Here is a 72,089-nt window from a genome sequence, read left to right as displayed (position 1 = left end):
TTTTATTTTGAGGTTCCTTAATTATTTATTACCTTGAGAAGGCTATTTACATAAAGCAAATATTTTGCTTTAGGGGAGTTTATAATAGTCTACCTTTTACAGGATTCCCTGCTTAAAAGTCAAAACAACTTCTTGGGAATAAGAGTTTTCCAGTCTATGGTTAAGAAAATACTCACGGATTAACTTAATTCATTTTCACACCTGGATGTGGTATGATCAGGGCCCAACCTGAGTCCTTCCCACTCTGCGCTTGTCTTTTTGCCACAGGGTCACTTACGGCATTACACACTCATGCAGTTAAGATGGCAAATCCCATGTGATATATAGTATGGGAATCACATCAACTCAGAGGAACATTTAGTACATTGTTTGAAAATGTGAAGCCGTCACATGGATGATAGACTGAGCAGCCTACAATTAACCTGAGTTAATATTTGGCAGAGCCAGATGGATAGCTCTTAACATCTAATCTCATGCAAAGTGCTTTATGTTCTTCATAAATAAAGAATAATAAAAAGAAATATACTTGAATTCAGCATCTTCTCTGGAACACAGTGTGTTCACCTAATTGTCTTATCTCCATTTGTGAATTGCAAATGTGAGTTTGGTTGCAGCAAGACCAAGCCCAGAAAAACATAAAGTAGGCAAGGGTGGCTTTCTGCATCTCAACCATCCTCAGTAACTCCTTTCTTTCTCCTCCCAGTGTGCCCCAGCCCTTTCTTCTTGGGTGCCTTTGGCCTGCTAGTTCTCCTCTCGTTAAAACCACCTCCCCTGAACCCAGAGGGTCATTCAGTTTCACTGCAGTGCAGTTGGATAATGAAGTTTATTGTGTTCTCGCCCCCAGGATTATCTTTGTTTCGATAGGGGAAAACCTTGGAGAAGATATTTAGGGACCAGGAAGATGTTCCCGGTGACCATCAAATGATGTTATTTGGCTCAAAGTTCTCAATTGTTATGCACATCTTGGTTGTAGAACTGTTGAATGCCATGTGGAAGATCTGGGTACCTTTTTTGGTTTACTCATATACAAGATGGGGATAACAAGAAACCTCCCTCCTATGACTGTTGTGAGAATTCAATTAGTCAGTGTATGTAAAAGCACTTGGAATAGTTTGGCAGTTAGGAAGGACTCAGTTCATTTTTATATATTCTTCCATCCTCGCCCTTCTCTTCTTTCCTAGGAGAGGCGATGAGGTATAGGAGGAAGCATATGGGCTTGGGAGTTAGGTGATCCTAGACTCAGATCTAAACTCTGCCATTCGCTAGCTATGCGATCACGAGCACATAACCTTTTCTGAAGTTTAATTTCCTTTAGTTTAATTTAGGGATAATCAGAGTATCACACATGGTTGTCATGAAAATTAAGTGAGATAATGTGTATGTTATGCTTAGCATGGTGTTTTGTACCTAGCAGACACACATTAGTGAATTATTATTCATACTAATAAACACAAAAGACATAAATATATTGAAGTCCAACAGCACGATTTTTAAGCTATTGCCTCTTGTAGTCACTTAACTATGAATGTCAGCTTGTTTGCATTTAGTAAGAGTTTCCAGGCTTATGAACCATAGGTATCATTTCCTTTCTGTGAATATTTCCCCACTATCCAAAACAAACAAATTAAAAAATGCAACAGTATATTTGGATAAAACATTTTAATGAAGTACTAAGGAGGTGTTAATGAATGGATTGTTGCTATAAAAGAGATGTAATATATGGGAAAACATGAAGTATATGTTAATAAGACCTCAGTGAAAAAGAAAAGTAAAAAAAAAATATATATATATATAAATTCTGTTAAGCAAAATTATGGAGAAAGGTCTTTGAGTTTTAATTGAAAAAATTAGCAAACATTGAAAATTATTTCTTTTTGCAGCATCTTTCAAGTGCTATTACTAGTTAAAATAGTTTATGATTATTTCAAAATATATTTTAAATAATTCTCTTTATATCAGAATAAATGAATCCTGTGTATATACCATATAAAATAATAATATATAATCTACTTTACAATAGTTTCAGAGTTGTTTCATTAAATTGGTTCTAGCTGTTTCCATTAAACTTCCTGAGTTTCATTCTTTCCTTTCTCCATGGAATCAATGGCCAAATCCTTTATATTTTTTCCTTCTTTTTCATCTTTTTCCAGTCTATGCTTGGAACAGAAAACACAGTCTTTTGTTTTTGGATTCAGTCCTATTGCCAATACTTTTTACTTTATTATTGCTACAGCCAACTAGCAGGCTTCCCTAACTACAGTCTACGGGCCTCTATTAACCCGCCTTTTCAGAGTCTTCACAATTTGAACTCTACTCAACTTTCCCATTTTTCTGATGATGAAACTGAGGTTTGGGGAAGTTTAGATTGTTGAACACAGTCATACATATTTTTGTGATTTCAGAGTCCTAGGTCTTATCATTAAACCATGCTACTCTTTCCTAAACACAGCCTAAAATTTTCCAAATTTTTCTAAGATGAATTTTCCTATCATATATACCTATTAAGCTCTTTACTTCTTCCTAAGGCCAGTATCTATCCTACCTTTACCAAAAAACTCTTTGGAATCCTGAACTGATTGCATTGCTTTCTATTTACTGTGATCTTGATAGTTTTATTCTAACATTTATTTTAAGTTCAGGGGTACATGTGCAAGTTTGTTACATAGATAAACTTGTGCCACGGGGGTTTGTTGTACACATTTCATCACCCAGGCATTAAGCCTAGTATCCATTAGTTATTTTTCCTGAACCTCTCCCTCCTCCCACCCTCCACCCTCCAATAGGCCCCAGTGTGTGTTGCTCCCTCTATGTGTCCATGTCTTCTCACGTAATAGTTTGTTGTAATCTCAATATAGCACTTAACATTTTTTTGCTTTATATTATTTACTTCCGTCTGTATCCCCAACTAGATTTTAGATTCTTGGATGGCAGGGAGCATATCTTATCTGTCTTTTTAAACAAATTTTGTTTTCAGAGAAGGGTTCTTAGAATTATCTGTCTTATTTAATTATCCTCCCCTTTCACACAAAAATAGTGCTCTCCAAAGTGCTTTGACACCAATAGATTTTAAGTCAATGTTAAATACATGGAATTAAAACTTTATTTTAAAAGAGAAGCGAGGTTCTGTTTTTTAAGAAATCTGAGTGTGGTTTTTTTTCTGTTCTAATGGCAATTTTTAATGAAAAAGAGCAATTATTAATTAGGTCTTCTTACATATAATACTTTTTCTCAACAAGGATATATTCTGTATAGCTAAGAAAAACGTATGCCAAGTTTACTCATTATTCATCATTTAAATATTTACCAAGTTCCCAGCATCTACCACTATAGATAGATAATACAATTGTCAAAGTGGTACTGAACATAAAAAGTAACAGTCCTTGATCTTAAATAATATAAACTAAAATGAATAAACCCTAACAACAACAACAATAACGATGATGAAAAGACTCCATGAAAAACACAAGTGATGTTTAAGGAGATATGTACCTGTTTGAATTACAAACACACTTCTCAAATAAGCTTCTGTCTTACCAATCTTTCCATACATAATAACCGTAGACTCTAGAAAGAAGCAAAATAACTGTTTGAAGGCATTGGAGAAGAAACAAAAGCAGGCAAATATTGGAGAGGTTAGATACTCAGAAGAAGCGGAAGGTAAGGGATTAGTTTACCTTTTATTTTTTTTTTCATGCTTTTATCCTGAGACCAGGTCATAGCCAAAGCTGGGTAGGAAGGCTAGAAACTGAATAGAAATCTTACTTGGGGAAAGAGTTTGGGTCAATAACAGCTGCTAGAAACTGAACTGGAATCTTGAAAAGAAGAGAAGCAGAAAGGGTGAGCCTAAATTCTACATATAAGCTATGTACTAATCTCTGGATGACTGCTGAATTATGCAAGTGAAGGGCAGACTCTAAGAAGCCCAGCCAAGGCTAAAATAACTGAGCTTAGCTTTGAGCTGCCACCTATTGCCAGGGAGACAGAGCTTGCACTTTGGGCTTAACCTAGTTAGCTGTCTGCTTAAAAAAAAATATATATATATAAAATATATATATTATATATAATATATATATTTTATATACATTATACATTTATTTATATATAATGTATATTCCTTTGAAGAAGCATAATAGAATCCAGAGTTTCTACAACATATCCATCACAATTTCTAGCATAAAGTCCAGAATTACTTGTCATATAAAGATACAAATAAACATGAAGCAGCTTTAAAGAAAAAGAAAATCAATAGAGACTAATTCTGAGATGACACCAAGGTTGTAATCAAAAGATAAGAATTTAAAAAATAATTATGCTTCAGGACTGAAATGAAAATATAATAATGAAAAGATAGAAAACCTTAGTTGGGAGACATAAACTATAAAAAGGAAATTAATAGAAATTCTAAAACAGAAAGATAAAATATGTAAAATAAAAAATTCACTGGATGGCTTAGATGCAGAATGGATATGATAAAAGAAAGAATCAGAGAACTTGAAGATAGACCAATAAAAATAATATACTCTGAAGAACAGAGGGAAAACTTTTTTAATGCATAGTTTTTTTCTAAATAGAGATGGGGTCTCACTATGTTGCCCAGGCTGGTTGTAGACTCCTGGGCTCAAGTGACCCTCCTGCCTTGGCCTCTCAAAGTGCTGAGATTACAGGTATGAGCCACCAGGCCTGGCCTATTTTAAAAAATGATCAGAGCCTCAGAGTCCTGTAAACAAATACTAAAATATCTAATATTGGAGAAAAGTAATGAGAGAATGGACTAGAGAAGTTATTTGAAGAAATAATGGCTGAAAATTCCTCAATTTTAGCTAAAGATATAAATTTTGTAGTTCAAGAAGTTCAGTGAACTTCAAGCAAAATATTTAAAACATAAACAGCATATTTAGGAAAACTACAGTCAAACCGTTGAAAACCAAAGATAAAAAGACAGTCTTCCAAGCAGCCAGAGAAAAATGACACATCCCATATAGGGGAATAATAATTTGAAGGACCTCAAAGGTTGCATCAGAAATAACAGAGGCTAAAAGACAATGGAACAACAGTTTTAAAATAATAAATGAAAAACCTATCTACCCAGAATTCTATATCCAGAAAAATAGCCTTCAGGAATAAAGATGAGTTCCACTTCTACCTAGGACATAGAAAGCTACAAACAGCATTAATACCATCCTAAAAATAAGAAAGTGTCATATAAATGACAAAAGTATAACTTTCCTTGAACCCAGAACACTAAGTTCACAGGGCAAACAAACAGCTATAAATCTAAGAAATGACAAGCTCCTTCAGGGAGCAATGATATGGGAGCACTGACTCACCTTGGAAAAGCACAGGAAGAAGGAACAAAGAAGAAATGGAATAAATAGAAAATATCGAGAAAGGTGGTAGATTTAAATGACTACACCAATAATTACATCAAATATAAATGCTCCAGCTACAGCAATTTAAAGAGATTGACAGGACAAAAAAGCAAGACTCAAGTATGTATTATCCATAAGAAATACAGTTTTTTTGTTTTGAAACAGGGTCTTGCTCTGTTGCCCAGATGTGAGTGCAGAGGCATGGATCTTGGCTCACTGCAGCCTCAACCTCCTGGGGTCAAGTGATAGTCCCACCTCAGCCTCCCAAGTAGCTGGGTCTGGCTAATTTTTGCACTTTTTTTTTTTTTTTTTAAGAAACGGGTCTCACCATGTTGCCCAGGCTGGTCTCGAACTGCTGAGCTCAAGCATTACACCTGCCTCAGCTTCCCAAAGTGTTGGGATTACAGGCATGAGCCACCGTGCCTGGCCAAGAAGTACACTTTAAATGTAAATCATACATACATTAAGAATAAAATAATGGATACAGATATGCCATGCAAATACAAATTTTTTAAAACCTAGAGTGACTATCTAGATATCAAAGAAAATAGACTTCAGAATAAGGAATATTACCAAGGATAAAGATGACTATTACATAATAACAAAAAGGTCAATTCACAAAGACGTCATAAAACCCCTAAATATATGGGCACCTAAAAACATAGCTTCAAATACCAGAAGCAAACCTGATATAAATGAGAGAAGAAATAGACATACCCATAATAACAGTTTGAGAATTCAACATTCCTGTCTCAGTAATCAATTGAACAAGTTGGCAGAAAATCAATAAGGAAATACAAAACCTGAACAGCACCAGCAACTTGAGCTAACTCATGTTTGCAGAACAATCCACACAACAACAACAAAATGCATAATAAAAATTTAAAAATTATTTGTATATAATAGCAATGAAAAGTTGGAAATTGAAATTAAAAACAGTTCCAACACAGTTTATAACAATTTATAGCATAAAAGCCATGAAATAGTTTTAAATATAAAATATGTGCATGATCATATGCTTGAAACCCCAAAATATTCATGACAGAAATTAAAGAAGACCTAAATAAATCTAGAGGTAAACTTTTCATGGATTAGAAGACTCAATAATGTTAAGATATCAGTTCTCTCCAAATTGATCTATAGGTTTAATGCAGTCCCAATCAAAATATTAGCAGTATATTTTTGTAGAAACTGACAAGCTAATTCTAAAATTTATATGAATAAGCAAACAAGCCAGTATAGTAAAAACAATTTTTAAAAAAGAATGCGGTTGGAAGACTGACATTACTTAATTTCAAAACACATCATAAAGCCACTGTAATTAAGACAGTGTATATTGGAGAAGGAATATATGCATAGACCAATGGAACAGAATTGAGTCTAGAATATATATGGTCAATTTGTTTTTTATCATAGGTGCAAAGGCAATTCACTGGAAGAAGGAGTTTCAATAAATCATGCTGGAACAACTGGACATCCAGGTACCAAAAAATAAACCTTGACACGTACTTTGTATCATATATATAGTTGATGCAAAATGGATCATAAAGCTATAATCTAAAACTACAAAAATGTGTAGAATAAAACAAAAATAATAAAACCGAAAATGATCTTTGTGACCATTAGCCAGTCTTGGTTAATGGAGGCTCAGGAGGCTGAGGCGGGAGGATGGTTTGAGCCCACGAGTTTGAGGTTGCAGTGAGCTGTGGTTGCCTTGAGCTGTGGTTATGTCACTGCACTGCAGCCTGGGTGACAAAGTAAGATCCTGTCTCTAAAAAAAAAAAAAGTTATAATAAAAAGCAAAAAAAGTCTTTGTGACCTTGGACAAGGCAAGGATTTCTTAGAATTTCCTAGACATAACACATGAAGCATAAACTATGAGAGAAAAAATTGGTGTTAAACTTTATCAAAATGGAAAACTTTTGCTCTTTGAAACACACTGTTAAAAAGTCAAAAGACAATACAGAGACATCATAAGTTATTAGATAAATTAAAATTGATACACAGTGAGATACCACTACACACTTATTTGAACTCACTTATTTTTTATGTCCATACCGAAGAATGGGGAGCAACAGGAATTTTCATATGTTACTGATGAAAATGTATAATGGTACAGCCACTTTTGAAAACACTTTGGTAGTTTCTTATGTAGTTAAATAAAAACTTATCATATAATCCAGCAATCCCGTGCCTAGGTATTCACCTAAGAGAAATGAAAACCTTTTTTTTTTTTTTTTTTTTTTTTGAGATGGAGTCTTGCTTTGTCGCCCAGGCTGGAGTGCAGTGGCGCGATCTCAGCTCGCTGCAAGCTCTGCCTCCCGGGTTCATGCCATTCTCCTGCCTCAGCCTCCCGAGTAGCTGGGACCACAGGCGCCCGCCACCATGCCTGGCTAATTTTTTGTATTTTTAGTACAGACAGGGTTTCGTCGTGTTAGCCAGGATGGTCTCGATCTCCTGACTTCATTATCCACCCACCTCGGCCTCCCAAGGTGCTGGGATTACAGGCATAAGCCACCGTGCCCGGCCATGAAAACTTTTTTTACACAAAAACCTTTATGTGAGCATTTTAGCATCTTCATTTATAATTAATAATTGCTAAAAACTGAAAACAATTCAAATATCCTTTAACTGGTGAATAGAGAAACTAAGTATAGCTACACAATTGAATACTACTTAGCAATAAAAAGGAACAATCTGCCAATACACGCAACAACATGCATGATCCTCATATGCATTAAGCTCCTTAAACTAGGCCAGACTCAAAGGACTACAGACTACTTGATTTCATTTATATGACTCCATTCCAGAAATGGCAAAACTACGAGGACAGAGAACATCTCAGAAGTTTATAGGGGCTGGGGAGGGAGAAGTGGTTGACTATATATGGGCATGATGGCAACTTGGATATATTCTGTATACTGATTATGGTAGTGTTTACATGACTATATGCATTTATCAAAAATCATAGTGTACACATAAGGTGTGAATTTATATTGTATGTAAATTATAAAATTATTCCTCAATAAGCCTCACTTTAAAAAAGATTGAAGGTAAAATAAAGATATTTTCAGATAAAATAAAACTAAGAAAATCCATTGCTGGTAAATCTACACTACAAACCATGCTAAAAGAAATTCTTTAGAATGAAGGTAAATGAAAGCAGATGTAAATTCAGATTTACAGGATGGAGTGAAGAGCCTTGGAAACAGTAAATAGGCGGGTAAATGTAAAAAACTATTTTTTCCTCTGTATTCCTTTAAAATACATAATAGTTTCAAGGAAATAAAAATGATGTGAGATGTACAATGTATGTAGATGCAGTGCATATGACAACATTAAGAGTGGGCCAAGAGCTTTGAAAGGACCCATGCAGTTCCAATGTTTCTACATTTCACACAAATTGTTAAAATGTTAACTTTAAGTAGCCTGTAAAAAGGATGAGTACTGTAATCCCTAGAGTGACCATTAAAAAATAAGACAACAAGGTATAGATAAAAAGCCAACGTTTATATTTGATCTGGTTTTGAAGGATGAAAAGATATTTAGCAGGTATAAAAGAGAAAGGTTTTTCAGGCAAAGGAAATAGTATATACTAAATTCCACTTGGCTTACTTTTCCATTCTTAGGACTTCCATAGTTCATATTTACATCATGAACCTCACAATTTTAGTACTTATGGTTTAAATATTATTATGTCTCAGACTACAAACTTCTTGAGGCCAGTTTCTATACAGTTCTTCTTTTGAGTCTTCAACCCTTAGCATAGTGCTGAGCATTGGGCCCATAGTAACAACCATGAAGATATTGACAGATGAATCTAATACTCTACCAACATTTATGGGTTTCTGAGTTTTTACAAGTGAAGGAAGCTAATATTTATTAGCCACTGACTACATGCCAGGCTCTATGTGAAAGCTTTACATGTATTCCTTCATTCAGAGACATTAATCAGACATTGGGATGTTTTTGGAAGATGAAGGTATTAAGAAAAAGGAAATTAATATAGATTTCAATATAATGAATCAGGAATAATTGAAGAGGATGCCTCGAATGGGATCTGATCACTCACTAGGTCCTGAGGGGGAAGGAGAGAGAGAAGATATTTTGCTCCCAAAGCCTCTCTTTTTGTGAGTTCCCGGGGGGTATACCATGCCACTGGGCAGTAATGATATCCATACTTTATTGACTGCATTGTGATGCCATTCATCAGGAACCTCTTCTTAAAAGAGGCAGTATGTGGATAGTGGAGACAGCAGGATCTTTTGAGTCTAGTGAAACTTCCCCACCCTGGTTCTGCATGTTACTAAGCATGTGACATTAGACAAGTTTCTTAAGCTCTTGAAGTTTTAAATTTTCTTAGCTATAAAATGGATACAGTAATAGCTACCTCATAAAATTACATAAGATATTAGATACAAATTTCCTAGCATACAAAAATGCTCAATAAGCCTCCCTCTCCTGTTCTGCTTTCTCCCTATGTACAACCTATTGGAACTGAAAAATTTGGAAGTACTAGACATGACCAATAAATAAAAAGTGCTTTTCTTTGGCAACATTCTATATTACAGAAATTTTGTCTTCTCAAATGTCAAGTCCTGTTGATATCGCAGTGTTAGTTATTCAACATATTCTTGGAAGACTAACATTGTTTATAGATGCTTCAGTTTGCAAACCTAAAAATAACCAGATAGAGGGCCAGGTGCAGTGGCTCACGCCTGTAATCCCAGCACTTTGGGAGGCCGAGGTGGGCGGATCGCAAGGTTAGGAGATCGAGACCATCCTGGCTAACATGGTGAAACCCCGTCTCTAAAAGAAAATACAAAAAAATTAGCCACGCGTGGTGGCAGGCTCCTGTAATCCCAGCTGCTTGGGAGGCTGAAGCAGGAGAATGGCATGAACCTGGGAGGCGGAGCTTGCAGTGAGCCAAGATCACGCCACTGCATTCCAGCCTGGGCGAAAGAGCCAGACTCCGTCAAAAAACAACAACAACAACAAAAAACCAGATAAATTGTCATTCCTTAATCATGAAGGATATCAACATGAATCCTGAAATTCAGAGCTCCCTGGTTTCAATTCTTTTGCTTAAGTCACTAAATCCCTTTTTCCTCTGAATGCCAAAAAAGAGGTGTTTGTATAGAAAGAAATTAATATTCTCTTTCTCAGTTTCAGCAAGAAGCACATTTATTATATGTTCAACAAAGTTGTATTCACTTTTCCAACTTAAAAATATTTAAGGGGTTTCATTATATTTTGAGAAATTATTCATCAATCCAGGATTTAGCAGCCACCAAAAAGAACTCCACAATTAATCTTTTATAACATGGGTGTAACTTATAATCTCTACACTAAAAAATTGTTAAATGTAAGGAAAAACTGTTCATAAACTATAATATTTCTTGGCAAAGAAAAACTGCTTTGTGTTTTTAAAGATATGGTTGAGAATTTAAATAAAAGCTACATGCTTGAAATTAGTGCCAGATGCAACACAATTCAAGCACAATTCACTAACTGCATCAGATATTTCACTATGATTTAGTAAAAGGTATCCAACAATTCTACATTTCATAGAAATCTCACAAATACAAGTATTTCATTCACAAAACTCATGGCTTGGCAGGCTTCCAGGGCAGGAATTTGCTGGAAGAAAGGTAAATTTATTGATTAACATAAATCAAAGAACTGACATTTTCCCTAGAAAACTGACAAAACAATAATATTCAGAAACTGAAGTTCTTACAACCAGAGCGAGAAGAAAAGTCTGAGCTATTATTTACATTTATTATAGGCATCCAGTAATGTGATAAACAATTAGGTAATTAAGAATTCTCAAATCAGTATTGAGAAACTTAATTTTAAAATGTTAGATATTTTTGAAGCAGGATTTTCCAAAAACCTTTGCTATGAAATCTGGTGTTTGTAAATCTTTGTAGTAGTTATAATTATATGCCACCTCTAGCCCTTGCATTTATTAATATATGCACTAAATAATGAGCATTCTTTGATGGGATCCATATAGAAACAATCGAGTTTTTTTTTTTTTTTTTTTTTTTTGAGATGGAATTTCGCTCCTGTCACCCAGGCTGGAGTGCAGTGGCACAATCTCAGCTCACTGCAACCTTTGCCTCCCGGGTTCAAGTGATTCTCGTGCCTCAGCCTCCCGAGTAGCTGGGATTACTGGCACATGCCACCACGCCCGGCTAATTTTTGTAGTTTTAGTAGAGAGGGGGTTTCAGCATGTTGGTCAGGCTGGTCTCGAACTCTTGACCTCAAGTGATCCACCTGCCTTGGCCTCCCAAAGTGCTGGGGTTACAGGCGTGATCCACCATGCCCAGCCCCAGATCATTCTTAAACATACAAACATTAATTCCTTCCTACCCCATGCCTCAGTTCTTCCCCCTCTGCTATCTCTTTCCCCATTCTAGTCACATTTCCACCAACAGCAATTGTTAAGAGCTGAATGTTTGTGCACCCCTAAAATTCCTATCTTAAAGCCATAACCCACAGTGTGGCTGTGTTTGGAGATGTGGCCTCTAAGGCAGTAATTAAGGTTAAATAAGGTCAGAAGGGTAGAACCCTGATCCAACAGGATTAGTGTTCTTTTAAGTACAGAGAAGAGACACTGGAGAGCTCCCCAAACTGTGCATACAAAGAAAAGGTGATGAGAGCACAACAGGTCGAGGGTGGCTGCCTACCAGGCAAGAGAAGAGGCCTCAAAAAAAAAAAAAAAAAAAAACCTGCTTTGCTGGCATCTTGATCTTGGACTTCCCAGCATCTAGAACTGTGAGAAATAAATTCCTGTTGCCTAAGCTACCTTGTCTGTAGTATTTTGCTATGACAGCCTGAGCAGATGAAGAGCAATTAAGAGGCCTAATGCAGTTACAACAGCACTCTCAGGCACACCTTCTTGTTAACTGTTTTAACTTTTTAAAGATTTGGATTCAAGGAAAATCCTGTTGAGAAGCTGAACAGATTTGGCCAAAATAGTTTTACACAGATCCTTAACTCATTCAGCCTTGCTTCTACTCTAGAATCAGAGAATGTGAACAGGAAGAGGGACCTCGGCGATCCAAACTTGTTGATTCAGGTTTTACTCTGATTCTGGGGTTATAGAAAACTGCTCTCTAAACTTGGTGCATCTTCTGGAAGATGTTGGAGGTGAGGTGGTTTAGTGGATAGTTAATAGGCTTAACCATCTGTTGATGCGAAATTGAGATATATTACTGAGTGCAATGCAAAATTTTATACACACTTAGCTTGCTTTGAAGAAAGACATTATTGATAATGTTAACAGCAAAAAACAGGTGAGATTGAAAATTAGTGTGGGCCAGGTAACATGTTAAAGTCTTTATGTGTACAGTAGCCTCCTTTATCCGCAGGGAATACCTTCCAAGACTCCCCGGTAGATGCCTGAATCCTGGAATAATGGCGAACCCCACATAGAGTTTTTCAATCTGATAACCAAGATGGCTACTAAGTGACTAAGAACCTGGTAGCCTACCAGCATGCATGGACAAAGCGATGATTCACACTGCAGATTTCATCAGGATACCCAGAATGGGCTTGCAATGAAACACTTGAATTGCTTATTTCTGGAATTTTTTACTTAATGTGTTTGGACCTTGGTTGACCCCAGGTAACTGAAATCAGGCTAAGAGAAGCCACAGATGAGGGAAGCCTACTGTATTTTCTTTTCTTTTCTTTTTTTGAAACAGGGTCTGGTTCTGTTGCCCAGCCTTTTCCTATATAATCATCACAAAATTAGCAAATAGGTACACTTAATGTTATTCTTATTATAAAACAGTATTTCGGAAAATGCAAATATTTCTAAAATAGCCCTATTCCTATCCCTATCACATGGGATATTTTATCCTCTTTGCAGTGCTTTTCTCTCTCTCTTTTTTTTCCCTTATTTTCTATGTTCCCCAAGCACCCTCTTCACGGCATAACACAGTGCCTGCCACAAATAAGAAAAAAAGAAGTTCGGTAAACTTTTGGTCCAGTCAGTGAAGCACCTTGGACCCCATCACCAGATGATAAAGCGCCACGAGAGCAAGAGTCTGCCTGTTTTCTGCTAACCAGAGATTAGCATGATGCCTGGTACAAAGTAGGCGCCCAATAAATAGGTGAAGAAAGAAAAAAAATTTTTAAAAAAAGGAAGAGAGTGAGGGGAAAGGATGAATGAATGAAGACGTTTGCAGAAGGGCCTAGAAAGAAAGCACTCTGCAAGATTCTCCCTGCTGGTGGCATCAACTCTAAGTTCAAGGTCTATGTCAGCCCTTTCGTCGCCCAGACGCATTGGCCTACAGCAGGGAATGAAGAAAGAACAAAGTCTTTAAAAATGTTCGGAAGAAAGAGAAAACGGCAAGATAAAAGAGAGAAAATAAGGAAAGAAAAGAACCACTTCCTTCGGGCGGACTAAAAAGGGAAGCCCCAGAAGGCCAGTTGCTAAGGCGACCCTAGGGTCAGAACGGCCCCAGCCCATTGGCTGAGACGCAGGAGCCAATGAGAAGGCGCGATGTTGACGGGGTCCTAAGATGGCTGCCGGGCGACCGCTTCCTGACAGGTGAGTACGGCTTATGGAGGGTTGGTTACCCGCCGGCTCGGGCTCCGGCATGATGAGTCTGGGAGGGCCTCTTGTGGGCAGCCGAGGGAGGCGGCATGGGCGGCCTCATAGCTCCTCGGCCGAGCCTCCCGGAGCAGGCTAGAAAAGCCCCCGGCCCGGGGCCGCGGAAGCGACGGCGGGGCCGCCCTCAGCCTTCCTCGGAAGGGGCGTCGCAGCGGCCTCCCCAGCCTGTTATGGGGAGGGGGTTCTCCGTCCCACCCCGGTCAAAGTGAGAGGGGATTGAGGAGGCTGTCGATAGGGAAAACAGGCTCATGTTTACAGTTGCTGTATCCCGGAAAACAGCTCCAGTTAATGGGACTGCCAGCAGGCTAGACATCCTTCGCCGGAATCTGCAGCGCTTAGTTCTGTGCCCGGGAGGGGCTTCTCCCTGTTTTGGGATTGGAGTGTGGCATTGCCGCCAGAAAGCCTGCAGAATTCCGGGTTGTGCAGCCAAGCAGGAACGGTGTACCTTTCTAGACCCATCCTCTTGCAATCTTGGACTCTGTAAGTATTCTCACAGCGGAATCGACTTAAAATGAGCGTTGAACTGTTAACTTGGTTTATTGTCTTTCCATGCAGGATCTTGGGTCTGGGAAAATGTTTTCCAAGCCTCAAGTAAACGAACACTCTCTTTGATTAAAACAGTTGAATACATGCAAAATCTTGCTAAATAAGTAGTTTTTCTGGATTCGCTCTCAGGCCTGTAATTCAGTTGTCCTTTCTATATACCTTTTTTGAAAAAAGGAACACATTCATTTCATAAAAGTAAATAGGATATTTACGTTAATGTTGATGTTAACATGCTTGAAAATAGTAACTATTTTTAAGTCACAGACTCTGATTATGATGTAAATTACAATCTTCAGATTGTTAAATAATTGTGGTGGTTTATAATTAGTATACAAGTGAAGTTAATTTTAGATCAGACGAAGTTCAGTCTTCTGGAATTATTTCTAATCAAATACAAAATATGGAAATAAGACAGCCTTATACGATGAAAATGGAATTTAAATTATGGAATAGAGACGGAAAACATTTACTCATCGAGCTGCTCAAATATATCTTTTGGGTTTTGATTATAAGCGGCTGCCTGGTTGTCCAGAAAATACGACATTATTACTCAAACCTCTGACTGTGACTTTCACTTTGATGTATGCAACTTAGTATAGCATCTTACATAGCTTTCTGTACTCAAAAAGTACAGAAAAAAATTCTTAACCAAATTTAACAAGTCTGTAATTACAGGCTAAGATCATTCTCAGACCCAGTCACAAATCCTTGTCCCCGCTTACAACTCTGCTCTGTAAAATTCATAATCTAAAGCCATGGGGCTATTTTTGTAAAACAAATGGATCAGAATGCATTAGGCAAGTCAGTTAGCCCATCTGTAAACTGGGGGCGGGGCGGGTAGGGGAGGGGCGTATTATAGGTAGTAATTCCTAGTGGAAGGGTTGTTGTGAAGATTAATGGAAAACCAAGGCCTGCCACACTGTTTGTATGCCATGTGCAGCAATGACTTGCTTTGTTTCCCCTTTCTGGTTCTAGTGTTTCCTGTTGTAACTAGGGTTCCTTCCCCTTCTCAGTGTCCTGAAGTGTAGAGTCTCTCTGAAAACATCCTCTTGGCTGAGTTGCTAGGTAGAGGAGAGAAACCTTATCTACTGGGATACTGGGCTCTAATCAGGATTGCAGTGCTAGAGAGAATGAAGTGATACATCCAGGAGTGAGGTGACTCTGGGCATTTAGGGCACTTATAATATCAAAATCATAAAGAGACATTTTAGAGCTGTAAGACATCTCAGAGATCATTTGCTCAAACCTTTATTTTATAGCTTAAGAATGGAGGCCCAGACAAATGCAGTGGCTTTCTCCTAATTATGTTGCTCAGGACTAGAAACCATTTTCCAACTTTGGAGACTTTTTCCCCCTGTAACCAGTGCACAATCTAGAACGGTTTTTATTATAATTTGATTTCTCCCTGGCTGCTATATTTTGAAAGATTGTGTCTACTAAACCTTATTTATGAATGTTTTTTTCTGATAAAAATCAGACCTATAACTACCAGTGAACCTCTGATTAACACGTGGTGAAAAATAGTGCTTCACTAAATTTGTCTTTTCCTGTAATGGTGAATGGTACAGTCTTACTGAGGGGAAAAATAAAATAGTTTGGGCTTTTTGAAATTAGCTTAGAGACTCCTGTTACTATATTCATACTTAGATTAGGAGCCACTGAACTGTACCCTGTTTTTGATTCATTGTTATCTGACCAAGTATGCTAAATCATGACGATGGGGGGTTTTCAAGGGCAACCAACCAAACAAACAAAAAACCCTAGTTATTCAGACTAGGACAGTATATAAACATTTTCAGTTCCTGGCAAATTGTGTTAGCCCGGGACTAAAGACGTGTTCTGCATAGTACACACAGAATGTCTTTGAGGATAATTGTGGGATGGAATAAATCTTAACTCTAGAGGTGGAGGGTGTGTAAAATGAAGAAGGTGGTATTCAAAACCATAGAGAGAAAAAGGATTCTGAGTCATTTACATTTTCCTTGGGGCTAAAATGATTAAATTGAAAATTATTTGGGTTGCAGGGTAAAAAAATGAAAGCTTATGAATTAATACATTGGCTGTTATATGGACTTGGCTATAATCTATACTAAAAAAATTTAAGTTTCTGTTTCTCTGATATTCCACGTTTCTTGAGACAGGCTGAGTGAATTTTCACAGTTAAAGGGTAACTTGGGATTATCTGCCTTAAAATAAAGAAATACGCTCTGAAAGGCATAAGTAAGAGACACTTATAGAGAATCATCCTCTACAGCAGCCAAAACAAGAATAACAGGAGGCCTAACATGGTGCCAGTTGGAAACTTTATGAATGACAAGTATATGCTATGAATAGAAAGACTGTTTTGAAACATGAGTCTAAAGCAAAAGTCACTAAGCAGCCACTCCATATTGGCTGATCTGTAATTGGGCTGCTGCTCACACGGGCAACTCCATTTTGCAGGCTGCACAGTGAGTGGCAGCAGTTATCCGTGTTTATCAGTGACTGCTCAGTCGCCCTTGTATTTGTTTTTTTGAGAGTCACAGGAAAATGGAACATGACTAAAGGTTTTAAAGAGTGGAGTTCAAAACCTACCTGATTTGAATTTTGCCTGGATTTAGAGGTGGATTCCACTTTTTTCAAACTATTTTAATTTTTTTTCCTTTGGGTACACTCAAGAAATTATCATACCAGGCAGATGCCACACTGAGGACAATTTTTAATGCCACATCAGCAGGAGCTAAAAATATATAATTTTGAGAAAATTTAAAAAGCCATAAAAAATGCCTAACTACTTGAAGGTTGATTAGCAACAACAACAACAGCAAAAAGCATTCCTTCTTCAGGGCAACTGAGACTGCTCCCCAGAGGGAAGCATGTTTGGGTGCCCAGAGCATAGACTATCACCCTGCAGAGATGCTAAAACAATGGTTTAGTAGGAAACCTGTGCCACTGCCCATTGGAGAGGCATACACGTTTCATGAGCAGTCACATCTAAAGTCCAGGTCAAGGAATACTTGGCTCAACAATTGAACAGAAACTTGCTATGTGTATAGCTGTCATTTCGTGAGGCTAGGGATTTTTGCCTGTTTATATACTTCTGTCCCCAGGGTCTTGAAGAGTGTCTGGCACATAAGTGGGCATGTAAAATATTTTATGGACAGGAAGGGAAAGAGTTATTTCTAACATAGACTCCAATGATGCTAAGAAATCCAAACCTGAAATTTGTTACTGTTTTAAGTCCTTAAATGATAATAAGCCTAAAGGTATATTATATGGCGGTGGCCAAGTCATACTGGAACTTATTACTGCTTCCTTCCCCTTGCTCTCAGAACAGGAGAAATCTTTTTTATTAATAGCATGACACCTGTTTTTCAATATTGGCATATTTTACATGATGTCTTTTGTGCTATTGGAGTATTTCAAGAGTACTGCTGTCCCAACTTTAAAAATCCACAGACAGGTTTAGGGATAGATCTGGGTTTTATGGGGCCTGGAGCTTATATAACTTCGGGTCTCTTCCTTTAAAAAAAGAAATGCAAATTCTGAATAGAAAACTAGGTACAGTGCTTTGGAAGGACCTGTGCAGATGAGGAATCTTGGAGCTTAAGGTTACCATTATCTTCCTGGTAATTTGCCCTCATTTTATTCCTCCATTCAGAAAACCAAACACTAACATTTGTTATAGACATTTCACATCAGATTGTGACTATCAAGGAAGCAAATGATTGCATCAGTTGCTAAATGAGTGCACCACAATTACTAGAAACTTCAAAACTGTCTTATGAACCCTGTCACTCAAATAGAAATGATAAAAATGTAATACATGGCCACAGAAATAATAATAGCAAAGAGAACTTAACATTTATTGAGCCCCTAGGACCTCCTAAACACTGTGTTGAGGGGCTTATCTCATTTAATCCTCAGAATAGCCCTATAAGCAGTATAATTATCCCTGCATTACAGATAAAGAAATTGAGGGTCAGAGATGTCAAATGATTTCCTCATACTACTAGTAGTGGCAGAGTTAAGATTCTAGTTGGAGCAGTTAGATGCCAGAGTCCTTCCTCATAAAAAGCCAACAGAATATTTGGTGAGGATATTTCAGAGAGCCAGCAACTGAAGAGGCTGGACCAAAGCCACAAAAAGTAAGATCTGATTCTTTGGACCTGGAAGGAGGTCTTTAAAAGATAACAGAAATCTGTTATCGCAAAATCCCTGATGTGTTTGTCTCAGAGAGAATGGTGGTTTCTCTTGTTTGTTTGTTTGTTAACTAGGTTAATCACAATATAGGACAGAAAACTGCAAAACAAATTTCTGTCCTTCCATTTTATTCCTTCATATTGATAGTAAATCATGAGCAGTACAACCAGCTTCTCTATTTTAAGCATCTTTTGAAGGAACTGGTTTTGGCTCAATATATGTGCTAAAATAGACTGTGCCATGGAGATCAATAGTGAATATGTACTTGAGTATTATACTTTTAGCAAATGATAACAATTCTGCTATTTTAAGTCATTTTATTAAACTTAATGGTTCTCTCTACTAATGGACTGTATAGCTAATGCTAAATATTATCTTGAACTTGACCATTAGTTTCCCAAATATAGTATTGTTACTTTAAAAAGCTGTACATTTTTGTTAAATTGTTAGGATTCTATTTCATTTAATATTATTTTAGCGAACAGTATTAAACTAAAAAGTAGGATATCCTTTTTACTACGATACCTTCCTCCAACTACTTACGTAGCTTAAAAATTTTCCTTTAGTTATTTTCCTGCTCCTTAGACTAGATGCCCTCTGAAAGCTTTGTCCATTAAATATAGGTGAAACATGCAGTTTTATTCTCTAATTTGGCATAACTTCAAATATGGTATTTTAATCCTAAATTGCTTGCAAAGTATGTTGTTAGGTTTTTAACATTCTTGAGCAATGCTTTACTGAATTTCATGTTTTTTTAGACCAAACTACTCATATATTAGAGAATCAAGGCTCTATTTTCTTTACCTGTAGGTGTATGTTGTAACAAACTTGTTTAAACAGCTTTTAAACTTCTAAACTTTTTTTTTTTACTTACACAAGTGAAGATTTTAATTATTTTATAGCAGGTTCATTCTATGCCATTTTAGATTTAAAAAAAAAAGTTTAGATGGACTGTTCCCAAACCATTGTTATAATTATTAGGCACCTGGAATGTCTTCTAACGGTCTTAAAATTATTTCTATGGTTATTCTACATGTGTAAATTAATCTTTTTCCTCATAGAAGAAAAGATGTGGAGTGGGCTGCTACCTCCTGACCTAAATGAAAGTGATGCTGAGTCAGACTCGGAACATGAAGCTACGTTGGAGAACTCTGGACTTAACTTACAGGAAGATAAAGAGGATGAGAGCATCAGACAAACAGAAATCATAGATTTCTCAATAGATGAACCAAAAACTGAAACAGAGTCAAATGTAAATGCCTATGAAGAGTGTCCTTCTGGAATTCCCATAGATATGTGGAATGTAGGTTTTCTCTGAAATGCTCTTGCTACAGCCTGTGCGTGTGCACATGCCTCTGTGTGTCTCTGCCCTGGTCAGAATGTGCATGTATTCTTGGGACTTAACAGGGAGGGAGATGGACTCAGAATGCTTTTACTGTTCTCTGAGGCATCGGCCACTTAGATACTTGCTTTTATTTTGTTTTGTTTTTCACAGAAAGACGAAGCGGGGAAAAAATAACCCAAACCACTATGTAGGATTAGCTGTTTGCCTAGCGTGGTACATGAGAAGTTTCTGTCTTTATTTTATCTTTTATTTATCTTTTTTGTTATCTACATGAGCTTCACTCTCAAATTATCAAATGACTTATTTCAAAACAAGTGAATATCAAAACTCAGGTTGTGAGTCTCAGAGAATAGAGCATCTCAAGAACTGACTACCATCATTAAATTGGTATCTTTATACACGCTGAAATATAATTGTTTTATTACTTCATTATTTTTTAAATGCATGTTTTTTCTGGAAAGTATATTTGCTTCTCAGTATTTTTTTTCTTTTACATAGAAATTTCAAGAATTGCATAAAAAACATTCTGAACAGAAAAGCACAACCTCAAGATTCAGAGGGAAAAGAAGAAAACGCTCCAGAAAAGGTGTTTTGTTTTAATTCAGGTTGTTAGTCATGCTAATGCTAAGTTGTGACTGAGTTTAACCATTTTTTAAAAATATGGTTTTGAAATTACTGAAGTTAGGTATTGACACTTTGTGAATTCTTTTCAGATAAATTGAAGAATGAAAAAGAATTTCATAGGTAGGTAGAATTTAAAATAGTTATCTATTTTAGGCCATTGTAGAAATTGTTGAACTAATTGTTTCTGATAGTAATCAAACATAGGAACTAGTAATTGTAGTATAATTGTAGTAACTGATTAAAAACAGTGAAAGTAAAGACAGTATATATTGTATAAAACAAAACTTGCTATCTTCTTTTAGTGAACCGTCATCCTCAAATGAAACCCAGTGGAAAGAGCTTACTCAGTATTTTGGAGTCAATGATAGATTTGACCCACCTGTTAAAAGGAAAAAAGTTGAGAAGGTAATATCTTTGTTATTGCATCTTATACCAGCTAGTGGGATACGTTTGTGATTAGCCTTGCCTAAAGCACTTGTCCTCATTAATTCATTCAGTTAAAAAGTTAAGATGCCTACTGCGTACCAAAAAGGGTGCTAGATAAGTAAATATATAGTTACAAATTATTAAAAAACTTAAGAGAAAGAACAGGTTGTTGTGAAAACATTAAAATGGGGGCTTCACTTTAGCATGGATGGTCAGGGAAAGCCTTTCATAGAAGGTGCCAAGTCACTGAGACCTGAAGGATGGAAAATACTGTCTATATAAAGAATGCTAGCGCAGAGGCATGGGTAAAGATCCTAGGGAAGAGTCGTCCTGGGACATTCCAGTAACCGTAGGAAGGCCAGCCTGGCTGGAATGGGGTCAGCGAGGATGAGGGTAACCCACTATATGATTATAGAGGCAGGCAGTCAGTGACCAAATTGTGTAGGACCTCAAAGGGCTTAGTAAAGAAATGGGTTTTATTCACAATGCAGTTGAGAGTCATAAAGGCTTTTAAGTCAAGGGAATGACATGACCTATGTTAAAAAGATTCGTATGACTGTTACCTAGTGAACTGATTGTGAGGCAGCAAAAATAGATGAGAGCAGAACAGTTAAGAGACTTCTAGGCATAAGATGATGATGGATTGAACCAGAATGGTTCTGCTGAAGAAGGAAAAAAGTGGATGGATTTGAGCCATATTGTAGAAGTAAAATTGATGATATTTGCCTCTGGATTGCTTGTGATAGGGAGGGTTTGGGGCATATGGAAGGAGAGAGAATCATTCAAAGCTTTGGCTTAAGCAGTGGTGTGAATAGTGATGTTACGAAGAGAAATTTGGGGAAGGGAAAGGATTGAGAGTGGGACCTAGCCAAAGTTCAGTTTGGGACTTGAGTGTTATTGGAAAGCAGGAGCAGAGTTGATGGTTGGTATAATGACCTTGAGATGCACATTTGTAGTTGTCAGTCTCTAGACATACTAATACTTAGAGGCTTGTGTGAATGAGTAACTCACTTATTCACACAGGGAAATGTTGGAGCATGAAAATCAAGTGCTGAGTGGTAGAGCTGGAGGCGCAGGGGGTGAGTTGAAGCCCAAGTATATTGTATCCTGTGTGTAATAGACAGATGCCTCTTTCATGGATCATTGCTGTAGACTATTGTGTGTACCTAGAGACCTTTGTCATTTTCTGATCCATCTGTATTTCTTCTAAAGTATCTCTGATTTTAAATCCATCATTGCATGGTACTGTGTCATTGAGGTGCACACATTAAGGAACTGTCAAAACAGAATTTTGCGTGTAATTTATATTCATCCATATAAATTACATCTGGCTAAGGAAGTTATGGTGGTTTTCTAAGCAAGGAGCCTGAGCTGGCTAGGCTTCTATCTGTCTAGGATTTTTCCTGCATTTAATATTCCACAAATAAACACAAGCATAAGAGGAAAGGAAGGACTTAGTGAAGCCAGATTCTTGCATGTTTCATGTTCTCTTGGTAGTTCAGTATAATTGCATGCCAGCAGGTTCCCACTCATTCTTTGGTTTGGGATCGTTGGTTTAAATGGTACTCCTTTGGCTGTCCTCCTAAAGTTTCTACTGCAAATCCAACAGAGTAAATAAACTTTAAAGAATGTCCACATTGGAGATGCTGAGATAAAAACTAAATAAATGTAAGTCCAGCACATAGTAGCGACTGCTCATGAAATCTAGAGATGATTATGAAAATTTGTGATGTAGTTAGAACAAAACTAGCATGAATTTCCATCCACTATTTTGTTTCTCTGGAGCAGAGGCTGATCTGTTACCATATCTGAGAGAACCTTTTTATTTTGTATTCACTCAACCCTCTAGGATGGTAAAACAAAACAAACTTCTTAATATGTGTCTATTGTGCAGTCTTTTTTTTTTCCTCCCTTTTTTCTTTTTTGGAACACTGCCAAGCTGAAACTGTTGCTCAACCAAGAATGTCTGTTTACAGCACGGCTGTCACCTGCCTCTCAGACAATGCAGTGGCTTGTATTTTTTAAACATAATCTTCCTAATATCCAAAGCTGTTTTAAAGTGTTCTTTGTATTAAATACAGCTATAATTGTGTTTCTGGCAGCAGTTCTGGGACTTACTAGTAATTCTGTAATCATAACATAATTATTTTGAATCTGTGGGAATTTCTTTAGAATAAATTTCACTCATTAATTTCACTATAAATGTCTCAAGTATTCTTTGGTTGAATCAGTTTGATTAGTCAGCAGTCATTATTGAACTAGTTTTATGTATACCTAATGGATACTTTTTGGTATCCATTAGGATACCAAACCAGAGGTACTTTATTAAATGTTAGAGTAATTGTACAATGTCTTTGATGAATTTTTCAAGTTTTTTATGAGAGGAAACTGCTATTGTATAGTGTAGCTTTTTCGAACTTGTTTTTTTTTGTTTGTTTTTAGCAGAGTGCTTTTTCCAAACAGACTCTTACATGGTTCTCCAATACATAGATCAGTTAAAAGGCTGGCTTCCTTGAGTTGGTGGAGGGAGGGGCATAGGGATGTAGAGGGAGGGGCATAGGGATGTGGAGGGAGGAGGTATAGGAGAGGGAGGTTTAGGGGTGTGGTGAGAGAGGTATGGGGAGTGTTGTAGTGGTACCATGAAGATCCCCTGGTATCAGTTGCAAACCATTGCCTCTCGGTTCCTATGTGATTTCTGTGGGGTAGGTTGATAGGTCCAGTGTTATTCTCATAGTACAGATAAAGAAACTGAAGCTCAGCATAATTTGCCTAAGAAAACAAACCAGGTGAGAAGTGAAATGAGACTTTAAACCCAAGTCATTTGGTTCCAAATCTAGATTTTTTCTGAACCTGGTTTTTATTTACCTGACTCATATGATTTTTTTTTTTTTTTTTTTGAAACAGAGTCTTGCTCTTTTGCCCAGGCTGGAATGCATTGGTGCAGTCTCAGCTCACTGCATCCTCCACTTCCCAGGTTCAAACAATTCTTCTACCTCAGCTTCCTGTAGCTGGGACTAGAGGTGTGCGTCATCACGCCCAGCTAATTTTTGTATTTTTAGTAGAGATGGGGATTCACCATATTGGCCAGGCTGGTCTCGAACTCCTGACCTTGTGATCCGCCTGCCTTGGCCTCCCAAAGTGCTGGAATTATAGGCATGAACCATCGCACCCAGCCGACTCAAGTGATTTTAAGTGGGTATGATTATATATATATATATATAAAGTTAACAAAATTATGAATAAATATATGATTTACATTTATGTATGAAAGTACGTCTTCCGCCCCTCCACTGCCTTTCTTTATGAAGAGATTGCCTCATTTTTTCCTAGATATTTAGGTTCAGTAATGCAAACTTCATTGGATAATTCATTTGTGTTAAGCTTTAAAAATTGAATATATTAACTGAATAAATATTTAATAGCAGAATTCTCATATAAATATATTGTGGTATAGTTTGACTTTACAAGCTTTGACCACATATAAAAGATATTCTACATATGCACATATAGATGTTAGCCCACAATGTTAAACCAAGTACCCATACATTTCTGAGATATTTGTAGTCCTATCTTCTTGACATCTATAGTATAACTTTTATTAATTGGCAATTGTTGCCTCGTGGGTTAGATACTTCGTTTAGATAAATTTTTCACCTGTGTCCAAATTGCCATTCCTAGGTTTGTCTGTGTTGAGATGTATCATAAATTATGTTATGATTCTAGCCAAAAGGCAACTTAGAAGCACACCAAGGCGCTGCAGGCTATCAGTAGCTCCTCTGTGCCTCCTGCCACTCCTATAGTGTGGAAGACATTCTAGATAAGTCAAATAAAGGCTACTCTTGAGTCCAGCTTAAAACTTTTCAAAAAGCCTTAATACTCAGACTCTATTTCATGAGACTACTTACTGACAAAGCGGAATGCTTGGGTCTTGTACTTGGGTCTGAGCTTGAAGAAGTATGATGCAGTCTGTAGCCTTATAGAGATAAGCCTTCTCTTTTGCAATAATGGTATCCTGATATTTAAGTTTAATAATAGGAGCACCTTATTATTTATTGAATGACTACTATATTCTAAAAACATGGCTAGGTATTCTGTATATATGTTCTTTGACTCATCATAATCTTGCAGAGAATGTGGTTTTATTCTTATTTTATTGCATGTGAGATAACTGCAACCCACAGAGGTTTAGAAACTCACTCAGGGTTGCTTAGTTCATAAGTGGAGGAGCTAGTCTGAACCTAGATCTGACCCTGCCAGCTGTGCTCTTTGTGAGCTGCTGTGAACTTACAGTCTTTAAGGAGATGGGAATGTTTTACTAAGTGTTTTGAGTGTATTTGGAATATTAATAAGCTCTTATGGAAACAAAGTTTGAGTGTACATGGAACCAGGAGTTTTTCAGAGCTATAAGAGGCTATTACATTTTATTTAAATAAATTGTCAGAAAGAGAAAAGGGCTAAAAACAAAGTTGAAAATGTGATAGAAACCTAGAATTTTTATTTCTAGGAGGGTTACTCATTCAAGCCAGTCTTCTCATTATCTTTGAGGAAACAGAGGCTTATGAGTCAAGTATGTCATTTACCCAGAGCTTTGACCACATCTCCTGTCTTCTAGTCCTGTGCTCTTTCCACTGTAATATGCTATTACCTTTAGATTCTGATCTGAATGGCTGGGGGAATGGACAGGCATAAGAATGGAAGCTGTTAGTGAGCAGGTTGCTGAGTTGAAAGGTTGGAGCAGGTCTAGTTTGATTGCTTCCCTGCGTGAGATGGGGTAAGTTCTGAGTTGAGGTATCAGGCTATGCAAGAATTTGTAGTGCAAGGAAACTTGTAGTTTGATATTAATGTTTTGTACAAATACATTTTGACACATACAAATATATGTCAGTGACATTTGAGTCGATGCCTAATATTCTGCACAGGAAAGTGAGGCCGTATTTAAATTTTTTAAAGAAAATAACTATTTTCAGTATAAATTAAATAAAGTTCTAGGTGCAGGTACTATTTTAAGCTCTGGGAGCCCAAGATGGAGAAGATACTCTCCATGCCCTTGAGGAATGTATATATTCTATTACCAGGATAGATGTATATAGAAATGAGTACAATACATGTACCTTTTTTTAACCATAGGGGCATTATTACTTCAATATTACAGTTGTGAATTCTCTTGGAAGCTTCTCAGAGTAGTTGGTATGTAATAAATGTTCCCAGTTTGAGTGGGGTCCTTTCACTATGAATGCAAACATGGATGACTGCAGTGTGAATATCAGCTCAGTAGCACAGACTGAACGAATGTCTTCTATGTAGAAGGAACTGGGCTGGATTCTGGGACACACCAAGCCAGTGACACACAGCCTGCTCTCACTGAGTATAGGACCCAAGAGGGGAGAATACACAACTCGCTGTAGTGTGTCAGACAAGTTAGGTGCTGAAGGGACACAAGGTACAGCAATAGCACAGAGTGGAGAGCCTGGTGTGGGGTTTGGGGAGGGTGATGGGGTCATAGGAATGTAGGGCTGAGGAGCTCTGCATAGATAGAGAAGGTAACATTCGATGTGAGCCTAAAGGGATGATTAGTATTTTTCAAAGAGAAGCACATCAGAGGCACAGGGAACATTAAGAAAATGGTAAATGTGACCAGAGATTAAAAAGTGTAGCATTGCTGAAGATGGGGTTGAGAAAGTATTTGGGGACCCCATCGTGAAGGGAGTGGGATGTTATTCAGAGGGAATATGAAGTAATGCTTTAAGCTGGGTAATGACATGATGCCTGTTTCAGAAAGAGAAGACTAGTTTGGAGATGGCTATAATATTCCAAATAAGGGATCGCATGCCCCTGAAGAAGCACAGAAGAAAGAAATGAGAGACTTTTGCCAAAATAGAGTTCAGATAGGAACAAAGTGTTGGAAGCATTGAAGATAACTGAGGATTCTATCAAGGGTGACTAAGGAGGAGAAGAAGCAGGGCAGCAAGTGTTGGGCTTATTACAGACATCATGAAATTGAAGACTTTGCCTTTGTAGGCCTTCAGTGTGAAGATGATTAGCAAGTAGCTGGAGATGTAGGTATTGGTACGGGGAGAAGTCAGGTGTTTTTAATTATTTAGAGAGCTAAACCAGCTCATAGAAAGTAATTGAAGCTCCGGGACAGAGTAGATTACTGGGGAGGGTGAAAAGTAAGACGAAAAGTATGCTAGTGAGAAACTTGAGGAACACTGTGATTAAGGGACAACCAGAGGAAATAGTGGGTAATTTTAAGAATGAGGACATGGCCGGGTGTGGTGGCTTATGCCTGTAATCCCAGCACTTTGGGAGGCCGAGGCAGGCAGATCACGAGGTCAGGAGATTGAGACCATCCTGGCCAGCATGGTGAAACCACGTCTGTACTAAAATACAAAAAATTAGCTGAGCATGGCGGCACACGCCTGTAGTCCCAGCTACTTGGGAGGCTGAGGCAGGGGAATCGCTTGAACCCAGGAAGCGGAGGTTGCAGTGAGCTGAGATTGCGCCACTGCACTCCAGCCTGGCGACAGAGTGAGACCGTGTCACAAAAAAAAAAAAAAAAAGACACAGTTGACATATATTTCAGCATGCATCAGAATCATATGGATTGCTGGCCCACCAGCCCAGAGTTTTTCACAGAATTTGCATTTCCAGCAAGTTTCCAGGTAATGTTGATACTGCTAGTCCAGCACTTAAACTTTGAGAACCACTGGCTTAGAGTTTAGTTGTTAATGGTAATTGTGGGTTGCAAGTTAGAGAGGGAGAAGAAGAGGATCCAAGAAGGGACTGAAGGACCGTGCCAGGGAATGAGATTCCAGTAAAGGCAAAGCAGATGCATTAGGTAGAAAGACTTGGGGTGAGTGGAAGAATTTTATCAGGGAGCAGAATTCTAGATTATGAAGTTTGGAGGCGGAACTTTCAGGCAATGTCTATAACTTGACATACAGCAATCTTACTCCAAGTGCATTGATATACAAAGAGATAAGGAGTATGTGCCTGAATGTAACTCAGTGTACTACTTTCCTCATGGAGAAATTCTTGTCCCCCACTACCCCCAGCAAAAGCCATCTAGACAAAACTGTTTTGTTGTTGTTTTTAAGAGACAAGGTCTTGCTCTGTCACCCAGGTTAAACCGCAGTGGTATGATTATAGCCCACTTCAGCCTCAAACTCCTGGGCTCAAACAATCCTCTTGTCTCAGCATCCCTAGTAGCTCTGGAACTAAAGGTGTGTGTCAACATGCCGGCCAGTACAAAACTGTGTTTAGTCATGAAGCTGATTTGTATTCTGGCACAAGCTCCTTATCTTTACATGGACCAAAATAAGCAGTTCATGGATTGGCACTGTGTACAGACCAGACCTGGTACACAGGCCACGACTGAAGCAGCACTGGCCTAGAGTATAGATTTCTGAAGTGCATCAAGTTAGAGGTCCCAGGGTGTTGTTTGGACCATCAGAAGAAGAATTCTGCAGAAATAGAAGAAAGGGATGTTTCTGGAGACTGATAGATGATCACAGGACAAGAATGGGAGGTGAACATTAGATCCATATGGCCTCAGGTCAAAGACTATGAAGCGCTGTTGAATGGTCTCCAGCTACACAGGAAAGCAAGCAGAAAAGTCTGTTGGCCTTGCAGGTATTAAGTACTTAGGTGGGGTCTGTGAGAAGGAATCGTCTTCTCTTAGCAACAGACATCAGTGACAACCTCACTGGTCTTTGTTTCTGTAATCTTTTTAGGCAAATTATGTTGTTGTTTTTTACATCTCATCTCAACAAAGCCTACACAGGAACAAAATTCTCTCAGTTGACTGGCATAATCAAACAATAGACTGATGGAAGAGACATTCTTAGGACTTCTGTTATTAAATAAGGAGGAGAAGTCTGTAAGAGGTAGAGTATTAACTGTGAATGTGGAAGTTAAAGGACTAGATAAGCCATTGTTGGGATAAAATTTGCTTCTAAGAAGCATATATTAGACCATCTTTTAAATTTTTTATTATCTGTAGCAACTGTTTTCACAAGCTAGAACTCCAGTTATTTAAGTCTAAGCATCTTTTTATAAATGTGTAATGCATTCTACTGTAGTCTGTTTGGTAATCCCATGAAAATATTAATTATGATTTCCTGAAGTATCTTTAGTAAATAAAAACATATACATAAGAAATAAAATCATTCTTATGTATAATTTTCCTCTGCTGTTTAATATTCAGCCTAATGGTCATAGTCAAAGACTGGAGGCTATTGACTGAAAGTCTTGAGCTATAGGAATGGGCAGTAAGAAAAGAGACAGAAGAAACTTGTGGTTGAGAATGCAGGCTCTGAGCAAACCTAAATTCATGTGATGGCTTTACTACTTACAGACACTGGCTTTGGCCAAGTTCAGGAGTCGGGCTCTGTTTCCTCATCTTTAAAATAGGATAGCATTATTATTCATGGAGTTGTTATAAGAATTAAATGAGCTTTTTTACAGTATTAAGCCCAGAATCTGCCACGTAATAAACACTCCATAATTTTTAGCTATTGTTATCATTAACATTATTGTTGTTATTAAGGGAAAGCATAGGCTTTGATTCACAAAAATCTGGATTTGTGTCTCATTTTTATTAGTTCAAGAAGTTACATGACCTCAGGTAAGCCATTTACTGTCTCAGCCTTCTGGTACTAATGGGAATGGTAGCCGCCACCTTCTGGTGTTATTGTGGGAATTAATGGTTACATGTGTAACACATTCAGTATAATTCTGTGACATGGTCTTGGCTAGCAAATGTTTGCTTTCCTTCCAGCCCTTGATTTTAGGTTTCTTTTTTTTCTAGTCAGGCCTTGAAAAGAGGATAGACCAGGCTGTGGAGGAGTGGAATATTGAGAAGGCTGAGGAACTCAGCAACCAGCTAGCTACTCGAGAGGTGAGTCAAAAGGGTTACACATTTTCTGTATTTTCAAATTTTCTAAAATAAATGTGTATTCTTTTTATGATCATTAATAAGTTCAGAATTAAAATATTTCATCGAAGGTTTTCCTTTTTGTCCATTTTCTTCTCTCTTATTCTGTCATTTATTTTGAAATGCTAGGTTTTATTTTGTCTTTAATGTTTTTAAATCATTCTGGTCTAAAACTTGCTAGAAATAATCCCTAATTGATACTGAACCTTAGATTTTACCTGGATCAGAGAGGGTTGTTTCAGGTATGATTAAAATGCTAGCTTTCTCTTCCATTTGCATCTTTTACTCACTTGAACTCTGAGGGCAACTGTGTATTCTAAGGTCACATCCCTCAACCTTTTCTTAACCCTTAGTAAAATGCTTTCTTAGTGTTTGCTCAGCACATCCCCCTGAGCCCTAAAGAATTTTGGGTCTTTTTTCTTTTTTTCTATAATATAAAACTAATAGATATATTGGATATTCTTTTTCCAAGTACAGAAGGCCACAAGAAGATTCTGACTTATACTCCTGGAGGTGGGGTGTGGGCAAATTCCCCCAGTTGAGAATTAATGTCAATATAGATTGAAGAGCTCATAGTGGCATGTGTTTTGTTATTATTGTTGTTGCTTTGTAATTCCTTTTTTTCCTTTCTAGGAAAAAATCTCCACCATAGTCTTTTTTTTAGTGCCTTGATCCTTCCCTCCTTCACCTCAGACTGTAACTACTCCATAGTGTTTTGTTACATAGAGAGCATCATGGGTTATCTGGGAAAATTACTGGCCACACTCACTATTCTGACTTGCAGGTGGACTTTTTATCCTAAACTGAGACCAGAGATAACTGTGATTTCAGCAAATTCTTCTATGGAAATACTGTTGCACTCTTCCATCATTATATCTGATGTAAAAATATCTACTGTGGATGGATGTTTGTTGTGATTTTTGCATTTTTCGTTTTGTCTTTTTCTTTTTGGCTGCAGGCTTTAAGTATCTTGTGATTTTTTTATTTTGGCGTAGGGAAAAAACAAGTTCAGAAAGAGGATTCAGAAATTATCTTTTTTTCTTTAAACCTTTTAAAATCATTTGTCACATTAAATACTTCTGTGTTTAATGTGTGTGTATGTGTTTGTGTGTGTGTGTGAGAGAGAATATATATTAATGACTAATATAAAGGAAATTATAAAGCCATGGACTTCATTTAGGGAAATAGCCAAGAAATAACATAAATGGCAGTTATATGGCCTTTCAGAAAATAAACTGACATTTTATATAAGGTTTTTTTTAATTGTAAAATGTACATAACATAAAATTTACTGTCTTAATCATTTTTTGCTGTGCAGTTCGGTAGAATTAAGTGCATTCACATTGCTGTCCAACCATCACTACCCTCTTCCAAAACTTTTTGTCTTGCAGAACTGAAACTCTGTACCCATTAACCTCTGTACTTATTCTCCCCTCCACCCAGCCTTGGACAGCCACTCTTTTGTCTCCATGAATTTGACTGCTGTGGGTATCTCATATAAGGGGAATTATTTAATATTTGTCCATTTGCATCTGGCATATTTCACTTAACATAGTGTCCTCAAATTTACTCCATGTTGCTGCAGCATATGTCAGAATTCCTTTCCTTTTTAAGGCTGAATAATACTCCATTGTATGCACTTGTTACATTCTGGGTTTGTATTGCATTTTGCTTATGTAGTCATCTTTCAGTGGACACTTGGGTTACTTCTACCTTCTGACCATTACGAATAATGCTGCTATGAATATTGGTGTACAAATATCTGTTTGAATGCCTGCTTTCAGTTCTTTTGCATATGTACGCGGAAGTGAAAGTGCGAGATAGATCACAAAGTATTTTTACTATTTGGTTTTTTTTCTTGTAAGATACAGTTCTCCCCTTCCTGTCTTATAAGTTCTTGTGCTTGCAGTTTGACTATTACTCTGTTTCATCTCTAAGGTAGCCATATTTTGATTCATTGAGTATAGCTTTCATTGTGTATAACAGCATTTTATTAATCTATTTTAGAATAGAAAGGTACAGGTATCTCATTTTAATAAAGTGAATTTGAAAGTGTGTTGAATGGTGCCATAAACTCAGTAGGATTTCAGTGTTAGTTGTTATTATTACATTGGCTTCTTCAATAAGAATAAACTAGGAGTACTTCTCCCTATGAAGAGCTCTGTGCCGAAAATCATCTTTAAAATTCTATTCAACAAACGTTATATCTTTTGTTTGTTAGTAAGTAGACTCTTTTGGCACTTGGAACTTTTATTTCCTTAGAAAGTCTTTTTAGAAATAGTAGCTTCATTTCTTATCCAGCTTGGAAGTATAGTTACTTTCAAGTATAGTATATACTTTCAAGTAATTGTACTTGAAAGTATAGCAAAATTATACCAGTAGAATATCTAATCTCCAAATTTTGGAGACTTGACCATGAAAATGTCAGGGAATGGTAGGGAGGGGCAGTACCTGTGAGGTTGGAAGAGACTCCAATGCGTAGATAACCTTTCATGGCTCTAAGGATGGGGGAGTATAGTGAGGAGTGGCTCAAGATTTAAGGGAGCTTTCAGGGACTGAAAAGCACACAAGGCAGCAGTAACCAGTCCTTAGGGATGCAGAAGCTGGTGGCAGTCTGGTCTGAATATCTACCTCATTTGGATCAGAAACAGAACCTTCTAGATAACTGATACTTAAATGCATTGCTAGTGATGAGAAAGCATTCCATGTCCTGCTGTATGTTGAACAAGTGTCTCTTGAATCCCTTTAACAATTCTGGAAATGTGTTACCAGTTGCTATTAGATGCTAGCTGCCCTGGAGTCTGTGAGATAGTTCCGAGTAAAGCGTAAGACAGGCGCATAAGAAAAACCAGCAGGGACATAGAGTATGGCTGCCCTATTGTTCTTAGAAATGGTATGGATTTTTTCTCTTCCCTGGTCTCTTCAGGATCACAGGACGCAACAAGCTGGTGTCCTATTGCTGTTGCTTGTCCAGTCTTCCTTTTGGAAGATCCCAGAGTTGCGTATTGTGTGATCTCTTCCAAGTAGCAAGTGACTGACCAGCAGAATCCCCCAAGTCAGTCAGTTTCCTCAGATTTGCTTTGCCAAAGGAAGAAAAGGTAAGGCAAAGCCTAGTCTTTAGGGTTAAAATGTGGGCTCCATGTGATCCATGCACAACTGTCCATCTTTTTATCTTTTTCTGCTTATTAGTACCCCCATCCGAAACAAGGGGAATTCGCAGAGAAGCATTTATTTTACTGCAGGTTCTATGTTCCTTTTAGTAGAGTTAGTAATGCTGAAGTTTTGAGTTGAACACATTTTACTTAAAAAGACAACAACACCCTTTATATTTTGCCATTATTTCAGACTTTCAAAAAGTTGAGAAATTTGGAAAAAGATTTCCTATTTACCTTTCCCTCAGATACCGGAAATGCTAACGTCGTTTTACAACATTTGCCTTCATGTTTTCTAATTTGACATACTTTATTTAAATTTGCCAGTTGTCCCACTAATTCCGTTTATAGCAAAAGAAACTTCTTTTTCCTAGTCAATGACTTTGCATTTTGTCGTCATGTTTCTTTAGTTTTTTAAATCTGGAATGGTTCCTCAGTCTTTCTTTGTTTCTCAGGACCTTAATATTTCTGAAGAGGCCAGTTACTTTGTAGCATGTCCCTTATAATTTTGATTTGTTTGCTGTTTCCTCATGATTAATTTTAGGTTATGCATTTTTGGCAGGAAAATCACGGGAGTAATGTTGTGTGTTTCTCAGTGTCAGCGATCCAGAGACTCGTGCTGTCTCTTTGTCCCTTTCCTAATGGTGTTACTTTGGTTAACTACTTTAGGTAGTGTCTCCAGATTTCTCCACTGTGACGTTATTGCTTCTTCCTTTGGAATAAATAAGTGTCTTGTGGGGAGTTAGGAGATAGTCTGAGACTGTGTAAATGTTCTCTTTCTCATGTTTTCCCTGTTTGTTTTAGTGTCCACTGCTGATTTTCTTGCTTGTGACAGTTTTTATTATGGTGACTGCCAAATGACTTTTGATCTTTAAAATGTGATCTCATTGTACTTTTAATCGTCACCCAGCAAACTAAATCTAAAACTTGGCTTAAGTGAGCTATTGGATTATAGAATCTTTTCTGTGCCTTTGCTAAATCTCTCAGTAAATCTGGACAATTGGGACTTGGATAAAGTTTTCCTAAATGATGCACTGGCCTGGTGTAGGGTCACCATGTGACATTCTGCCCACCAGTGGTGCATATGAACTCTGTCCTTGTCTACCTTGCTACTATTCACCGTAAGCTTTCCTTTCTATGTGCAGTTTGAAGCTGTTTGTCAAAACATACAGAACTAGCACCTTAGAGGTTTCAGAAATGTGAGTTTCCTTTGAGGATATTAGGATTCTTTTTTTTTTTTTTTTTTTTTTTTGCTTTGTCATACTGCAGTTTTAGAAATGGGAATTGTATGATGCTGACTAGATGTTTTCCATTTTTTAAGGGCTATTTCCTGTCACACTTTTTGACAAATGAGATTGCTTCAGAAATACATGAGATTTTCAGCCCTTGTAAGAATAGTAAATGTTTTTCTCAGTGTTCTTTTTATGTTCATACAAATACAATGTTTTGTTCTGGTAAAATAAATGTATTTAATATAGGATTGTAGCATTCTGATTGAAAGAAAAATAATTTAGGCCCTGTTCTTTGCCCTGTGTAAGTGGAAAAACATCTGGAAAATGTTTGCCGTTCAGACACAGGCATTGGAAAGATACTGATGTTACTTTCATTAAGCACCCGTGAAGAATAATCAAGATGGAATTTTTGAATGAATAGTTTGGTTTGAGATTTAATTTTACATATTTATCTCCTTGGTACCAATAACCGTGGATATGAGAGATGGGATTTTGAGAACTAAGTGTGAGTTTGGGGGCAGAAGCCCTTTATGAATTAAATGTATATGTGCATGGTAGGTGTCCTTTTGGAAATCAGGTATATTGGTTTTTCATCAGTACCATTTTCTTTTTTCAAGCAGCAGTGACTGGGACCTGCTGATAAAGCCTTTGCTCAGAGGCACAGATCCCAGAGTTCTTAAAGCCTTTTCCAACCATAATAAGTGAAACTAATTTTTGATGTTTAACATTTATAAGCCTATGAAACCAATGGGGCAGCATCAGTATTGAGAAAAATGAAGCCAAAAGTAGAACCATGTCTGAGAATAGGCCTTGAAAACAGTTCTTAAAAAAAAAAAAAAAAAACAAAACCACACATACACACACACACACACAAAAACGGTATTCCAAAATAAGACTGTTAGTGTGCTCTTGTTGTGATACAGCAAGAACATAGTTTTCCAGAATCATATTCCCTTAAATTAATGACGGCATTAAGATGTGTAGAATGTGGTTTGGGGGGATGTCTCAGTCACGTTCACATGTTTGAAGCCTAGATTATGCCGTAATCTTTGGTTTTGTCATGTAATGTGATTGAGACTGTCCCTCCTGTTGATTAAATACTTTGTTAAAAGTCTTGGAGGAGAGATGAAGTAGAAACATATACTTGGGTTTGTGTCATACTGATGAAACTGTTCTAATTTGAAATATGTGTGTGTGTGTATGTGTATAAAATACACATTCAAGTATTTGAGCGTATTTGTGGCTTGTTAAACTCAGACTTGGTTTGATGTACATTCCATTCATTGATAATGATCATTGAAAATGCCACGCTTTCGTACTTTCTTTTCTTATACATTATGTTTGTTTAAATCATACCAATTTATAGAAAATGATAGAAACAAGTGTTTTAAGATTAAGTGCTAAAGCCTAGATTTAACAAAGGAAGCAGATTTAACTAAAAATTTTAATAAAAATAATTTATTTTAATTTAATTTTATTTAATAAATAAAGTTTTTATTTTATTTAATAAAGTTTTTATTTTATTTAATAAATTAATTTTTTTATTATAAATAGAGTGCTTAAATTTTTGGATTTTAAAATACAGGTAAGTTAATAATGTTAAAGTAGTAACTGCTTACTACTGATTACTTAGATTGAACCTCACAAAAGGGGATTTCTCTCTAGGCATCTTCATGTTAGCCTGCTATAGGTAAAAACCAACTGGGTTTGGCAGCAGGACAGTGAGTTTCTGCCATCCAAAGCATCATACCTATTGCTTAGGTTGATTTCAGTTATACCTGTATATTGTGATGGCAGAAATGAATGGGGAAAGAGAGGTTGCCTATGAATTTCATTTGAGCTTTTTTATGCCCTTAAAAAAAGGCATAAAAAAAGGCATATGCCCTTAAAAAAAGACATAAAAGCATAATGCTTTTTCTGTAAGTAGCTGAAACAGGATGGTCTTTGAAGGCAGAGTAAACCTGACTCCTTGAAAACACCAGAACTTCATGTTGTAACATTATAACAGTTTTGCACAAGCTATAAAGAGTAATCATATTGGTTTTTGATGATTTGCAAGGCATTTGATATAATATTTACATCTCAGATCCTGTGGTTATAATGCGCTGCCATCTTTGCTGAATCTAAAACCCTTTGATTTGGAGTCATGATACGATAAAATTTTTCATATTTGAAAGCTCGTTTTTTGAACTTATAAAAAAGGAACTAAGGCAATGACTTCAGCCTTTAGTGCTGTTGAGCTTAATATTATTGAGAATATAACCACGGTGTATCAAAAGTAGAAATGATAAATATATCTCATTTTAATGGTACCCTCTTTATAGATGTAAGTGTTATATTGGCAGAATGAATTGTGCCAGAAATTGAATTTTAATTTTATTATAAATGAAGTAGACTGCTTAAATTTTTGGATTTCAAAATACAGATAAAGCTAATAATGTTGAAGTAGTAATAGTTTGTCAGTATTTCAAGAAGGTAGGAATGGCCATTAAAAAAATAAAGTTTGAATTGATTGAGTTGTAATTTATAACTAAGTGAATTAAATGCTTTCTAAATTTGGGCAGACTGTTAATTTGTAGCCTAAGCTCTGTAAAGCAATTGCGGAGAACATCTGAAGGCATTCTCCTAGAAGAGGACTTTATATATACATTTGAGGAGACAGATTTTTCATTTTATATTAACATCTGAGAAGTAGTCCTTTCTCAAAAGTGCTGTGGATGCTGTAGCACTTGCTCTAGTATTCAGGACTTTTCCAGTCAGTTTATTGTTAGCTTTTGGTTTCCTTGAGAGAGGGTTCGACTACAATTCTTCCTTTTCATTTCAGTTATTAGTTTTATGTAGATGTAAGTGCTGTTATCTTGATGGAAAAGGAGCTTGAAGTCCCCTCCCCCTGGAAAAAAAAAAAAAAGCCCTTCCCAAATAATATAATTTTGATCAGAGTACCTGGAGTGTTATTGTATCTGGAGTTCAAAACATTTGCTTAAATTTTGGACTAGAGATGTTCTCAAACCTAAGTTTAAAGTTACTTCTATTCAGGGCCGTTACGTTTGCATCAAAAAAAAACTGAAAAAAACTGAATTGAAAGACAATATTATAGTGAAGCAGATCTTTATTCTGTAATCCAGAAAACAAAATCGTTTTCTGTTCTTGTGAATACTTTGTGTAGAAATGTCTTGACAGCCATGTTTCTGAGGTAAAACTGTTTGTTCAGATACGAAGCTGAACGGTGTATTCCAATTAGCTGTTCTAACAATTTACCACTGGAACCTGTGACCCTGCGGAAAGGTTGCAGATCTTTTCTATTGTCTTAATTGTGATTTCTAGCCACTGAAGATTGGGTAAACATAGTAAAAAATGCATTAAGTATTATTTATATGTATTTTAAGGGTTTAAATTTAAGATCTCCATTTCAACATTTTATTTTTATGGAAAGGAAGTTATTTCATTGCTAGTATCAGGGATGTGTATGATGAATATAATCTAGGTTTTGCTGTAAAAGCAAATGGTTGTTTTTTGTTTAAATGATCATTTCATACAGAGTCATCTAATGTCTGCACTCTGGCAAAATATATTTTATGTCTCTCTTTCAAATTTTATTACTGTGCCTTCTGTCCCTTACTTTTTCTTTTGTTTGCTTGTTTGTTATTACTCTTTCCAGTAAAACAGTAGAGTTTAGGAGACCATTTTCTTTTTGGTATATTTCACTAATCAGCAATGAGAAAGAGTATAGGAGACCATTTTCTTTTTGGTATATTTCACTAATCCGCAATGAGAAAGAATATAGGACACTGGGGAGGGAAAAAAATCTCTCACCAAATAGGCTTGTGTTGATCAGCAGCTAATTCACCACTTAGGGAAGGTGGGAACTCTGCCTTTGGGAAGGGTATGTGTGTCTGTTGAGGATCATCTAGAACTCGCTCTCATTCATTAACTTTGGTCATCTTTCAGTGCTTTTTAATTTAAAAGTTTACTCTGTGTATCATTTTGTATTCCGCACATTATCTGGGGGGCTTTTAAAGGGCTATTTTAATTCTTTGAAGCCTTGTTCTCCTTGGTTCTTACAGGTAATTCAGTTATTGCATGTAGATCAACAATTGGCACAATGTATGGAAAATAAGCTGTGACTTCCCAAGTAAGAGAGGGCCTGGATGAATTTCTTTACATCTAGTTTAAAGATATGTTTGTTCCCATACAAAATTGTGCACAGCCGTGACATTGCAGCATTTTAACATCAGAAAAATAAGGCTGGTGTTCAGTGATGGTTTTTTTTCTCTCAGGTTTTTAGGTGTGCTTATTCAAATCTCATTACATTGAGGATGTTTTCTTTTAACCTTTGGGGTATGATTGGGTGATCACCTCAAATGGTGTTCCTTATGCTCTCTTTTAATTATGTTTATCTGTGCTTTTAACTAACCTTAAAAAAAGATTTCAGATGTTACAAGTCTAATTAAAGAGACAGACAAAGCACAGTTTATACTGTAGATTTTTTCTGCAGTTCAATTAATCAGCATGTTTTCTCTTTTAATTAAAACCATTTTAGTAAATTAAAGCCCACAGCAAAACACATATATAATTTGTTTGTAATTAGCTCTTAATTGGTGGTAGTTGAAGCTTAGCACCCTTGGTTTCTTTCTTCATGATTGCCATTTTATTAGCAGCCAGTCATTAATTAATCTTTTTCTAATTAGCTTATAAAACTGTTGATGGCACATTATTGTAAATGTGATTTTAAGTTCAAAGCTTGTTAATAGGCTTTCTTACGTAGAAGAACAGAGATAAAGAAATTGCTGAAAACAGTACTACAGTTCTTTAAAAAACTGTCTTTCTTATGGGGGCTGTGTAAAGCATCTAACAGCTTATGGTTAATTTTTTAATGCTTTTTTCCCCTTATGAATGGCATAAGTTGCTTGAATATAAACGTCTGTATCCAGGAGTAATTTCAACAGTAGAACATCATCTTCTCCCTCCTTTGGAATACTGTAATCCACATATAATTTGAAGCCTTAATAGTCATCATTAAAACAGGTGTTATGTAAATGATTTCACTATGAAATCAGAGTTGAGTATATGAATCATATATGCACATATACACACATATATGAATGATATGTGGATATACACATATATTATAAAAGATATTTGTATATATATTTGATGTGTTTTAAAAACAGGATTTGTTGGGTTATGCTTTGAAATAAAGTGATAGGAGTTGTAGGTATAAAAATAAATGATAGCTGTGTATACGATCGTACATACATATAGATATATGTAGTATACAAACGTGCAAACATATGCCAACCTGTGCATGCACATTTTAAGATGACAGTGAAGTTAGGTTATTTCTTAGAACAGAAAATGATTTGATTTAAAGAAGGAGTTAAGTGACTGGATATGGCCTAGCTTATTTGCTTCACCAGGGCTTTGGCATCTCAGGTGTGACCACGGAGGGAAAGGTACCAGTTCAAATGTAGATGTCTTGAATTTACTAGAGCACATACCATATTAAATTGTGGTTTGAGTGAAACACATTGGTCACATTATATTCTTTGTTTAAATATACCACCCGTTTCTTAAAACTCCTTCACTGCAAGGCATTCTGAGCTGTTTTTTAAAAATCAATATTAATGCAGAGTTTCGAAAGTTATTTTTTAAAAACACAGTGTTACCAGTCATTGGAAGTGCTTTTTCTTATTTGCTTCTTGAACTTTGTATGTTATTTCAACTTTGGCTATTTCTTTGCTTGTTTTTTGGAAGGCATTTTATGATGCCATGCAAGAGACACTAGAAAGGGATAGCTGACAAGGAAAAAATTAAAAATTGGATAAAAAGTAAATGAATAATGTCATATTACTAAAAAGATGAGAGGCTAATTTGTGCCGACTTTTTGCTAATTTTGTTCAAGCCTCAAAATGAGGAGCTGTCACCCGTTCTGTGTAGCACTGATGACAGTGCCAATGATCCATGAAATAAGCTGCCGCTGGCTTTGTTCTGATAAGAATGAACAAATCTGCACAATGTTCGGCTCCCAGAATCTCATTTTCATACTTGCATGCAGGCTAAAAGAAATAAGCTGTTTGCAGGCTTGATTAATCAGACATTGGAGGGGTTTTTGTCTCTTTGATCTCTTTCGTCTCCTAGGTAACTTGCTTGACATTAATGTTGAGCTTGAGTAAAGACAATCAAGAATTGTCGACCAAACTGATATAAAAATTAAAGACCTTAACACTTTAAGTACTCCAGTAATGGTTCCGCTTTACTTCAGAAAACATCTGTTTTCATTTAATTAAAGAACAAAAGAGAATGGCATAAATATTTTTCATAGAGACCTATTATTCCATAAAAAGTTAAAGTATGATAATTGGTATTTTTAAATAAGTGCCTTGAAAGTGTTCAAAAGGGAGGAAAACTTTATAAATCTGTTACAAGCTAGTAATTTTGAGATGAGTAAAATGTATTCTGAAACGGATAAGAAATTTACAGTTATGCTAGATTAAGCGGTTTGAATCAGATACTTCAAATCATTATCAGCAAACTTTATAATGACAAGATTTTGCAAGAAAAACTAACTTTATTTTGAAGTTTGTCTTTTAAAAATCTGTACTGTGTTACAAGGATGTGTCATTATATCTATTTTACAACCCAATATGATTTACACACGCTAAACCTGTAAAATTGAAAGGAATTAAAAAAATGTCGCCGTGCATTTGCTTGAGGTTATGCAGACGCTTTTACAAATCTTCCAAGTGGCTGTAAAGATGAATGCCTCAAGGGTCCAGCCAGGGCCCTGCTTTTCCAACCAGCTAAAGCCCTTATCTTAAATCCAAGCAAAGTACCATTAATCTTTTTGAAAGACCTTTTATGGCTTTTAATATATCCCAAATTAGAACATTTTACACCCTTGGTTCCTGAAATATGGTGATAAAAAGCCTTTAGAGCTTAATTTTCCTTACTGCATGCTCTGACCAATTTGCAGTTCTTTGTGATAATGTTTAGACACCTTAATTAAAATGCAGCAAAATATTGGATGTTCTATATGGAAAATGCTGATACTTTGGCTACACATACAAGAAATTTTGTATATATTTTATTCATTTAAAAAAATTTCTTTCCACGTTGTGTTGCTATAGTTATCTGATGACCCAAAACCATTTTTTAAATATTAAACCATTGACCAAGCTTTTGTGATGTTTACATTGAGCATGAAGATGCATTTTTCTTTTTATAGAAGCGGAAGGGGGATTCTTTTCAGCTTATTTTATTTGTTTGTAATACTGCAACACAGCACGATATTCTTTTATATTCTGGAACCCAGGTTAGTCATCTTGACTGGGAAACTGCGTTTCTTCTCAACTGCCTCTTTCATAGAAAGTCTTATTATCCTTTTATATTTTCAGATATTTTTTCTTTCTCCACAGAAATAAGTGAGACACATTCATTTTAATTATATGAAGGACACAAAAAGGCTATGAGTTTTCATCATTACAAGCTAAAAGATTTCTTTCTGTAGAAAATACATAGACCAGGTTTGTTTAGTGTTTTATCAGCTGAAGAACATTTTATTTAACCTAAGCCAAGGTAAAATACAGTTAGAAAATATACCTTTTATAGGATCAGGTCTGTTTGAAAGTGTTGCCTATGTACCTAGTTGTTTATTATATGTATTAAGTTCACAAAATGATGGAGCCCTCTCATGTGAATGGCTGCTTATTAATACGTTCTAATGAATTATTTTTAACAAGCATATACTGTATTAAGGAACATACGCTGTTAAGTATTTACTGTGATGCTAGTTGTGCTGGATTTGGCGTTAGCATTGCTGGAGCACTAAAAGCTTTTACATTCTTAGAGTACATGACATGTCGAGGTGAAGAGTCTATTGAAGTCAAATGACTGCATGCCCAGACATAGGGAGCTGCTCTTTGGCTTGGTTTGGCTGTCCTAACAAGGACAGCCATGTTGGGAAATTCCAATGAGAAAAATACAAGCTATGTCTTAATTGACAACACTTTTAAAAAATAATTTTCTGACATTGTTAATGGTACATGGCAAATATGGTTCAGATCATTTTTGTTTCTTACAGTATAGTCTCAGTTGAAATATAAGAGAAGCTAGCTGAGTGGGTCATTTTTGGTGGGTGGTTTTGGCAAAACTGAATTTGCATTTGATAGGAATGGAGTTCATGGAAAAAATAGAGATTTTTCTGTTTTCTGTTTTGGCGACGGGGAAGAGGAAAGAGACTGAATTGTCCACTTGAATGTAGAGAGACCTATATGCATCTTAAACACAAATAGCCAGCTATGATTTACGGCAGAAGAGAGTTTATTAGTTATATTTACTGCTCCCTTCATAGCCTGCTGTACCTCCATATTTCCCAGCCCCCTTGTTTTGGAGCCACGTGAGTAGTTCTGACCGGTGGGCTCTGAGCAGAAATGATCTGTGTCACTGCCGAACTAAAGCATCGAAGAGCCATTGTGAGGCCCTCCAGCTCTTGTGCTGCCATAATAGTCCTGAAAGCCACATGTTGAGATGCTGGCATCACAGATTAGAGGAGAGTCCTGCCCATCCACAGGGACTTAAAATGAGACAAGAAATAAAAGTTAGCTAGTGAGATTTGGGTATTTGTTGGATACTGCAAGGTTGACTAGCCTAACTAGTTGACAGGTGTTAACTTGAATTTTTTTTTTTTTTACATGTATGACAAATGGATAGTTTTTCAGTGGATAGGGACTTCATCTTAATGATAAATTATGCCACAGCCTCCTTCCAGAGTTTCATTTTCTCCTGGGATGATGATGATACAGGCTTTTGATTCTTAACCTTTTTTTATTTGGTTGACTTACATGAACTTTTCTACAATAAAGAACTGGAAATTTTGAAAGGAGAACCAGAAGAACAAAGCCAGTACTAAAGCAGTCAAATGTAACTGCCAACTCCTTCTCCCCAGCCCCACAGTTTGAAAACAACCCATTTCGCTCAATGCTCTATCTCCAGCACCTAGAACAGTGCCTGGCAAAATTATGCATTTATGCCTTTGTAAAATTTGTTGAATGAATGTTATTCCTTTGAAAAAGAGGAGGACGACAGTAGCACTGCTAAATATGGGTTTGAGTTTTGGGAAGACACCGAGGTCGATCTGCTTTACAATGAGTCATCCTTTCTTCAGCGCCTTTCCTGTTGATGTTGACCAATTCGGCACTGTAGTTCAATTGTCAGCTTCCTTCCATTTGTCTGTGTTCTTTATATATATGTTCTTAACTGTGCTGAAAAATCAAATCTATTTTTGCCCTCATTTATAAACTACAGACAGTGCTTGATTACTACTTGTCGATTTCGTCCTAAAGGAAACTGTTCTCCAAGAATAAGCTGGAAGACATGTCAAGCGTGCCAAACCTTGAAGACATGTCAAGCGTGCCAAACCTTGCTCTCCTAAGTTTGCTTCTTTCCTTACACGTGTGCTCTTAACCTCCTGCCATGCCTTACTATTGGCAAGCAGATCCCTAGAACTTAGGCTTTAACCTGTTGACTTTAGAGTGGCTTCTAGGTCATTTCTTCTTTTTTGCAAATCTGCCTATCTACTAATATGCATCAGGTGAGTACAAGGGATAGAAAAGGCAAGAAACACCAAAGAGGTACTTAGTTTTTATTGTTTAATCTGGGTTCTTAATGGATACTCTTGAGCTGTCCACATTGGTGGGCATTTTAAAAATAAGAGCACACTAAAAGTAGAAGATATCATCACAATGCTTATCCTGGAGATACTTGCTGGGGAACAGCTCTGCAGCCAGAACGCTGTGTAGAGCAGAGTGTATAACTGAAAGCTGAAGGGCTGGAGAAACAAGGACTGTTTTAGGTTGAGTTAAAGAAGACTTCTGGGATGGGGGGATTTCACTGTGAATGGATCTTGTAGGACTGACAGATGGGTGTAAGGGGGGCACACATAGAGGGCCCTGCACAGGGGACACTTAAGTACTGTGGTCCTGGTGCTCAGCCTTTTCACCTTAGCACCCCTGATATTCTTTTTTCTCTCAGTGAATTAAAAGCTGTTACCCATCATACAGAGTGCATTTATGAAGTAGTAATTAGCTTTCCCATGTTTTATTAATCACATCTGTGACTGCCAATCAGAGCTTCTGATCAGCATGAGATAACTGGTGTGACCATACTGAGTTGCTGTAATTCTAGCCCAGAGCAAAGAAACTTGATGTCTCTGTCAGTGTCTGCAGCCTTATCAGGGGTAAATTCCTGTTCAGCCTACTGCAATGCTGAAATAGCTTGAAGACCCTCATTACTACCTTTGTGGACCCTCGAGGGGCCTCAGTTTGAGAAGGATTTCCATCCAGGAGACTGGTATAACTAGGGTAAAGGGTCTATTGGGAGTCACGGGAGATATGGGTCCTATCTTTGCATTCATTATACTTTGAGAGGGAATGAACATAGAATTTCTAATTTCTAGACATGGCTTTCTTACCCGCAAGTTCTCAATTATTTGTATAAGTGTAATTACTGTATTAGCTGGAATATTTATTTTCACTTTTTTTTTTTTCTCCTTTGTAATTCTTAGCTTGGTGTAAAAATTGCCAAAGCAGTTGCCTGCCACAACTTTGTAAAAGCCAAAAAGGAGGTTGAAAATTCACAGGCTGCCCGAAAAAAGAAGAAACTTGCATGGGGGTGAGTTTACTTAAGATTTTTAGTAGTAAATCTCCTGACTTCGTAGAAATTCTGCTAATATATTTTGTGATCTAGTTCGTGTATAACTGTTACTCATTTTACATTTTTTTCTTCTTTGAATGTTTATCGGATTATAAATATAGAGGCATTTCTTCATCCTGTTTAATGTTTGTTTTGTAATCATTGGAGTATGTGAAAAATTTTTGTTTGTTTTGCTTTGGTCTCTAAGTAAACATGTTCAGCAAAGTATTTTTTTTTTAAGAAATAAATTGAGATTTGTATGTTCTTCATTTTAGGTTTGAAGCAAAGAAGAGATGGGAAACCAAAAGCAACATGGGATACATGTAACTTGTCAGAGTGCTTCAAGACATTTGTAGACTCAAATGCTCAATTTACTGAGAATGTTTTCCTGCCTATGTTAATATGTCAGAAAATTGATAGCACTAAAACAAAAATAAGCATAAAATTTGGGATTTTGATTATCAGCTCTTTTCAGTCTTTCTTTAAGGACTTTGTCCTATTGAAGTGAATAAAATGAAGCATTCTGTTACTTGTATAAGAAATAAGAAAAAAATATAGAAAGAAGAGGATAGGATTTTGTTTATTTGTATGGATGGACCCTTGGTATAAAATCACTTTTGACGCTTTCCATTCATTTGGTTTAGCACAGCCAGTGAGCTTCTCGTACTTTCTTTTTTATTTGAGACAGAGCCTTGCTTGCTCTGTCACCCAGGCTAGAGTACAGTAGCACGATCTTGGCTCACTGCAACCACTGCCTCCTGGGTTCAAGTGATTCTCATGTCTCAGCCTCCTGAGTAGCTGGGATTATGGGCAAACGCCACCACGCCCGGCTAATTTTTTTTTTTGTATTTTTAGTAGAGACAGAGTTTTGCTGTGTTGGTCAGGCTGGTCTTGAACTCCTGGCCTCATATGATTCACCTGCCTCTGCCTCACAAAGTTCTGGGATTATAGACATGAGCTACCATGCTGGCCTTGTATTTTCTTATCTGTATCCAGTGTAATTACATGTTTACTGGAACTGTGTTTTTAAGATTGACAGTTGTTTATAATGGATTAGTCGTAAGTGCCAAAAAGTCTCAGTTGATATTATCTTTACAAATGACTTGACCTTAATGTTATAAAAGTAGTTACTGTTTTTTTTATTGGAGGCAGACTTGATATTTCAGAATTGCATAGTAAAAGCAATTTGTTAATTTTTGTGTACTTTCAGATAAACTATTACAATAAAGAAAGGGGCAGAATGTAGTATTTGGAAGATGATTTAAAATTCAGCCTAAAAATGTCTTCCTAAGTATTTTTCTCAGCCATGTCATTCTTTAAATTATGAGATGGTTCTTAGAAGAGAAAATGGTGTAATTGTATTAAACAGACAATTATAACTCAAGATAATGTAACTTTGAACCTTCTAAGAACTGATTCGTTTGGTTTTCCTCCCATTCTCCATTCCTCCTTAAAAGATTGAATGAATTAATGAGCAGAAAGAGAGGATTGGTAACATGGGAAATCGTTTTCATTAGATGTACATTTCCTGTCTAACAAGAAAGGGGCTCCGGAAAATCATAAAACAAGCAGGTGAACAAGACCAGGTGTGTCGGCACCTCCCTGCTCAGTGCCCAGCAGAGGTAAAGAACCACTCAGCATGGTTTTCATCAGTTCACCTCTTCTGTCGTTGTCAGAGGTTTCCTACCTGTCTGATATAAACTTTCTCTAGGTTGATAATATAAATTCAGAAGCATGTAAAATGAATCATGATTATAATTATATTACTGTTATTTTTAGACTTAAAATAGTAACAAAATTTTATTTATAGTGGCACATTTAATGGCTTTTTTTTTCTATGTTCTGGAATAAGAGAATACCTAGCTACTATTTAAGCATCCAAAAATCATATCTTGCTTTCATTTAGTTGAGAAAAGCCAGCATAGAGAAAGCAAAGTTTTAGAATATTATGTGTCATACTAATTCAGTATCCAGACCAAATGTTGGAAAGTCTTATTTTATGATTTAATATCCCTTGTTCCATTTTACAGATATGATCATGTAAAACTTACCTACAATATTCATTTCAAACTGCTAAATTAGGTAAATACAGACTTTTAGTATAGAAACCTTTCCTCTAAAAATCCATTATGGGGGAAATATTCACTATACAATCCAGTGGTTTTGTCTGAAATCCTAAAAATGTTATTTTTGAGCAGGCGAGTGGTATAGATATTCTCACACTTGGGGCCCCGATATGGGCATTTCCCTTTGACTTCAGTCTCATTTTTTTTTTCTGTTTCTACTCCTTAGAGCATTTAGTGACCCCTGCAGGCATGTTGCACTTCCCATACTGAGGCTTTGCCAGAGTGGCCTCCTGTAGGGTCTGACTTGGGATCCTGTCCAGCCAAGGAAGCTCTTCTTCAGCCTGCTCCGATGCCCACAGTTGCCCCCTCAGCATCCCCTCGGGGTTCTCATGTAGATGGGGACATCTTAACTAAGCGGAAGGCAGGCATTTCAGCAGAATTAAGTGTAGCGGGGGCTCATTTAATAAAGCCCTCCCAAGTCCTCACTCTTTTCTGGGCATGGGTTGTGGAAAGCTCTAAAACGTTATGTATAGCAGAAGAAGGGGTTGGAGGGAAGATTTGTGGGGACAGGTTGTCTTGGATTGGCCCTGCTGACATGTCATTTGAGAGCAGTTTTATTTTATCCTTTCTAATAGGAATTAGGTATTTTACTCCTAGGAACATTGTTCCTTGAGTACGCATGCTGCGCAAAGGATGTAGTCATTTGTCTACTCCATTCTAGTCACAGCAGAATAACGATTCTTTTTGGATCAGTAATAACTTTGGTTCCTAAAACTTCAATATGTGCATTTACTACCACCAGAATGCCTGAGTTAGATCAGTAATGTAAACGTCAGTTATTGTTAACTGAGATTAATATGTTTCAGGCCATTGGTATGGCATTAATGTAACTATGATTTACTATTTAAGTACTTTAGGCTAAAACATCTTACTAAAGAACAGTAATTTTGAGCTTTACAGCACTGTTTCTGAGAAGGGGAAGTTGGCAGTGCATTCTTGTTTGGGAGCCCTCAGGATGTTTCTGGTTTTCAGCAGAACATTCTGTGTCTTTCACCGAAAGGAGAGATTGAATATATAATCTTAGGTTTGCTATAATTAGTTCTGATGACAGAGTTAAAATACCTCAGCCAAGACTGTAAATCAGTACATAAACAGGTTTCTGCAACTGATCATAAATCTCAAACTCCATATTTTAGACACTTATTTTTTTAGGCTGACAGATAAGGGAGCAGCAGGCTAAGGATAGGAATAAAATGTTATCTGAACTTTTAAGTCACAACTTAGAACTCACATTAAAATCTTCTGATTTTCTTTATACCTTTTGTCTAAAATACTATCTTTTAGCTTATTAATAACTTTAATAAGACAAGTTTGAATTTAATTCTCAAAAAATGAAGATATAACTTATAAAATGTCCAAATATTTGTTAAGACATTACTTTTTAAGAAATGTGTGTCTTGCTAAATATAAAACATACTGTATGAGGTTGTTGTTTAAACAAAATGAGAGTTGTACATTATTTTTTAAGAGATGATAAAGTTTGAGGAGGCAAGCCGATGTTATGTCAGATCTCATTTTGAAGTTAGTGAAACCTAGTCTAATCCAGAACCAACTGAATCCAAGTTTTCCATTTTGGCAGAAGTTGCTTTTATTTTTAGTATCTGGCAGAGCAACAAATGCTTTGCATGTCAATTTAATATTTTTTCCTGCCAACTGTTTATTCATTGGCTTAAAATTTACACTCTACTAAAGTCTTAGCTCTGACTTTCATGAAACAAATAGTAATATTTGGACAAAATATGTACATGAAAATCTTTTTCCAGAACCAAATGTAGATTGGTATTTGTGACATCAGTGCCTTCTAGTATGGTGACGGGTCAAAAAATACTTTGAAAAGTTGAAGGCTGTGTAAACCCACGGCAGTGCATCTCAAGTGATTTTTATTGTGAGGTAATCAGAGTATCTAGGTTTTCAAATTTAAATTAGTGGGTGACTTTATGCTAGAAAGTAGAATATGTGTTAGAATAACTTTATCAATATATATTCTTGGCCTTTGTAGGATACTGAGACAATAAGGTCCATTTTTCATTTTTGAGGTTGGGGAGCTCTGTAGATTTTGATAAAATGTGCAGAACTGCATTCTTTAATCTTTATTATTTCATCCTCCCTCCACACTGCTTGCTTTAAAAGAAAAAAATACCTACACACATTTTCTAGTGTTACTGCTGTAATCAGTACAGACTTCCTGGGAAGGGATTCTTGCCTTCAGTAAAGGACATGACAGCATGTGGCCGATGGAGATTGCCACGAGGAAACCTGGAGAGGCATTGAACCATTTTGTGCTAATGTTAAAATGAGGTGTGTTGTCTCTTTATTATCTCCTACTCAATAGTGAGTATTCTGGAGGTGTCTGTTCCCTTTCCGGAATTTCTTCAAATACAGCAATGCTTCAGAGTAGCTTCCTGCCACATTGGCTTTCATGATCTTAATCCGTGGAACACAGCTATAGGCTTCTGGGAGACAAGTTTATTAAATGCCATGCAGAATGCTATGTTTTTAGATGTGCATGTAAAATCAAGAATTAGCTGAGGAATAATTATCTTTTTATTATTAGTAGTAGTAACTCATTTTTAGATTCAAGTAAAGTTTGTTTTCCAGGTGAGATGACATTTTTAAGAAATTGAATTTAAGTATGTGCTTTTATATCTGGACCAGGTTTCTCAAGGAAGCAGAATACAAGGGAATGAAAGGGGAAGGGAGGGTAGTGCCCAAGAGAAACCTTGGCTTCTAAGTGCTCCCGTGCCAGGTTTCCCCTGTGCCTGCCCACTGGCACCGTCCTGGCAGCTCCAGCCCACACCCGCTCCTGGACCCTGGGCTGCCTCTTGCTAAACAGCTGCAGGGGGCCTGCTATGTGACAAGTATGGAATGAGGTAATCTTTTTCCACCTCTAATTTCTGAAGGGTGTGTCTGTCCAGTTTTTACTTGTTCATTGAACTTAAAGCCTTAGGAACCAACAGCTACAGTGCAAGCTGTAATTATTGATGTCTGTTTCATATTTATCTGTAAGTTCTGGCATTTGATCAAGAAGTCAATATATCACTTCATCTTCAGGCTGAATGTGTCTCAGCTATAAAGGTTTTATTGTTTGATGGATAGCATACAATTATGACTGCCCACAATAAAAAGTGTTTTCATTTGTAAGATGGGTGATACTAGAAGTAATTATGAATGTCACAAGGAATAGTGAAACAATGAAGCTTTGCGTTTCTTTGAATTTCTCCCTATATAATGCCCAAGGAACATTTACTGAATGCCTACTGTATGTCAGATAAACTAGCTCTTTCAGATGCAAAGATGAATAAGCACAATCTAATAGGAAATATATGTAAACCATGTTTTGAACAACTCGATTTTCAGGTGGGCTATTAGAAAATCAGTGAGTTTTTCTTTGCTGAATACAAAGACATAATCTACATATAAGAAGTAACGTAGACTTAAAAATTTTAGTTACCTGAGTATATACTTACTCTACAGGTTGCTGAATTTCCTAGCTAGGCATCAGCTACAGTGGCTTATGAGCTTAGTGACTGATCCATACGTGCTCACATCAGAGTGGGTGGGATTGATGCCCTGACTGTCTCCCCTGGAGATGAGGAGCATTGGTGGGGTTTGACTCAGGAATGAATGCAAATATTTGTTCTGCACATTACTCAGTGATTTTAAGCTTAAAGTTTTCTTAGACTGCATTAACGTGTCCTTTATTTTAGCTTGGGTGGGCCACAGTACCTTCCCATGTTAGGGTAATGCTTGCTACTACTACAAATATGCCCCCCAAAATATAATGACTCAGGCACAATACAAGCTTATTTCTTGTTCATGAGACAAAGGAGAATGTTGCTTGCTATCAACAGGGGCTCTGTTCTGGGCTGTCATTCAGAGACCCAGGCTGACAGCGACTCACCACCTTCTTTCCCTAGTAATCCTGGGTGTCCCCTCCATGCCAGTCAGCTGGAAGGGAAAAGAGCATGGAAGAGCACTGGCGGAAAGTTACGGGCCTGGCCTGGAAGTGGAACACATTAGTTCTCACTTTGCACTGGCTCAGACTTCCTTACTTCATCACACTAACCACAAGGGAGGCTGGAAAATGTAGACCGGGAGGAAAGAAATTTTAGTAAATAGCTTGCAGTATCTGCCACATTGCCTCAATCACATATGATGTAGTAACTTTACATTTTGCTGATGTTGAGTAGCACAAACTACTATTTGTGATTTGATGGAGTCATTTTTACTTGGGTGTGTTGACAGAGCTGAGTCAAAGTAGCCGCTCATATTACCATGTAATGGGTGTGGTGTCACAGTGTGATACCTGCTGAAAGAGCATTGCATGCTCAGTCAGTGAGGCAGAGGCGGTGCTTATTATGCCATAAAGGGCTGTTGGGACTTTACCAGGTAGGCGAATAGAAGTGAGTGCATCCTAGGTAGAAGGAATGGCGTGACACATTTGAGGTACAGCAAGGACTTTAGCAGGGGCCAGGGGAGAGAATGAGAACAGGGAAGTAGAGCAGCAGAAAGAGATGGCGTTGAAAAGAGCTGGCCAGAACCAACTCACACACAACTTTGAGAGATGCTGGGGAGATTGGACTTGTGCAGGGAAGAGTTGGGTGTCTGGATGGTGATGTGGGATGAAGAAGGTAGTCAGAGAGCAGGCTTTTCAAGAGTAATGTTATATTAGTAGTTTAGTAATATAGAGTTAGACATTTAGTATTTAGTAAAGTAGGTCATATTTATACTTGCTATGTCATGGTACCTGTGGAATGCCATGGAAATGTCAAATGGACACTTGTATGTAGCAATCTGGAGGTCAGAAGGGAGGGAGGTTGCAGAAATAGGTTGAGGAAAGAGGTCTTGAAAGGTGGCATGTCAACAGGAACAAATGCCGCTGAGCTGTCAGGCAAGATAATGGTGGAGAGGTGGCTGTTGGAGTTAGCATCAGATGGCACTGGTGATCTTGGCCAAATCAGACATCCAGACCAGAATTGCAGTAGATGGTGCAATTGCAATCTTAGGTTGGATTTCCTAGAAACAGAGAAACAGTGCCTCAGATCTCTTGTGGAGGTGATTTGTAAAAGTATGCACTTCAGGAAACATTCATAAGGGAGGGAGCAAAGCCAATGAGGAAGGGGAATGCCTGAAAGGGGTAAAGCCTTGTCCTTGTGCTGGGGGGAGAGGGCTCTGTGAACTCTGCTTGTGGCAAAGGAGCTGTTTTTTTTCGCTTTTTCTTTTTTTTTTTTTCTTTCTGAGACGGAGTCTTGCTCTGTCGCCAGGCTAGAGTGCAGTGGCATGATCTCAGCTCACTGCAACCTCTGCTTCCCAGGTTCAAGCAATTCTCCTGCCTCAGCCTCCTGAGTAGGTGGGACTACAGGCATGCACCACCACGCCCAGCTAATTTTTGTATTTTTAGTAGAGACAGGGTTTCACTATGTTGGCCAAGGTGGTCTCAATCTCTTGACCTCGTGATCCACCCACCTCAGCCTCCGAAAGTGCTGGGATTACAGGCATGAGCCACCGCGCCCGGCTGGAGCTGGCTTTTAAACCCTGTATCAGTCTGTCAGTGTCAGCATTTTACATGGGATGAAAGGAGGGATGAATGGAAGGGGTGGAGGATACATACCTGGTCCTTCCAGTTAAACTATTTAATAAATAATCATGACTGAGAATATAAGCCTTAGAAGTACTGTTACTGTTCTGTAAATTTTTTAAAAACACTTTGAGGATTCATTGTTATATATGCTCCTTGCCTTGGAGAGACATCTTGGTTCTACATACATATAAATGTCTAGCAGATTGAAAATCTGAAATTCTTCTTTCATTACTCTTTCCATACAGTGCTCTTGCACTATTCCTCTAAGAAAGCCAAAGACACATTATACTTGTTTTATAGATGAGGAAATCAAGGTGCTGGGAAGTTTAAGAGAACTCTACAGCCATTCATCTAGCATAAAAGGGCTGACATTAGAACCCAGGCCAGGCCTTTGCCTCTTCCCTACCCCATTCCAGTGGTTCTTGAAGTGGGATCCATGCCCACCTACAAGCGGAATCACTTGTTAAAAATGTAAACTCCAGGGTCCGTCTCTGGGGGCAGGTCCTGGGATTCCACATTTTAAAAAGCTCCTCTGTAATTAGTGCATACAAAGAAGACTGATTGTCTTGGAGCAGCACCCGCTTCTTACACGGAGAGTCTGGGATGGGAAAGAGGAAAGCAAGTCAGTGCAACTTGCACATGTCTTATCACAAACCATAGGGAAGGAGGTGCCTTGTGGTATAAATACTGAGTCTAATGCCATTAATATAAATGCTCATATTCCCAAACAGACTGCCTGTACTAGTACATTACTTCCATTTTCCAAAAAAGGAGAAGAAAGGTTCCGTGTCAAAGAACTCAATTGGAATCCTCGCTTGGTACTTGCTTCCTTGCCAGCAGTGCTCAAAAAGAGAAAAAGAAAATCCAAAGTCCATGTACATAAAAGTTCCATTCCCGATGGTGGAGGGCTTAATTAAAGTCCTCAGATGTTTCTGTGCACCTTGGAAAACATTTTTATGAAATTCATATATTACCAGAATTGGCTCCAACAATTGCAGTTAAAAACCTTGTAACTCATGCAGCTCCATCGGGAGCAAGCTGCCTTTTTCAAGATTTGGTTTGCTGCTTCCTTTACCTCCGTAACCTGCGGCAGTGAGGGCTGCTCAAGGGCCTTAACTGCCAGGATGGCACTAGAGGATTTTCCAAGGTTAAGGTCAGATAACAGAATCAGGAAGAAATGGATCCCTCTTCCTGCATTTCCTTTTCTCATTCTTTCAATAAATGTGCATTGAAGGCTTGTGATGTGTGTGGCACTACAGCAGGCACTGAGGATGCCATGCTGAACAAAGCAGCTGGATCTTCATGGAGCTCATATCCTAGAGGGAAAGACATAATAAGCAGACTCTGCAGTGTCATACAACATCACCTAGGAAATAAAGAGATGCAAGTGCTCAGGCGCCAGGCCAGATGTGAATTCAACTGTGGTAGCAAGACGTTGTGTCTTCTGCTGGGACACTGAAGTGTGAGAACCACTGGACTCTCATATGGTGATAAACTATGGAGAAAAAGACAGGGCGGAGGCAGGGGTGTTGCTGATGCCAGCAAATGTTAGAATAGTGAAACTGCTACACCCTGGACTATGAAGCAAGCCAGATTTGAATCCCAGCTCTGCTACTTACAGGCTGTGTAACCTCTGGCAGGCTACTTAATCTCTCTGTACCTTGGGTTCTCCTGAGAAATGGAGATAATAGTAGTAGCTATCTGATAGAGATGTGAGGATTAAAGGAACTAATGCATATGAAAGTGCTGAGAATAGATTCTCACACATAGCAAACAATATACTTGTTGGGAGACAATTCTCTGGACAATTCTTGCATTTCTATACGTCTTGGAAGCAAGGCACTAAGTACCCTTTTGTTCCAAACTATCTTTGCAAGGATGTTTGTATATAACATCCTTGGAAGACTGAGATAGTGTCTCACTCTAGAGCAAAGAACAGACATGCTTACTCCCATTACAAAAGATTTGGTTTCCCAACTCAGAGTTTCTGTTCTTGAATGAAAGCCATGCAGTGTACAGGTGTCTTTTGGCCCTCTTACTGTCATACTGGAGGAATCAATGCAAAAATGCTGATGGCTATTTCTATTGTGAGTAAATGTCTGAACCAAAAGTCTAGTGTCTTCTTTCAGCATTTGTAAAACTGGCCAACTGACTTGCTAACTTGCAAGTAGGGTGAAATCTCAGACCCTTCGTAGTTCTTGACAATTCTGTGAAAGTGTGTGTTTGTCAGTACTACTGTTGTTATTACTCTACATTACGTGCCAATTTTCTGGAAGAAACAAAAATGTAATTGATGGCCCTAGCCTTCAAAGAGTTCCCAGTTGAGCCAAGGAGGTTAAATATGCGAAGATGACACAAAAGACGTACAGCAGCAGGAAAGCAAAGCTTTGGAATAAAACTTGGGTTTGAATGTAGGCTGTGGATGCTCACCAGCTATGGCAACTCAGCCTCAAATTTATATTTGTAAAGTGCTGTTGCTAATAATGCTTACTTTGTGAGGTTGTGAATATTAAGATAGTGCATGGAGAGAGCTTAGCACAGGTCTGGCATGCAGTAAGCACTCAGTTACCATTACTGGTGTTGCTGTATTGCTTTTATGCTTAGGTGACAAGCAGAGCACTTTCTCTCCCCTCCCTGGGTCTTTAGGGAAGTAAGGCCCCAGTACTGTACTTCCTTTCAGGTGGAAGCTGCTTTCCTTGGAACCACCAAACCCCAACTCAGTATGTCCCTGGATTCTGCCCAAAGAATTCCCCAGGGCTAAGCTCCTATAGGTGGGTGGCTAAAGGACTGGCTTCGGAGTCAGACAGCTCTCAGTGGATATATACTTCGAGATTTAATATGATATATAATGCTTTGAAGTTTATGTGGTTGTTTTGGATGATTTTATTAATGTGCATAATAGTCCTAGCATATAATATGTGTTCAGCCAATGTTAATCAGTGCCCTAGGCTACAACACCATGATTTAATGGGCCATTCAATTTTCATGACTGTATTCCTAGGATATTTCTCAATGACTCATACATGGTAGGTGTTCAGTAAATATTTGTTGATTTAATTGGCTTGAGTGAACAAAAGAAGTAATACGTCCTTTCATCTTTTCTTTCAAGATATTTCTGCATTAAATCATCCTCAGTATATTTTTTTGAAAGCCAAGTTTTTCCCAAAGCTCCTCATTTCCTCACCTCCCTCTGTGCCACTGGCTTTTCAGCTGCTGGGGGCTACAAACCCTCTCTCTAGAAAGATGGACATGTGAACATAAGCACTGCATTTTGCACACAATTTCTGTGGTTCAGAGACCACCTGAACTTTTCCTCCTAGAGGACCCTGCTTAAACTTCCATTCTAGGGTGTCCAGCCCATTAAGATGGCCAAGAAATCACATCCCACTCATCTCCCCCAAATCAGCAAGCTGTCATGGACGGTCCTCAATACAGTTGCTACTTTGTTCCTCTATAATCAAGGCCACACAAGACCCACTTCCAATCTACTTGTGATTTAGGGATAGCAAAGGATTAAAGCAATTCAAGTATTTTAGATTCCTATTTATACAGAATTATGGTTTTCAGGACGTGCTAATGGAAAAATTGTTAGTAAAAATAGGTTCATTCAGTCTTACTGATCATGCTTGTAATTCTGAAGATTCCACATGTACTTTTTGTAACCATATTTCTCTTCTCTTCCATTCTCTAGTTGTGAGAAAACCCAGTTGTCCAATAATTGTCAAGCTTCCCTCGGCCTTAGGGAATGAGCACTCAAGACCTTTCTGGGCCAAGTGTGGTCGCTGACTCCTGTAATCCTAGCACTTTGGGAGGCCGAGGAGGGAGAATTGCTTGAGCCTAGGAGTTCAAGACTAGCCTGAGCAACATAGCAGGACTCCATCACTACAAAAAATAAAAAATTAGCCATATTTGGTAGTTATACCTCTGTATAGTCCCCAGCTACTCGGGAGGCTAAGGTGGGAGGATTACTTAAACCCGAGAGGTCGAGCCTGCAGTGAGCCGTGATCGCACCGCTGCAGTCCAGCCTGACCCTGTCTAAAAAGAAAAAAAAAAAAAAAACCTTCTGGAAGCAGGAGGAGGTTTTCCAAAACCAAATCATATCAAGTACCTAGCTTGACCTCAAAAAAATACAGAAGCAGGGTTGGTTGGTAATTGATTGACAGGAAGGGCAGCTCAAAGCAGGAAATGGAAAGTGGTATGAAAACCCTTAAGCAGTACTGCCCAAAGGAAGAACCTGAAAAGTTCAGCCATAGATTTTCTGAGAAGATGAAAGTGTAGGCATTAGCATACTCAAGAACCAGGCAGAGAGTTTGCCCCATTTGGAAGCTGAAAAAGGAATGACCTGCTGCCCAAGACAAGAAAATGATGTGGGCCCAGAGGGAACTGTCACACGTACACTGTCCAGGGGGCCGGAGAAGGATTACAGCCGCCATTTTGGCTTCTCTAGAGTGAAGCAGCAAAACAATGTCTAGTGGTTGCTAGGCAACCATTAGTCCATCGCTGCCCTTTTCCATTAAACATTGTCTGGCTTCTTAGATTGTTTTAATTTATTTTTTTAAACAGGATGGGTAATGCAACAGAGAATTAACGGTGCAACCTAACAATGAAAACGCATTTGAGGTTCCCAAATCAGTGAAGGCTTTGCAAAGGTTAGATCACTCTTGGGTGGATGCCGAAGATAGTGACAGTTGACTGAAACCTCTTCCCCAAACATTTCATCACTGGTCCTCATGTTTCCTAGTACCAAAAATAATAAAGTGGACGTAACAATAATCTCTGAACATTGTAAAATGTCTGTCCTCTGCTACGACCTGCTCCAAGCTAGATCTTGTCCTGAAGCAAGTTTCTCTATCGGCAAAGAGTGGATGTCAGAGGTGGTAAAATGGAGTTCTAGCCCTGGGCAGCTTTGCAGATAGCTAAGATCATGGTATCCAAAGAACCTGAGCATAAGTACATGGAAATAACACCTGTTTATGCAAGGAACACTTTCTGACACATACAAATGAAAAGTAACTGGTAGGAGCGAATAAGCATCTTTATTCAGATACACATTGCATTCGGATTTTAAACATACCTAATGACTTTTACAACAAGAGGACACTGAGGTACCCAGCAAGAGGGTGGGAAATCAGGATGAAGGGAGTTACTGCTAGCCTGTCATGTACCATGCACATAGCCTATCTTTTTAAATACCGGTGGATTTGCTGTCTGGCTCAGGGGGCCTGTCTAGGAAGAGATTCAAGGAAAGTAGATGGGTTAGTACCATGGACTGGGGCTCAAAAATTTAAAGCCACACATAACGTTGGCTCTCTTACTCCCACACACATTTAAGATAAAGGAGATGGCAGTGGTGTGCCGCCTGGAGGATGGAATACACAGATAACTAGGTTTCTATACTGGTTCTACTCACTAGTCTGATCTTGGGTAACTTTTTTGGGTCATTTTTCTGTTAGGGAGGGCAATAATAACTACTTGGTCAGGGCTGTTGTGACAATTCAGCAATAAAACATGGTCAATTGCAGCTAAGTATTATTATTATTATTACTTTATTGTTGCTTTTATCACCACCCACACGTCTAGTACTGTTCCTGTACAGCTAGAGAAACACTGCTTTTGGTTGCCCCTTTCAGATTTGTGTTCTTTCAGGCTGCCTTTGGTGCTCTATAAGTGCAATTTCATCTGGATAAGAAGAGTATGACATATGTTGCTCAGGGCGCTTTAACAGGAAGGGACTCCAGGCTCAGCTGTACCCAACCAGATACCTGGCTTGTGGAGTAATTGACACCCTACAGGCAAGGGTGGACCAACTTCGTTATCATGATACCTGCCAGGGTGTGAGGCCCGGTGTGACAGGTGTCAGTTTCATAGTCTGTGCAGATCCTCACGTGTACTGAGATAGAACTGCCATTTTTTCCTATGTGCCCAACACCATGCTAAGTACTTCTTAAGCATTATCTTATTTAATTTTACAACTCTGTGAAGTATATACTATTATCCTTATCTTGCACACGAGGAAGCTTACATGCAAAGAAGTTACACAACTTTCCTAAGACCAAACCCATGGTAAACGGCAAGCCCGAACCTCTGCTAGTCCGTTAGTAACACAATGGCCCCTGGCGTGTCGAGTGGGCCATCTGGTAATGAGAGGAAAGAAGGCGTGGGCAAACCACACATCTGCATGGAAGTTCAAGTCCCATCTTCTGAGAGGCCAGTGAGGTGTAGGATTATGGAGGCCTCACCCGGCGCAAAGAATGGCAGCTGACAGCGGCAGCATACTTAGGACATGAACTCCCGCACAACCAACGGGCCCCTTCTGGTGCAGCCAACAGGGATGGGAGACACGAGATGTGCATTTGAGCGCTGTGGTTGCCCGGGGTAGAGAATAGGTAGATGAATGAATTAGGAGAAGGAGGAAAGTTTGAACCAGAGGAATTTGGTTGTCTAGACTCAGCAAAATGAGAAGAAATGTATTCAGTTATTTATTCATTTAGGACACCCTTAGCATTGCATGCCAGCACATGCCAGGCACTGTACTAGTCATGGGGATAGAATGGTGAGCCAAAAAAAAAAAAAGAAGAATTAGCCTTCTCTTGTGCAGTCACTTCCCTCTTGTAGCTTACAGTCTAATGCTAAAGAAAGACGTCATCAAAGAATCACCCAGATACATAAAAAGTCTATCTGGGATAAATGCTCTAATGGAGTTTGTGGTTTTAGGAGGGAGAGTAAGATGGGGAATGTGACTTGATTGGGGAGACTTCCTTGAGGAAAGGAGAATGGAGCTCAGCTCTAGAAAGGGAGAAAGTGAACTAGAACAAGAGAGTGTAAGAGGGCTCTGTGCAGAGGGAACAGCCTCTGCAAAGGTCCTCTGAGGAGAAGGAGGCAGGGTACACTTAGAGCTTGAACAAAGCACTTGCACAATCAGTAGAATTTGTCAAGTCCACACAGTGTCCAGGCTTCTGGATCCCAGGGCTGCTAATTAATGGGAGCAGGGCCGGCATGTGGGCCCACCGCGCCCCAGATCCCCACAGCAACCTGCTCCATTGGGAGCATCGCTTGTGGCCCTCAGCCTTTCTACACACCTGTCTCCCACTCTGAGCAGCATCATTGAGTCACAGCCTCTGTTTTCCTCTATTGTTGAAGAGCTTCTACTTAGAGCTTTTACATCTGCTATGATCCACCACTGCTCTAAAAGGAACCATGGTTCTAAAAGAGGCTTCACCAGGTGGGAAAACCATCCCTAGGAATGCAGCAGCTTGACCACTGACCATACAAGGGTGCTTCCCATTCATTCCCAGAATGACCAGGCTCCCCTGGCCTCAAACTCTCCCTGCTGGATTCTGTAGAAGGGTGAGGGTTCATTGGCCTTTGGTGCCATGCAGACATGCAATACTTTAGGAGGACATGGATATAGCATAGTGAAAAATCACTCCTATTATTATCATCAACTAGTTAAAAGGACATATGCCAGAAAATTTCTGAGTAACTATAAGCATGATTCAGTTGAAGATCCATCGGCAAAATAATTTTTGAATAATGTGATACTAGTTAGCAAATATAAAAACTGTATCAACTTTGTCACTGTAGTAAACTACCCAGAGCATGGATATGGAGCCCTTCCATTACAGCTGAGCTTTTCCTCCACTTTCAATTTTTAACTAAAAATCCATTGCTTTGAAAGACATCTAAACACAAATTCCCCTCATTTTGTGGCTTATAAGAACTTTGAAATTGGTGCATTGTTGTAATAATCCCATTCAAATGATTCTATTTTGTTAGGAAAGGACAAAGTGTTTTTGATCTGGAGAATTTTAGGAGAATTACAGTTGAGGTTTTCAAATAAATAAATATTTAGGGGTTCCTGCCAGATGGGAAGTGACCAGAGCTGTCAGTGCTTCTTCACAAAGAGCCTCCAGCTTATGTGCTGTTTGTCATGAGAGTCCCAGCCACCCACACTGCGTGCTCACACATGTTCCATGTCCCCATTGCAGGGCAGTAGTGCAGCCACTGCCTGGGCAGGGCCCAGGGGCCACAATGGTGCAGGCTGAGGCCACCCCGAAGACTCCCCATTATTTGGCCACAGAGAGGTTTTCTTGCAAGGCTAGACTTTGGGGGAGTTGCCAGAGTCTGAGTCTGGCCCCCAGTTGTGCAGACCCAGCCATCTGGCCTTGCCAGCGTTTCAGAGGTATTCCCATGCAGTGAAGCTGACTTGTGCTGACTTTACTTATAAGAGCCCAATTTATGTAAACAAGATGCTAATTGATTAATTTACAAGAAGACACGAAACTCCCCAGGGAACTGGACTCTTGCATCCATGGATTAGCGTCTCCTCTTGTAAGAAAATGACACAAGAGGCCCAAAATCGCAGTCAGCTATCTTTAGCCATGATGACTCCCTTTTCTAAACTTCAGCAGACTCCTCGCCCCTCGACCCACCTGGCACCAGCACCACCATTCTGATGGGTGCCTTCTTCCTTTTTCCATGTCAATACATTCTATCAGATTCATGTCCTCTGGGTCTCTCTAAAGTGACTTTGCTTGTCTGTGCTCCCATCTTTTAGGCACAGAATTGGAATTTAATCCTCTGAGACTAACCTATTTTCAAGTTGGTGGTGGTGGTGGCCATGTGGAGGCTCCTTACTGATGCTTCTTGTGCCACCTCCAATCGATGTACATAGTACATATTTGTAGCATAGTTTTAAAATGACACTTAGTCAAAAATTTTTATTGAGTTTTAATATATATACAGTAAAAGTAGTCAATCTTAAGTGCATAGCTTGATGAATTTATATGTAATTCCCATGAAACCACCTCTTCCTGGATCAAGATATTTCTAACATCTCTTCCCAGTCAATCACCACCTCCACCCAGAGGTAACCACCATTCTGATCCTAGAGGGTTTTGCCTGTTCTTGCGCTTCATATCAATGAAATCTTAAAGTGTGAGATCCTTTTGTGTCAAGCTTCTTTTGTTCATCTTATGCTTGTGAGATATACTCATGTTGTGTGTGACAGTAGCATTCATTAATTTTTTAAATAGACAAACCAACCTTATTTTCTAATCACACTTTATTAGAAAATAAGCTTATATATGTATATATTTGGTAAAATTAATTGAGGAATTTAAAATTATGATGAGCTAACATGTCTGTTTAGAATTTGTGTTTCATTCATAGTTCTTGGAGCTTTGAATCACATGGGCATGGTGGCTTTTACTCTAGACTGGAGGAGGTTCTAACCCCAAAGCCTTCAGGGAACAGACAGATAACATAAATAACATAAATGAGAACATGTGTGGAGTAGGGATTGGTAGGCCAGACACAGAGGCCCAGTATTACCAGGTCTTCTGTTTTAAGGAGAAACCAAATATACAGATTTGAATAAAACCTCACTAATTCTTCACTTTAAAAATTTTGCAAGAAGACTGTTGTTTTAAATTTGCTGGTATATATAAACAATCCACAAATCTGTTAATTGTCCCTGTCCTATTCTATCATTTTTTCCCCCCTAGGCTATTTGCTTACCCATTAAACTAGTGAACTCCACAAGATTGTGATGATGATGGCAACATAGTTCTTAGATTTCTCCAAATCTCCACATTAAAGAAAAAAAAAAGTCACAGCAACTAGACACCCAAACCATGAACTCCAGCGTTCAAGTGGTTGGGGAAAACCCTTTAACAACTTAGAGACCTGCCTATAATTGGCATCTCTGCAGGAGAAAGCAGAGGTAAGCAACAGGGCATCTGAGAGATCAGAGAAAACTTCCAAATAGCCACCAGGTATGTGCTGGAGAGCAGGATAACTTCAGAATAGACACCAGATATGCACGGGGAAGCAGAGCAACACAATTTGGGAACAGGTAAAGCTGAAAGGGTAGGTGCAAGACACCCGCAATAAAACCTTTAGGGGCTGGAGCAGCCGGGCCCCTGTGAACTCTCAAAATGGAGTCCACAGAGCTCCTAAAAACTGAGAATGAAGTGAGTAGACTAGGGAGAACAGAGATGAAGAAGGAAAGGGAAGGTGCAGGGTACAGTTACAGAGGGAAACAGCCAGAAATTCACAGAAGGCAAGCCAACATATTTATTCACTCACATGCACACACACAGAGAAAGAGAAAGAGAGAGATAGAGAATATTCAGAACCCTGTGAAGTTAGAAAAGCTCATTGAGCCAATCTTCCCTCTACAAGTTTAGGAAAACTGAAGTCACATGTAGATAACAGCAAAAATATGCCATATAAAGTTAAAAGAGAATAAGGAGCCGAATGACATTCCTACAGGCAGTGAAAAAAATATAAAGCTCACAGAAATTATAATGTACCCCTTCAAAACAGGCTAAAAGACATTAGAAAATGACATGGGCTGTGAAAGAACAGCATAAATCAGAATTAGAAAAACTCAGGAATGAGGCACTAGAATGCAAGAAAAAACTACAAAGAAAAATAATTTTAGAAGAAGAGTAATCCAGAAGGAACAGAGAGGAAATAAATGGCAAGTAATATTTTAAGAGAAATAGGGAAGGAAAAGGAGAAAAATTTCAAAAAAAAAAAGAAGACAAAATATAGATAACAGAAGTACTGAAGAGGAAATCTAATGCAAGGAAACAGAACAACTACTAAAAACTCTGCTTCAAGCAATGTTTTCAAAAATCAGAAAGAAAATGATCTGAAAACACATGTTGAAAAAGCATGCTATGTACCTGAGAATGTTACCCAGAATAATGAACACAAAACCATACTGTAATGTAATTACTGGGTCTTGTCCAACACCAAGACAAATTGCAGTAAACTAGTAAAATTGCTGGTAAAGAAAAAAAGGAATCTCTAGCAAAAGAGCCTGTAACTTAAAAGGGAAAGAAAATTAGTTATTGTTAGACATTTCAAGGCAATGCTTTGGGTCATAAGAAAATAGAGTAACAGAGCGGCATATTTAAGATACTCAAGAAAATGTGAGCCAAGGATTTTAATTTATCAAAACTGATCTTCAGATAAAAAATAATTCATACATGAACTATTATTATCATGCAAATATATAGGGAAAATTATTCCATGAACTCTTCCTAAGGAATCTAGTAAAGAATGAACTTCAGACTGGAGAGACATTGATGTGATCTCTCCATTCCCATGGAGACCATGTCAGACATGGTCATGACTGATAGTGAGCATTCTCTACATGGAGACGTGTGGAATTGAGAATAAAGAGCAAAGGACATTTGTAATATGTACTAGCTATACGATCTGACCATATATATATAGCACAGACAAAAAGTAGGAGTCAGGGGGAATGAGGAGTATGCAGGAATAAATCCTGGCAAGTCATTAGGGAAACGTAAATCAAAAACACAATGAGACACCAGGTCACACTCACTTTAATGACTATGATTAATAATAATAGTAATAATAATAATAACGGACAATAACAGGTGTAGGTGAAGATGTGAAGATACTAGAATCCTCATATATTGCTAGTGGGACCATAAAATGGTGCAGCCACTGTGGAAAACAGTTTGGTAGTTCCTCAAAAAGTTAAAGAGTTACCATATGACCCAGTAATTCCACTCCTGGGTAGATACCAAAAGAACTGAAAACAGGTGTTCACCCAAAAGCTTGTGCATAAACATGCATTGTAGCATTATTTGCAACAGACAAAAGATGGAAACAACTTAAACGTCTGTCAACTGATAAATGGATCCACAAAGTGCAGTATATTCATACAATGGAATACTATTCAGATAAAAAAACAAAGTGCTTATGTATGTGACAACATTGATGAACCTTGAAAGCATTATATTAAGTTAAATAAGCTTGATACAAAAGGCCACATATTGTAATGATTCCATTTATACAGTCCAGAGTAGGCAATTGCGTAGAGACAGAAAGTAATGTCCATAGGAAGAGGAGTCAGGTATGGGACTTAATTACTAATGAGTACAGGGCTTTTTTTCTTTTTCTTTTTTTTTTTTAGGGGGATGGAAATCTGGAATTTTTTTTAGTGGGGATGGAAATCTTCTGGACAGTGGTGATGGTTAGACAACTCTGTGAATATACTAAGAATCACTGAACTGCACACTTTTAAGATGATGAATTTTATGGTATGTGAATTATATCTCAAATTTAAAAAGTAAATATTGGCAGATTATAGAAATGACAGCCGAGCTTACATTACTCAGCTATTGGTACTGTTGTTTAGACTAATGTTTTGCAGACATGGTCTATGACCCACCTGCACTGGATCACCCAAGATAACTGATCAAAATGCATTTTCCTGGGATCTCACCCAGACCTCCTGAAACAGAATCTCTTGGAATGGGAAGCAATATAATCTGTATTTTTAGTAAGCCTATGGGTAATTCTTTTGTACAAAATAATGTTTAAAAACTCTTTTAGTAATTAAGATTATTTTTTATATGTAAAAAAAAAATCTTTCAGTGAACAAGAGATGCCATGTGTCTACAAGTCCTAATAGGAAAAACAACTCTTAATTGCAGAGCAAAAGTATCATTCTGGGGTCTCCCTACATCATCTTCTAGGAATTTCCTTTCCCTCCCTCTCATGTTGAGCTCTTATCACCTGTACCCCACACCTTCCACCTACTCAATCTCTTGTTTTGGTGAGTCACTTCCTCCAGAGCTTCCCAAGAAAGAATACAGAGGAGAAGGGGTTTTTTTGGCACTTACATGCTTGAAAATGCGTTATCTGTCTATGGCCATACCACCCTGAACGTGCCCGATCTCGTCTGAAAATGCCTTAATCCACCCTGTAATTGTTTGACAGCCTGAGTTGAGAATTCTAGGTTGGAATTAATTTTTCTTCTAAATTTGGAGTCTTACTCTGCTGCTTTCTAGGTTCCATATTGCTATTGAGAAATCTGAAGACGTTGTGACTCCTGATTCTCTGTGTATGATGTGTTCTTGGTTTTTTTTCTCTTTTTCCTCTGGAAGCTTGTAATTTCTTCTCTTTGTCTCCTGTGTTCTGAAAGCTTGTGTTGATGCACTTTTACAAGATCTTTTTCATTCATTGTCCTGGGTACTTAGTGGGCCCTTTTAATTTACCATCTAATGCCTTTCAATTATGGGAAGCTTTCTTTAAATATTTTATTGCTATATCCCCCTTCTTTAAAAAAAATTACCCTCTCTTTCTAGAACAACTTGAATTTTTTTGCTCTATTTCTTAGGGAATATTCTCAATTCATGTTCCAAGTTTTCAAATGAGGGTTGCATTTCTGCTATATTTTAAATTCTTTGAGCTCTTTTATTAATCAAAATATTCCTTTTTATGGTAATCTGTTCTTGTTTCAAGATTGCAATATCTTATCTCTTAGAGGTTTATTTCTAATTAACATACTATGGGTTTCCACTAGATTGCTTTTTAATGTTCATTTGTTTTGTTTTCTATGTTTTATATTATATGCTTGGTTGTCTTATCATATTTAAGAGTGGAGGGATGAAATGCTAACGTAAAGCTCTGGAAACAGGAGGGGAACTGAAGCCCTTGGCTTTCTCTTTCATAAGATGACCTAACTAGGCTGTGAGTTGGGAAAACATTAATGACAGTATTATAAGTTGTCCCTTTCAGACTGATCAAACTGTCCAAAGACTCTACTGGTCTCCCCTTGGAAGATGGAGGCCTGGTTACCAGCTTTCTGGAACCTAAATAAATAAACAGGTAGGATCTAAACTTACAGGTAGACAATCTCTTGACACCTCTGGTTTTGGCATATTTTCCCCTCCCTCAACCATGACTATTGTCCCTCAGTCCATAGACACTCCCTTTTGTCTTCTCCAGAGAGGGGTAGGGAAGGATGTCAGTGCTTAGAATGCTAAGTGCTTAGGAGGAGATTTTCAGTCTTCCTTGTTTTAGCTGCCCTCACCTCACCTGCACTGATTCCATCCGCCCTGAGTGATGGGTTGGCCTTGACTTTCTCCGTGTTCTGTCAGGATTAGGTCATCTCAAATCTGCTCTATTCTTTTCTTCATCTATTAATTTTGCTGCTAATGACTCCTTTTACATTTTACTGCCCTGGAGACACATGTCTTTAAAAAACAATGTTTTTACTATTATGTGATAGAAGGAATGGAGGTAGATAAATTCCATCTATCATCTTTATCCAGAAGTCTCTCTTAGTTTTTAAAATAAACGTTACTGGGGTGTGATGCATGTACATTAAGCTGCATCCATTTAAAATGTGCAATTTGATTAGTTGTGATGGAATCTACATCTATAAAACCTCCACCACAATTGAGATACAAAATATTTCCATCATCCCCAAAAGATTCTTTTTGCCTTGTTTGCAGTCCATCCCTCCCTCCAATGCCCCAGGCAACCCCTGATTTGCTTTTTATCACTGTCAGTTAGTTTGCATTTTCTATAATTTTATGTAAATGAAATCATACAATATATGCTCTTTTGGGGGGAGTCTGGATTCTTTCACTCAGCATAAAGATTTTGTGATTCATATATGTTGTTACACGTACCAGTAGTTAATTCCTGTATATTACTGAGTAGTATTCCACTGTGTGAATGTAACACAATTTGTTTATCCATTATCCTGTTGTAGGACATTTGGTTGTTTGCAGTTTGGTGCCATTGCAACTAAAGCAGTTATGAACGTTCGTGTACAAGTCTTTGCTTGGGACCTTTCATTAATTCTTAACTGAACTATTTCGGTTGACCTCTTCCTGGGTCTTACTGTCTCCAACCTCTCCCTATGCCAGTGCAGCCTACATATTGTTTGCAGAACATACTTCTAAAGGCACGGCTCTGATCCTATCACACCTTCAATCATGTATCATAGTCTACAAGTAAAAGTCAAAATGCTTTATTGCCAAGAACATCCACCTATCTTTCCACATCAGTCATAACCCACCCCTTAGCAATTTTCCTCTGTCCCTACCAAACCCCACTGTCCTCTAGCTGTACCTTCTACACTTTCCTGCCCCTACTCCCTGTTTCTTCCAGGAGAGCCTCCTCCCATCACTGCACATCAGATGTGCTGCAGCCTTTGCAGGTGTGGAAGAAGGGCCATTTCTGTCTTGATATTCAAGTTGGGTGTCTATCCCTCCTGTAATTCTCCATCACCTTTTCTGTGCCTCTCATGAACTCACAGCACTTTAAGTAGAGATAGAGGAAGCTCTCTGCTCTCTACTTAATGAGTAAACAAGTGAGTGCATTTATAATCCTGTGTATAGGATGCATTCAACACAATGTGGCTTACCCTGCATCATTGGGACATGAAATAAAACATATAAGTGAGTTATCCAGGGAGCTTAAATGTAATAGCACTTAAAATATTAAACTATTTTATGAAAATATTTCTAAAATGAGTTAAAAATGGCTCTGCCCTCTTAACCAGATTTAACTGAATATAATTTAGAACTTTTTTTTTTTTTTTTTGAGACAGAGTCTTGCTCTGTCGCCAGGCTGCAGTGCAGTGGCACGATCTTGGCTCACTGCAACCTCTGCCTCCCGGGTTCAAGTAATTCCCCTGCCTCAGCCTACCGAGTATCTGGGATTATAGGTGCATGCAGCCACACCTGGCTAATTTTTTGTATTTTAGTAGAGACGGCGTTTCACCATGTTGGCCGGGAGGGTCTCGATCTTCTGACCTCGTGATCCACCCGCCTTGGCCTCCCAAAGTGCTGGGATTATGGGCGTAAGCCACTGCGCCCAGCCAATTTAGACCTTTTAAGAGGTCAGAGTGATCACTGTAATCGCCATTTATAGGTATGTGCCATAGTATAGGGATGTCCATGGGCAGTTGTGTGTGTAGAGCTTTTACCCCTTCACTAATGACCCCCTACAGCTATACTTACGTACTAGTATTTCCTTTCTCCCTTAGGCTATCATTTCTTACTGCACAGTGCCTGGTTCCTGCCTTATGTTATTCATAATTACCAGTGTAACGGCCTGTAGGGTAAAGAGAATAGGTTTTGTTCAACTGCATGGACTGATCAAACTCTTAGATATGGATAGATATGCGATAAAGCAAGAATGGTAAAATGCTAATAGTAGAACCTTGGCATTGGGTAAAAAAAAATTTCGTGTAAAATACTTTCAACTTTGCTATATCTATACAACATTTGCAAAATAAAATGTTGGGAAACAAAGCTCCTGTGGAAAAGGATTTTGGTTCTTTATCTTCCATCTTTCTCCTCCTGCACGTCTGGACCAAATGCGGAAATTGTTGTAGCTGTCTCATGACAGTGATGGCTGTTTTGTCACACTCAGGACCCAAGGAGCAGGAAGACAGAGGATCTGGGTCCCTGGTGCACTCCTCAAACAGCTACACCAGTAATTCCTTTTGCAAGCTCTTGCTGCAGGAGGCGAACCAATCCTCAACTGTCGGAGACAGTGTTGCCTGGATTTTCTAACTGATAAACTTGGATACTCTAGAAAAAAAAATACTTGTTTGAAAAGTTTTAAATTAAGATAGGTGGCTCATAGAGAGAGACAGCTCCAAAACATTTTTCTTTCCCCGGTGCCTTTTGCTATACACTTGCAATTTCTTCTTTGTGGCACAGCGTCTCATTAGATAGACATGGAAAGTGGTGGCCCAATTTTGAAGGGAGGATCTGGTGAACTCTTGAGCAGAGGACAGCAGCGCTCAGCAGGCTGTGGGGTTGGAGATCCCCTGATTCCATTTCGGAAAAGCGCCCCAGCCAAGCAGTTCAGAAGTCATTATTATGGACAAGGACGTCATGTTGGGCTGTGCACAGCCTCGAGCAGGGGGCCAAGGCAAAAGGGAGCGCAAAATCAAAGCTGTGATCCCTGGTCAAAGACTGGCCTCGGGACCTGGAGATTTCCTGAATAGGTGCTAATGCGAAACGACTTAGTGCCCCTGGTGGGGGATCCCGATTTACTAGCAACATGCACTCATGGCTAACTTTTAAAAAGTGAAGTCCTGAAGTGTGGTCTAATATCAGAGCTCCTTCTCCTCTTGTTAAAAAATAAACTACATTAAGAGTTCTCCTATTTTGATCCCAGAGTGATTTTTAAAATACATATTTATTAGGATTGTAGCACATTTGCTAGAAATGGCTCAGCAAAGCATTTCCTTTCCCTTCCCATGCTGGGCCAGTATTTTCCACCTGCTCTCACTTCAATTCTGTGTCTCTTGAAGCCGGCTTTGCCCTAAGGAAAGGGGTCTCACTGCCATTGTTTACACATGGATGTGGCCGACCGGCTTCCTGTGACCGACCGACCGCAGCTGTGGGAGGCTAATTCTCCAACCTTGGAATGTCGGGAGGCGTGCGGAGAGCTGTTCCTCTTTCCCCCCAAGACAAAAGCTCTTTATAAGGATGCTTCCTGTTAAAGAGTGGGAATAGGATCTCAAGATTGCAAAGGTTTCTAGAACCTGGTCAGAGCTGACTCTGCTCAGTGCCTGTTGTTACAGTGAGGGCATGTACTTCCCTCCACTCAGGCCTGAGAGCTGTGTGTACCTCTGACTTCATGGTGTTTGCTTGCCTGTGACCCAGAAGATAGCATCATGTCATGGACCTGAAACCCCAGAAAGTGCAGCATGCTGCAGAGATGACTGTGCAGGTGTCTGCAGGTGACCCTGATTCTCACTGGGGCTCCCTGGGCTGATGCCAAGGCTGTGGGCCACTTAGAATGGCTGTCCTCTGGCCTCAAAGCTCTTGGATACACTTGCTGGGACACTACATGGAATGGGTTGAGAGAACCAGATCCTCTCTGGATAGGGGAGGAAGGCAGTTGAGGGACAACAGCAGCTTTCTGTTCAAGAGTCTGCCCAACCAGCCTTGGAGAGAGTAGCCCCAGCCTCCAGACCATAAGGGCTGCCCCTGTGGGTTAGGGAGATCCAGGGTGTGAGTCTCCCTTGGGAAAGGCTTCCTTCCCAGAGAGGTTTTCCTAGTTTACCTATTCTATGCTTGGATGTCTGATATGGTTTGGCTTTGTGTCCCCACCCAAATCTCATCTTGAATTATAATCTCCAGGTATTGAAAGAGGATCCTGGTGAGAGGTGATTGGATCATGGGGGCGGTTTCCTCCGTGCTGTTCTCATGATAGTAAGTGAGATCTGATGGTTTTACAAGTATTTGGCAAGTTCCTACACTCACTCTTCCCTCTCCTACCACCATGCGAAGAAGGTTCTAGCTCCCCCTTTGCCTTCTGCCATGATTGTAGGTTTCCTGAGGCCTCCCCAGCCATGCAGAACTATGAGTCAAACCTCTTTCCTTTATAAATTACCCAGTTTTGGGAAGCTCTTTATAGCAATGTGAAAACAGACTAATACAATGCCCAACTCACTGCCTTCAGCCCAGATCTCAATCTTCTGAGCTCAGACCCTGTTATCCAATTGCCTGCTGAACATCTCTTTACTCTCCTTCTTAATGAGAGGTCCAGGAATCACAGGATTTAGCTAACTCCAACTCAACCTTTAGGCCTCACATTAGATGTCCCTTCCCCCAGGAAGCCTTCCCTGACTCTCTCTATCCTGACAGGGTGCCCCTCTCCTATGCACCACGTGGGCCTGTACCTCCTCTATCACAAACCTTAGCATATTCTGCTGTGAGTCCTTGCACTGTGTCTCCTCCACTGGGCTGCAAGCTCCATGAAGGCAGGACTGCACCTCTGTTTTGTTCATGGCTGTATCTCCAGCACCTGGTTGGAGGCAGGGTGCCAAGGCAGTGCTCTGTAGATGTGTGTCCAAAGTGTCACTGAAGGAATTACTACGCCATCCAAGTCTGCACACAGGTGAGTTTGAAGTGTGACTGTTAATGGTAGTGCTTAACTCACAGGCTGGCTTCAAAGCCACTTCCAAAAGAGAAACTTGTAAGATGGTTGAGCCACAAAATTGAATAAACCTCCCAAGCTAATTGGGTCTCTGAGTGGGATTGCGCTCCTTTGAATAAATATGCTTTAATACGATAGTTTAAAAACAAAAACAAAGGGTCTTGTTGAATTAGCCAAACCTCACACAATGACAACTCATGAAACACCAGGGCAGTTTTTTTCCCTGCAGTTTTATTCTGCATTTTGTTTTGTAGTTGCCTCTTCTTGCTTTATCCAAAAGCTAGAGGAATAAAGAAGTATGTGATAGATTTGCCATTGAGCAGCTCTTTGCTTTTATCAATCTTGAGGTGGGTTTTTGTTTTTTTGTTTTTTATTTTCAGAAAAAACAAGGGAAGGAAAACAACCTTAGGAATGAATTACAAAGTATTCTCTCTGGGTGCCACATATATGAAAAAACAAAGGGGACTGGGTGGGGATAGAGAAACCTGAACAAATGTCTGCTGAAT

The 72,089-nt window shown here is 38.3% G+C and overlaps 1 protein-coding gene across 1 annotated transcript; it reads left to right on the top strand.

Annotated features, from left to right (window-relative positions):
* Positions 1-13,665: 13,665 nt before the first annotated feature.
* FAM204A (family with sequence similarity 204 member A) lies at positions 13,666-46,523 on the top strand. The gene is made up of 8 exons (XM_054437108.2): positions 13,666-13,935; positions 19,788-20,029; positions 20,570-20,657; positions 20,785-20,815; positions 20,998-21,100; positions 29,931-30,020; positions 45,002-45,108; positions 45,405-46,523. Exons 1-8 carry the CDS (start codon positions 13,875-13,877, stop codon positions 45,454-45,456), a joined length of 774 nt encoding a protein of 257 aa, XP_054293083.1. The 5' UTR covers positions 13,666-13,874; the 3' UTR covers positions 45,457-46,523.
* Positions 46,524-72,089: the final 25,566 nt, after the last annotated feature.

Source organism: Pongo pygmaeus, chromosome 8 (assembly GCF_028885625.2).
Source record: "Pongo pygmaeus isolate AG05252 chromosome 8, NHGRI_mPonPyg2-v2.0_pri, whole genome shotgun sequence".
In the NCBI taxonomy this organism is placed as follows: Eukaryota; Metazoa; Chordata; class Mammalia; order Primates; family Hominidae; genus Pongo; species Pongo pygmaeus.
This window is presented reverse-complemented; position numbering and strand designations above follow the sequence as displayed.

Coding starts and splice junctions, on each gene's coding strand:
- FAM204A (XM_054437108.2), top strand. CDS start 13,875: ATGAGAAGGCGCGATGTTGACGGGGTCCTAAGATGGCTGCCGGGCGAC. Junction 13,936..19,787: donor GGGCGACCGCTTCCTGACAG/GTGAGTACGGCT, acceptor TTTTCCTCATAG/AAGAAAAGATGTGGAGTGGG. Junction 45,109..45,404: donor AAGAAGAAACTTGCATGGGG/GTGAGTTTACTT, acceptor TCTTCATTTTAG/GTTTGAAGCAAAGAAGAGAT.